Source organism: Leptonotus elevatus, chromosome 3 (genome assembly GCF_054856555.1).
Source record: "Leptonotus elevatus isolate MCC_2025b chromosome 3, RoL_Lele_1.0, whole genome shotgun sequence".
NCBI classification, from domain to species: domain Eukaryota; kingdom Metazoa; phylum Chordata; class Actinopteri; order Syngnathiformes; family Syngnathidae; genus Leptonotus; species Leptonotus elevatus.
This window is the reverse complement of record NC_141241.1, coordinates 20764036-20835930: the sequence shown is the minus strand read 5'-3', so window position 1 is coordinate 20835930 and position 71895 is coordinate 20764036. Positions and strand designations below refer to the sequence as shown.

General features: G+C 38.8%; 4 protein-coding genes and 1 long non-coding RNA gene across 9 annotated transcripts; 2 read left to right on the top strand and 3 right to left on the bottom strand.

Annotated features, from left to right (window-relative positions):
- Positions 1-12794: 12794 nt before the first annotated feature.
- apip (APAF1 interacting protein) lies at positions 12795-25143 on the bottom strand. 3 transcript variants are annotated; one of them, XM_086072090.1, is made up of 9 exons: positions 25038-25143; positions 23335-23403; positions 22153-22253; positions 18790-18838; positions 18313-18430; positions 17955-18090; positions 14707-14874; positions 14476-14615; positions 12795-13429 (listed from the first exon to the last, which is right to left on the bottom strand). In XM_086072090.1, exons 2-8 carry the CDS (start codon positions 23398-23400, stop codon positions 14516-14518), a joined length of 738 nt encoding a protein of 245 aa, XP_085928216.1. In that variant the 5' UTR covers positions 23401-23403; positions 25038-25143; the 3' UTR covers positions 12795-13429; positions 14476-14515. The 3 variants fall into 3 exon arrangements, with proteins under 3 accessions (XP_085928216.1, XP_085928215.1, XP_085928217.1); XM_086072089.1 differs by lacking the exon at positions 12795-13429 and having other exon boundaries at positions 14040-14615; XM_086072091.1 differs by lacking the exons at positions 12795-13429; positions 22153-22253 and having other exon boundaries at positions 14040-14615.
- A 2622-nt stretch (positions 25144-27765) lies between these two features.
- Positions 27766-31567, top strand: LOC147177407 (uncharacterized). Its single transcript, XM_086071155.1, has 5 exons — positions 27766-27956; positions 28883-29476; positions 29603-29677; positions 30170-30248; positions 30334-31567. The coding sequence occupies exons 1-5, from the start codon at positions 27887-27889 to the stop codon at positions 30506-30508; spliced, it is 993 nt and encodes a 330-aa protein (XP_085927281.1). The 5' UTR covers positions 27766-27886; the 3' UTR covers positions 30509-31567.
- On the bottom strand, positions 31014-53688 carry slc1a2a (solute carrier family 1 member 2a). 3 transcript variants are annotated; one of them, XM_086071154.1, is made up of 11 exons: positions 53506-53688; positions 43329-43468; positions 42975-43127; positions 41940-42190; positions 41735-41843; positions 41501-41627; positions 40338-40571; positions 38620-38814; positions 38356-38490; positions 34475-34685; positions 31015-33592 (listed from the first exon to the last, which is right to left on the bottom strand). In XM_086071154.1, exons 2-11 carry the CDS (start codon positions 43456-43458, stop codon positions 33521-33523), a joined length of 1617 nt encoding a protein of 538 aa, XP_085927280.1. In that variant the 5' UTR covers positions 43459-43468; positions 53506-53688; the 3' UTR covers positions 31015-33520. The 3 variants fall into 3 exon arrangements, with proteins under 3 accessions (XP_085927277.1, XP_085927278.1, XP_085927280.1); XM_086071151.1 differs by having other exon boundaries at positions 31014-33592; positions 41735-42190; XM_086071152.1 differs by lacking the exon at positions 53506-53688 and adding an exon at positions 46001-46251 and having other exon boundaries at positions 31014-33592; positions 41735-42190.
- A 2988-nt stretch (positions 53689-56676) lies between these two features.
- Positions 56677-60983, bottom strand: slc35c1 (solute carrier family 35 member C1). The gene is made up of 2 exons (XM_086070489.1): positions 60197-60983; positions 56677-59159 (listed from the first exon to the last, which is right to left on the bottom strand). Exons 1-2 carry the CDS (start codon positions 60708-60710, stop codon positions 58582-58584), a joined length of 1092 nt encoding a protein of 363 aa, XP_085926615.1. The 5' UTR covers positions 60711-60983; the 3' UTR covers positions 56677-58581.
- Positions 60984-69137: 8154 nt separating this feature from the next.
- LOC147177404 (uncharacterized) lies at positions 69138-70932 on the top strand. Its single transcript, XR_015094430.1, has 3 exons — positions 69138-69464; positions 69692-69860; positions 69930-70932. It is a non-coding gene; the product is annotated as an uncharacterized LOC147177404 (long non-coding RNA).
- The last annotated feature ends 963 nt before the right edge of the window (positions 70933-71895 follow it).

Here is a 71895-nt window from a genome sequence, read left to right as displayed (position 1 = left end):
TTACGTACGTTGTGCTATGTGACGTTACCGGTATGTCGATTATTTATGAATTAAGAAAGCTATTGATGAGTTATTAACATTGTTTTTTAGTTTTAATTTATATTTTAGCCGTTTTGGATTTAGTTGACTCAGTGTAGGCTCAATGAATTGTATTCTTGTCTGTGTTACTTTCATGAGAAAGAGCAACGGGTCTGTCTATTCATTCGTTATCTAATGGGAGGTCCCGGGATTCTGCTGTGTCGGAAGGGAGTCAGGCTTATTATTATTGTATTTTTTCTAATCTGATTTATACCCATGGGAACGGATTCTCTTGTATTCATTCAGTTGTAACCAGGTGTGTTGTGGGCTGACTTTCTATGAACCCTCTTTGTGAATAAATAATGATGTGGGCTGGAGAGAAGTACACATTTTGAACAGAGCACTGCTTGGGTGACTTCAATTGTGTGATCAGAAGCTTCTGGTAATTAATACCTTTGCAAAGGAACTTCTTCAACAGAATCTCACCATTCAGTTAATTGAACACGCAAAGAGTACAATACTTAATATTGTCTACTCTAACACTATCTAGTGATATACTTGAGTAAATTGTGTTTTACCATTCAGCGTCTGTGTTTCCAAAGGGGTCGCCATTGTAGAGTGACGTCAATTGTAGTCCGTCGGTATTTTCGAGTTCAAGGGGGCATTCCCATACAAACTTCCTGGTTTGAACTCGGAAAAGTCCGACTTCTGACCATCCTCGAATGCGGCATAAAAACGGGATTGTTTATACCCGTTAGCATAATGCTAATTTACATGGGCGCTACCATTGAAATGCTACACTAACTAGCGCCTAATAACTTTAGTCACATTCATAACTTAAAACACAATTTAAACATCCAATTCAGTAACCTAGTGTAAGCCAACACTCCTCAAAATAATATAGGCTACTTACAGTCAGATATTTCCAAAATTACACTCTAGTCAGTGTAGGTACTGATATGCCTAAGAGCGATTGCCTCACAGTTTTAAGCAACAGAGTTCGGAAAGTAGCATAACATGTGACTGAATGTTGTCACTGGCCACTTTTTAATGTCATCCTCCTACACTAATACATTATACAGGGACTCAGATTGTGATGTGTTTCTGTTAAACTGTGTAATTATGTAACTGTCATGGAAAATGGACTTGCATGAATAATTACCAGGTAAACACAATTCACCCATCAATCACGCAAGGGCTTACAGGGCCTGGGGAAAAAGGTAGATAGACTTTTTGCTGCTTGTACTATTGTGTTGGGCAAGGTTCTGTAAATGAGCGCACGGCCACTGCTCACTGAGCTATTGTGTCACCATGGCCACCCAGCTGAAAAAAGTTTTAAGATTAGAATCACATAAGAAGGGTGAAAAAGGGGCCACGTGTGCCCTACATCTGTCTTCACTTGTTCATAAAAGTGGTCAGGATAAGGACAACACAGGGAGCCGTGAGCGAGACAAGTGTTCCCCGGTACATTGTAGGTGTAAATGGAGTCATGCTCTGTAAAAAGAGGAAAGTACACACCCTCATCCATCACATTTGAGGCTGCGTGCATCTACGTGGGCTTGAAGAGAGAGGATGCTCGCCAGCTGGGCCCGAGAGATAGGCTGAACAGACGGTGACAGATGACGGATGAGGTGCTGTTGCAGTTTCTTAAGAGCACAGTAAGACCACTCTTCTGCTGGCAAGTCTAAATTATTACATAGGTTTTGCAGGAGTTTGCGGCAATCAGCTCAATCTCGTGTTACTGCAAACTTTTGGTTTTTGTGAGCTCATTTATCAGCTGGTGGGGAAAAGCGGAATCTTCAGATCATAAGACGGTGCAAGGCTTCTAAGTTCTTACTTTTAGTTGTTGTCACGATATAAACAATAAGTACTGTATTTAAGTGAAAGTTCATCCTATCAATTTTCTGCAGCATGTCCCAGGTAACTTTGGGTGAAAGTCAGACTCGAACCTGGACTGGTTGTCAGTCAATCACAGGGAAGTTAATGAAAGGACCGTGCAAAGCTATAGTGACCATATGACTCATCAGGCAGACTTCTACCGAGACCAAATTCTTACCCAAAAATGTGGGGTGTTGTATTTTCCATCTGTCCCCGAAAAGACGACTGCCATAATTAATGAAAGGTCTGGGAAAAAAATCTGCAAACTTGATTGCTCATGCAAACTGATGTGGAAGCTGAAATACTGCGCAACCAGGGCTAAATCTGCCAAACATGCAATATTACTGTGCAGTTAATTTTGCACGTTGCGGGAGTGGAAGTACATGCGAAAAGCTTAATTTTGCCAATGCAATTTGATTTACCAAACAGGAGATGCATTCCGATTCTTGATTTTGCATCTTTAAATAGCATTTCTGAACAGCAGGTGCAAACCGGCACGCAAAGTGGTGCCAGTGTAGCGCAGGCAAAATGAGAGGAGGCGGGGAAAACTTTTCTGCTCTGGTGAAAATCTGAAAAGCCTCAAACAAAAACGATCACATGATGCCGTCTATTGAGCAATACAATTTTGGAGCTTATGAATGATCTCAGGGCTGACTTGGAGCCATTCACACGAGGGAGTCTTGCCAAACCACCTATGACGAAACTCTTTTCAACTCTCTATTTCCTTGCATCTGGGTCATTTCAGGGCACTGAGTGTATCTACTGTACGTCTACTGGCCGCTTACAGAGCAACTTTGTGGATATGCTGATGACTGTATCTGTCCATTTATTTACTATTTTACTTTTGGTAGAAAGACCGCTACGTAAAACATCAAAGCTATTACTGTAATCCAGTATCAACTGGTGGTAATAATGTTTACTTGAAACATCCAAGCAGAGGTCAGTCTCACTAAACAGGGAATCAGAAACTTTTCTCAATTTTCTTCTTCTCACATTCCCACTCCCCAGTGCCAAGTCTGCTTACCGCCTCAAATAAGGAATTATACAACAATTTGTACTGGTAATGTAAAAGTCCATGCTGCTGACTTTCATGCATTTTTTTTTTTTAAATCTGTGCCGAACAAATCAAGCGAGAGACTAGCTGTGGTGACCCGTAATAGGAGAAGCCAAACGACACAACAAAAACACTGCCACCGCCTACAGCAGTTTTTTTTTTAACCATTTGAATGATATTTTGTTACATGTGGCCTCTGATTGGCCAGTGCCGCAAGGAATTGTCCCTTAAAAGGAACCCTGACTGTAATGACAAGTTTGCTCCATATGATTTATTTGGTTGTTAACTAACATAACTATGAGATAACATTTTCTAAAATAATTTCCAGTTGAACACCTTTTGTAGAAACTTTATTTATACGTACGCCACCATTGTTGTTTACATCGCAACACATTCGGTGCTCAGTGACGTAGAATGGCGGCTGGCTCTCTGCCAAGTAAAGCGAAACGGGTACAAAGAAAGAGAGGTAAGCCTCCGGAGCGTTCTTAAAGGGACGATCAAAACTCTTGAATGCGTCTGGGGGAGGGTGACTCTCTCTGTTGCATGATGTTTCTTTAGGAACGTCACGAGCCTTAGCTCACTTTCTTCATATCCATTTGCTGTCATTGCTCATCAGAGAGCCAGCCGCCACACTGAATGTGTCGCGACGTAAATAACAATGGCGACGTACGTACAAATAATCTTTCTATAAAATATATTAAACTGGAAATTATTTTTGAAAAATGAATCTCATAGTTATGTAACAACCAAATAAATCATATAGCGCAAACTTGTCATTACAGTCAGAGTTCATTTTATTATTGGTTTAACAGGACAAACTCTAGGACGTTTATGCGCTAAATTATAGTTAAATCGATCCTTTTTGGGGGGAAAATATAATGATTTTAATCTGTCATCCTTTTCTGACTCCATTGCAACAGAATTAGTCATTTTGTTGTGCTTTTTTGTCAATGACGCGTTCACTTCACTAAGGCGCAGAGACACAGATGCACACACAGTAGCCTCAACAGGCTAAGCAGCAAGTATCATAAAAACTCTCCTGACGCTTAAAGTTAGCGTTTAAGATTTTAACTTCAGTCTCAGCCAACGCCCCCTCAGGCCTCTACCCGAAGAAATGCCCCCCAGGTTTACTTTAGGCAGATATATTAGTAGCATGACTTATTCATGATTGAGTATTGCTAAATACAAAATGTTACCCGTTTGATGTTGCAGTTTTTTTGGGACGGACATCCATCCATCCATCCATTTTCTTAACCGCTTGTCCTCACAAGGGACTCGGGCGGGGGGGGGGGGGGGGGGGGGGGGAGCGCTGGAGCCTATCCCAGCTGGCTTTGGGCAATAGGCGGGGTACACCCAGAACTGGTTGCCAGCCAATCGCAGGGCACACAGAGACGAACAACCATCTACACTCACAACCACACCTACGGACAATTTGGAGTGTTCAATGAACCTGACATGCATGTCTTTGGAATTAGGGAAGAAACCGTAGTACCCGGAGAAAACCCACGCAAGCACGGGGAGAACATGCAAACTACACCCAGGAAGGCCGAAGCCCGGACTTGATATCACGTCCTCTGCACTGGGAAGCGGACGTGCTAACCAGTCAGCCACCGTGCTGCCTTGGGATGGACAATCAATTAAAAATATAAGAGGTGATGAACTTACCTAATGAAAACGGGGGCATTGGCGGAAGTTTTCCAAGCCCAGCAATGAAGCCATACACGTGCAGGACACCACCATTTATTTATCTATGATTTGCCTTGAGGGCTGTGAAATTCCATTGTTTAAACTTATGTCGCTAACCAGAGTTAAACAATTCAGCCAAGAAACCATAATAGTCTCCTTTTGCAAGAGGACCCGAGAGGCTTGCGTGTCTCTAATTGGCTATTCTTGTCCCACCGTGACAAGTTGTAAAGTAATTAAATTAAATTAGAAACATAAAATGGGGCCAGAGAGGGCTGATTTTTCAAAAGGTTATTTTTGTAATATTCTGCAAAACAGTTATGACTTACAGTATATGACAAAAATGTTTATTTATATATATATATATTTTTTTTTTTTATTAACTTGACAGAAAACCTAGTATCCAAAGTGAGTTAGCAGACATAAACATACTGGTAGATAGCCGGCTCAAATGATTTGGTCCACTGACTCCAGTTAGCAGATGCCGCGGCCACCACGGCCTTAGCAAAAACACCGACTAAAGTGACTCAAATGAGCCAGACCACTTTCGTGAGCGACTATGTGGATTGAGAGTAACCTGATTCCATAAAATGAATGGAGTTTACCACAATTATACAGAACTCCTGATTAACGAAATTGCTAACAACTGCTCGTTACTACGTCTTGACTGCTTTGAAAAGGAAAAGTCCTTGTGTGTATGTGTGTGTGTGTGTGTGTGTGTGTGTGTGCATGTGTGTATACGCGCGTGCTTATGGGTTGAGTACTCAGAGCATTCAACCGTGGAGGGCAGTACACAATGTTGTTGGTGTAACTTGTTAACAATAGCCCAAAAGATGCAGTGAGGACAAGCAGAATAAACATAAGCGCAATGACAGTCACATGCTTTTTGAGGTCTAAATAAGACAGCCTACTTTGGCTAACCAATTACTGTCATGTTCTGAACAAGAACACTTTTAAGAAACTGTCAGATCAAGATAACCTCAACAAACTCGGCCACAAGTAGCGATACAACACAGGCTCTCACAGTCGGCTTTCTTTCATGGAGGATGGTAGATCCCGTTGTGCCATTAGCTACCTTTCTATTTTTACCACTAAAGTTCAAATAAAGGGCTAATCTCACGCTCTTGTTCCATCTGAGGCAGCATCCCCCATTTTGCGAATAAACAGGGCATCTCGCTTTGATGGTAAAATATGTACAAAACAATGTATCATCCAAACCGCAACTTGGCTCACAGTTCCGTTGATACAGATGTACAAGTAACCCGATTAAAAACAAGCCTGCCATATCTCCACTGGATGTATCCAATCATGTTATGCATGAAATACATGGTTGGAATATGCAATATTTCTGCAGTGATAGCAGAGATATGGGTGGCTGCGTAGCCCCTCTCTCTTTTGGTGGTGTCTTCGAGCAGGGATGTTTGCCAAGAAGAAACTAAGTCCCTTGCAAATCCATTCATCGCGAAGGGTTGTCATCCCTCCAATCCATTCAAATTTGATTTGGCAAAAAATATTTTGCATGGCAGAACCCTGAGCTGCACTTGGGGGGAGGGGCGTGGGGGTAATTGGTGGGAGGAGAGTGACTTTGCATGCCCACGGAAGCTAAATGAGTGGAGAATAGGATTCCCAGAACACATACAATATACTTTAATGGAGCTAATAGTTCATTTGGAAGTGGCAGTTTATGGCGCTTGCAGCTGCCAAAAAGATTCAATGTAGGTGCAGGCATGGGCAGCTGGCGGGCCGCAAACGATGTGCCCCTCGATTACTTTTTGAATTAAAAAAAAAATGTTATTGAGCCATTGAAACATGTAACACTGGTGTTAGTTTGGCATAAATCGCTCACCAGCACCTCCAACCCAAGCCTGTAATTGCTCAGAGCATGTCATGGCTGCCACAACACGGTCTCAAAAGCCCACTAAGGCTATGTTCACACTGCAGGCCGTAATGCTCAATTCCGATATTTTTTGGTGAATTTTTTAATTTTTATTTAAGTAAGCGTTAACATTACCTATCAATTGCAACCTCAGTCTGTCTGCTGTGTGGACGTAATGCGCCCCCAAAGCGACCCGCATGCGCAGAAGAAAATACAACGTCACTCCCAACGCTAAATACGTATGGTCCAGCGTGTCAGGGCTACGGACTTTTATCTTTACCATCTCATATCTACAGAAAGACATAAAAAAAGTCAGATACAGGTTGCATTTGGGCAAAAAAAATCCGATCTGGGTCGCATTTGCCTGCAGTGTGAACGTAGCCAAAAAGCAATTTTTTTCATGGTAATAATAGTAAATGGTACTTCATTTTTAGAGCGCTTTTCCACCTTACAAAGCCCTCAAAAAGCTTTACATTTAACTACTGGTGATGATGCAGCATCAGGAGCAACTGGAGGTTCCGTATCTTGCTCAAGGATACTACGACGTGGTCACAATGGCATGTGATCAAACCCACAACCTCTGGGTTGCGGATGACCACTCTACCACTGAGCCACGCCAGCCCCATAGTGTTTCATAGCACTGACAGTTCATTTGAAGTGCATGAGATGTACGTATTCAACACTTAATACAAACATGTTTTGTGTGTTATGCAAGGGACCAGTGACCTTCGGAGGGGCAGGTGCTCGAACCCATGCCATCGAGCCGCTGTGGGTGGGGCGGGGAGCTGGGGAGGATGAAAACTTGATAGAGGGTGTGTGTATGTATGTATGTGCGTGCACGTGGATTTTTTTTTTGTAAAATTCTTGATTAAAATAATCACTAAACAATATATCACATGACGAAATTGTTATTTTTCTGCAATGCCAATGCCGATCACTCACAAAAAAGTTTAATCATTTGTGCATGAATAATGAATTATGAACAACAAATTTACATAAATAAAAATGATTATGTAAAATGTACATGAAATTTACATTTTAAATAAGACAAGTACTGCTATTATGATTTTCCTATAGTGCATGTAGCGTTAAAAAAAAGTCTTATTTTACATTTAGCTTGATTCAGGTAAAAGCAAATGCCGTTTACTATTTGTCTGTGTAGATTGTCAATCTTTTGTTATTGCAACTGTACTCAACAATTAACTGCCACATCTAGGCAAGCTAGATTGTTTTTGATTCTTCATTGTCCTACTAATTTCTGAAAACACTACCTGTTTCTTAGGACCTCACTCTGGCCGCAAACCCCACTATTGTAGAAAAAACAACAACAACCGCGAACTATTGGTTATAATAAAAACAAAGATCATGTATCAATTTCCATAGATACTTTAAAGTATATTTCAATTCAGCTCTTATTGAGTACGTGCCACAAGACTTAATTAGCCTAAGATAATTATTTTTTACAAACATCTACTGAAAGTGTTCCTTCTATTTTTCATAGTGAGCAGACGTTTATTTATTTTTTACTCGTGCTGCTCGCAATAGTAACGCCAGAGCTGCACGCTCCTAGTTCTTGTCGGCCGTGTGAAAGTACAAGAAAACATGTAAATAATACTATAGTGTTTACATAATTAGCAGACAGAGGTGGGTAGAGTAGCCAAAAATTTTACTCAAGTAAGAGTAGTGTTACTTTAAAATAATATTACTCAAGTTAAAGTAAAAAGTAGTCATAAAAAAAATCACTCAAGTACAAGTAAAAAAGTATTTGCTGAAAAGAATACTCAAGTACTGAGTAACTGCTTGAACATGAAGTCTGATTTAAATGTTTAAAAAAACATGTCAACAGATAAACAAAAACATAAAATAATGTGCAAATGCTGTCATCTTCAAATCTTAAAATTAAAATAAATAACTCTTGTGTTCTAACTTCTGCCAAGGTGCTAAAGCTGAAAAAAAATGGTCCAGGCTTTCCATGAGTACTATTTTTCCGTGTTCCTCACTTCCTCTTCTTCTTTTTTTTTTTCTAAAAGAGCACAGTATTGTTCATTCGGTAATGTCATCATCATTGCTCTTTTTTTTTTTTTGTATGTGTTTTAATATGTGTATCTGTATGTGTGTATGTGTGTGTGCGTGCGTGTATTCGTTAGTTCACCAAAAACCTATTAAAAAAAAATCCCATACCGTTCACCTAAACCGAACACCGCCATCAGGAGACCCGAGGAAGGACCAAAGAAAACGAAGGAAGGTGAAATCCAGCACCGACCAGACACCACCCACTGGGCCACCAACCAGAATTCTTCACCAACCCCAGAAACATCTCAATTCCAACAAATCCAAAAAATCAGGAGACCAAAGGAGAGACTGAGGAAAGGAAGGAGGGACAAACGAAGCAGAGTGAGATCCACGGACACCAGCCTCCACCGATTCAATGACCTGAGGAAGAAGCAGATTGCGTCTGAGTTTCGATAGATGCTGGTGTGGTGGATCTGGCATGCATGAAAATCTCCACCAAAGAGGGGAGCCGTCGACCCCTGCCAGGACAGAGCAGGCGCAACACCTCAGGGCCCCCCAGACCGCGGCAGCGCCAAAGGACGACCCCCGGGCCCCGCCGGTGCCACCGGCCGGAGAGCAAACCCAGGAGCAGGAGCGCCCCCCACCCCCAACCCAACGCAGCAGGACGGGGCACTGCAGACCCGCCAGGTACCCCACCGGTCCACAGCCCCCGCTCCCCCCGCGACCTCCCCGCCCCCCATCCACAACCGCCATCCACCCCAACCCAGCCCCAGCCGCCCCCAGACACGACCCCACCCCCAGCAAAATTGGGAGCAGGTCACTTCCGCTTCTTGCCCCGTGCGCTGATTCGCTAGCTAACAGCCAATCACAGTGATCAAATGTCCCAACGCCCGACGCTGATTCAACATTATGAATTTGCCCAACGCTGTCCTACTCTCAACGTTGGATTGGTGTATCTCGGCCTTAAGTCTCAGCCATTGGTTTTGCGGCGATTCCAAATATGAATCGCAGTTCCACAAAATGATCGACCATCAAATGCATAGAAGCTTTCGCATAGATGAAAAATCCATTTCTGGGTTTAAACAAGTGAGACAGACGCCTGCCGGACGCTCCCAAGGCATAACGCTATATACATTACACGTATATTGTGCTTTACAATAATACTCAACTATATTATAAAACAACTGCTTGAAACATATATTTGGAAAAAAGCCACGAGACAAAAGAAACGGTTTGTTTTAATTGTTGTTGCTTTTGTGTTTGTTTTTTTGCAGACAACTGACTGCAAACTGTATATGTTTCATACATTTAAAGAAAAAATATTGAATGCAAGTGTGCACTGTTATTCAAGGGATGCGTTGACAGAGCTTCTCTCTCTCCATCTTGTGCCGTCCCGCTCTATTTCTTTAACATTTCTATCAGCAAAGTCAGTGCAAGCAAGAAAACAAAGTATGGTCTGGGTGAAAGGATTAAAGGAAGAAGAAGGCCTAGAGCAAAGTGCTGCAGCTAGTGTGATAAGCATGCATAAGAGGCTGATTCACATTGGAAGTTGGCAGACATCAAACCATCCCCGCTTGCAGAGGACATGCGCAAATGCAAGCAAATGATACATCAAGAGTGTGGAGGTGAAACCTGTAGAAGCAGTGTGCAATGCATAGTAGTGCTGTAAATTCAACCTGACGTAGTCGGTCGGCTACTGCCATTGTGGGTTTGCAGCCTTTGGCTCAGGTTATCATTTTTGCTTTGGTTAGTAAACAAAAGGTGGCCTAATACTTCCCTGAATCAATCTCTTCAGAGTAGGCAACAGCTAATTAAAAATCAATACCCCAAAATATACGGTAACCAGATTTTCAAAATTAAATATCCAGGATACTACAATTTTGCTAAAAATCAAATATACAATTCATTCTCACCAGGAACTGTTTATAACAAATTTAATTGCTAGTCAATCTGGTGACCAGTGGTTGTATTATTGTTTTGGCTAATGCTAAAGGCTATCTTGGTTCGGTTGACAGTTCAACAGTGCTAAACAAGTGTATGCCCTCACCATTATTTTTTGCTTGGTCCCGGAAGCTATTGGAAGCTAGCTGTGCCGTTTACCTTGCGCCAGTCCTGCATTGTAACATAGGAAATATTCCGCCAGAAAAGCTCAGTTGCGTTGAGCGTGATTGGCGACCGCAACATTAGGCTAGTAGGACTACATTTGCCATTATTCTTAGAAAAGAAAACAGGAAGTAGTATTTCCGAATTCATACCAGGAAGTGAGCATTGGAACGCCCCTTTGAACTCGTACATCCGAGTTTAAATCTGACGTCACTCGACAACGGCGAGCCCCATAGAGAGACAGACCTTGAATGGCAAAACATAATTTACAAGATTTTAAACAGATATTTATTTTTTTATATCAAGCCTTTTACTAAAATCATAAATACATTTACAGTTCAATCAATATCTTATCTTGAGTGTTCGTTTCTCTTGGTATATCAGTGCCAAACAGGTTCATGTGAGTTGAAGAGTAATTTATGGCCTCAGTGGCACCACTACACACTTGTTATACAGCCCTTACCTTAATCGAAATGAGCCTTACAAGAAAAATAAGAATTTCTGCACTGCTCATGGTAGAATGTCCACCAACTGATAAGCCCCCGCAAAATAGGAGCTGAAAAAACTGTTTAAGAAATACAACACAAATAAGCTTTTTGAGGGAGTTCACGTGAAGTGCAAACCTGAAGAGAGTCATTTCAGGTTGCGTCACTGAAGGCTGAAGGGCCTCTTTTAGCTTGCTTGAGAAAACAGAAATAAGTTGACTCATGAATTCACAAACTTTTTGCTAGATCTGCATAGTTAATAGTTATTTAATGTACATTTTTGCGACCGTGGTGCAGTGCACTCATGTTTTATGACCATTCTACCATCCTTTACTCCTTGATGTTGGGATATGGCAATTTTATCACAGTTGTAGGTGGTTAAAAATGCATCTGCATCCATGATAATGGTGAGTTAAGACATTTGTTCATTGAAGCATGAGTTTTTTTTAAATTACATAATCTATGCTAACACTTGATTATTCAGTTTTCATAAGAATTTCGAAAGACTGCATATCTTGTACTGCGCCTCTTGCCCAAAGTCAACTGTAATATGATCTAGCTTTCTCATGGCCCTTGATAATAAGCAGCATAGAAAAGGATGGATGTTGTAAGTCATCAACTCTAATTAGTTGAGGAAAAAAATGACATTTTTAACTATGGGACAATTATGAAAATGTAGTATTCCGTTTTTGTTAATGCATGTGCACACAATGTCAAAAATCACATTGTACTCCCACCTCAGTCGCAATAACACACATTTTGCACAAAATCTGTGCAGTTTGTATAACATATTGCATGTACCTTGCCTAACTGGCAAATCCAGGCATAGACAGTTAAAAATACTGCCACAGTTTGGCTTTGGCCATATGTGCTTCTACTCAACAGTCAAGTAAACGAGCAGTTAAGTAGAAGCACCTGTTTTCCCACAATCTTCTGAGCAGTTGTTACCGTCCTTTGAAGAACCGTTGTGATGCAGGTTCTCAGTACCAGGGTTGGAGAATCCCGGTCCAGAAAGTAAACACATTGAAATGGTTTAGCTTTAGCCACAGGTGCTTCTGCTAAAGAGGCGGAGACAAGCTTCTTTACCTGCCAGTTGAGTAAAAGCACCTGTGGCTAAAGACAATCTGTGGCAGGGTTTTTACTTCCTGGACAGGAGTTTCGCAGAGCAGTGATAGGTCAGTAGTGTGAACAAGAGGGGGCTCAGTACACAGCCCTGGGGGGAACCAGTAATGAGGGTGATAGAGGACTGTTGGAGACAATGTTGTAGATCCTGATAGTCTGTGGTCTGTTGATCAGGAAATCCAGGACTCAGTTCCCCAGTGGTGGTTTCATCCCAAGAATGTTCAGTTTTTGTACTAAGTTCTGAGAGATGATGGTTTTGAAGGTAGAGGAGAACTCCAGGAAGGAGCAGTCAGACATACTGTAGGACTTCCTGCATTCCAGGTAGGTGAGGGCTGTGTGGACCACTGACTAGATGGCACTCAGTGGAGCGGTTCTTCTTATAGGAATGCTGGTGAGGGTTCACAGTGATGTTGATGGAGTTTTTGATCTGAGCCATGATCAGATTTTCAAATAACTTTTTGAGGAGGTCTTGGGTACGGGTGTTTTTTAGGCAAGGAGAGCCAACCCATGTTTTTCGCCGAATAATTTATTGGAGTTAAGGGGAAGTCAACCCCCCCCCCCCCCCATATGAATTAAGCAGCAAAATCCAGCAGTTTTTATCAATATCAGAAGACTGCCATGCTGTCGACTGAAGATGACATCAATGTTGCTCAGTTAACAACCAATCACAGTGCAGCCTGAGAAAACAGGTGAGCTGTGATCGGTTGTTGCCTGAGCAACTGTGGCAAAATGCCCTTACTCCTGAGATGGATAAAAACATTTCTGTCAAAAGCATGGAACAATTCCTCATTTTGCTGAAACCACCCAACCTCAGGTGAAGTAAGTTTATTTTATTGTCCAATGAGCGAAATGTTGGCTAGGAGGAGTCATCGGTTGATTGCTAGCTTTTAAGCTTAGCTAGCCATCTAGGATGTTTACCTTGCTTTTGTTGCCAGCTTGCTTTTGTTACCTTGCTTTTGTTGTTCGGCGAGTGGCACCTTGCGCTGTATACTACTATTCTGTTAGTAGGAACTTTTCAACATAAAATAGTTGCCACTTAAGTATTTTCTAAATTGGTATAGTTCTTCCGAGCTGTATTTCACACATTATTAGCACTTGCGATGGCACTAACATCGACTTCGAAGTCATTGTAAATTGGCTTAATCCTGGGAGCTGGAGAAGCCACTGCAACTCGCGGCGCCGCCATCTTGTTGCTTACTGTTGAATAATAAAGCAATACATATGAATGTCAATTGGTAAGTCTTACTATTAAAATGCACATAATCAGTGCAAAAGAAGTCTGACTTTGTAATATCTGCTGGCTTCAGGGATATATTCCCCCCACCCCCGACACCCCAAACATTGTCATGTGCTTTTTAAAGATAATTCCTCAGCAATTCAGCCATGAGGAACAAAATATCAAAGTAAACAAAACTATGACAACTCATCATTTTTGTCTTTTCATGACATCAGATTGGTTGACATTGTGGGTTTCACAATGTCATTTCAATTTATGGGGGAGTGTTATTGAAAAAATAATAATTGTGAATTAGTTTACAAGAATTCCTCGTCAGTAAGAAGTGATGGGAACATTTCAGGGTCCTCACAATTTAAATTTAAATAAGCTTGTGACATATTTGGCTGCAGTCTGTTTGGAGAAGATACAGTGGTGGAGGAAATGGGATCGGGGCAGCAGAGGGAGCTTATTGAAGGGACAACTCTCGTTTTCAAAACATTTATGCAGTATGCAGAGGATTAGAAGCATGCTGTGCAAGTGTATACTAGCCCTGTGTGATGCTACCACAACAGCCACTCACCTGCAAGAAAAGCCAGTATTAGTGTTGCATCTTTATTGTGCATATAGTGTTAATCAGTCTTTAAATAAATTGGTGTCAAATGTTATTTGTTCAATTTTACATACAACATTTAGTATTAAATTGATTTAGAACACGTTCTGCAGGCGTTTAATTATTGTTTTTACTTGTATATGTGTAGAAGAAATGACTTTTAAACCAAATCTTGCGAAAACAAGCGTATCCATTTTTTGTTGGTTTAAGTAAAGGTACAAAATCACAATTGCAGATTAACGGAAAGGTATTTTAATGATAAAGATTTCTCCCACAAAGGTTGGAACCGTAGTCTCAAGGTCTTTCAGGATATGAGAGAGGCCTTCAACTCTGAATCTGCAATCACTGTCAGAATTTTTGAGGGCTGGCATGAAAGCAAAATGATTAAAATCTGCGCTCTGATTGAACTTTCCTGACCTTGCTTGAACAAGCGTCTCTTCAAAAGGTGCGATCAATTTCAAACTATTCCCTTCTCTTCGACTGGAACAGCCGAAGGATCCAGTCCACAATGTTTCATCTGAACAGCGATGTCAAACAAGTAGTCATAGCATTCGCACCTACAAGTGTGAAGCAACAAACGTTATTTGAACATTTGTTGAAATATTCCTTGAGAAATTCAGTTCTACTTTTGGAAAGAAAAGTACTCACATTGTCTTGGCTTTTTCCCATGACTCGCCCCACACGTACACCCCGTGCCTGCGGACGAGGACAGCGCACGAGTCGGGGTACTCGTCCATGGCCCGAGCCATACGATCTTTTAAGTCTTTCTCTTCTGGTGTATTCTCGATAATAGGCACGACCAGAGTATCGTCATAGCTGCAGTAAAAAACAAGACATTTCACCTCTCAATCAGTCCTCTTGACAATCTCAACTATGCCTCAAGGCTTGACACGCTGCTGTCACACAGGCAATTGATCTGAGGTCGGATTGCGGGGGCAGCAGCTTTAGGAGGGATGCCAAGACTTTCCTCTCCCCAGCCACTTCAACCAGCACCACCGGCGGGATCCCAAGGCGTTCCCGGGCCAGCCGAGAGACATAGTCTCTCCAGCATGTCCTGGGTCATCCCCATTAAGCCACTCTTAATGGAATTTGACATGTACATGTAGATATGTGCTCTTGCATCACGTGATGGGAGAGTTGGAGAAGGAGAAAGGTGCCTGGGGTTACGTTGAAGGTGGCATGGGAGGTGTGTCTAAGGCTTTAGCCAACGCTGCCCGATCTTATGGGGCAGACATTTTCACAGAAAAGGTCATGCTTAATTATAGAAAGGCGTCTGCCACAACTGCGTAATTGTTATTGCCAATAGTGGTCTTTCCTTTGATAAGACCCAATGTGTGACTTGCAGGATGTAGAGCATGTTGTTGTGAACTCAGATGGTGCTGTCAAGGGAGTGGTGCTGAAGGACGGCACAGAGATCCGGAGTAGAATTGTTCTTTCAAATGCTACCGCTTATGTCAATTTCAAAAACCTCACGCCACAGGTAAAAATAAAAGATAAACAGAAGCAGTACCGATGACTGCATAAGATATATTTTTTTCCTGTTCCTGTTTTTTTTTCTAGGGTGCTCTTTCATCAGAATTCTTGAAAGCTGTCGATCAGATTGATTACACATCACCTGTCACCAAGATCAATGGTAAATATTCGGGCCTATTATGCTAATGTGAAAGCGACTGGAGTGGGGAAAAAAACTCATTTCAATTACAGTACAATCATGGTAGCGTTACATATCGGCAGAAATATAACAGCATTATTTACACAGCATATTCAGAAGCATTAGTCGAAATGGATGCCACGCACGATCAGGCAGAGACCGTATGATTATAAATGAATAAATATGTATTTATTCATTTATTAAATAATGAAAATATTTTCTCTTAAAATTTACACTGCAATGATATATTATTTACTATAAATAATCATTAGATTAAAATACAGTATAACTTAAAACAAAAATCGAATTTCCATTTATTCAATCTCAATACCTACAAATTATAGTCAATGAAAATAAAACTCTCACACTATGATGAAGTTCTTTGCCACTTTCTTAAATTATACCCATCCAACAAAAAAATTATTTAACCTAAAATTTGACTCCCGCCGATGGGACATCCCGGAACACCTCTCCAGGGAGGCATCCATGAGGCATCCGAACCAGATGCCCGAGCCACCTCAGCTGGCTCCTCAACGCGGAGGAGTAGCGGCTCGACCCTGAGTCCCTCCCGGATGACCGAGCTTCTCACCCTATCTCTAAGGGAGATAGGGTGACAACCTGCGGAGGAAACTAATTTTATCCGGGATCTTGTTCTTTCGTCATGACCCACAGCTCGTGACCATAAGTAAGGGTAGGAACCTTCTTCACCACAACGGACCGATACAAAGTCTGCATCACTGCAGGCGCAGCACCGATCCGCCTGTCGATGTCCCGCTCCATCCTGCCCTTACTCGTGAACAAGACCCCAAGATACTTGAACTCCTCCACTTGGGGAAGGATTTCATCCCTAACCCGGAGAGAGCACGCCACCCTTTTCCGACTGAGGACCATGGTCTCGGATTTGGAGGTGCTGATCTTTATCCCAACCGCTTCACACTTGGCTGCGAACCGCTCCAGTGAGAGTTGGAGGTCACGGCTTGATGAAGCCAACAGCACCACGTCATCTGCAAAAAGCAGAGATGCAATGCTGAGGCCACCAAACCAAACCCCCTCAACGCCTAGGCTGCGCCTAGAAATTCCGTCCATAAAAGTTATGAAGAGAATCAATTAATCCCAATCTAGGCCTCACTGTCATTGCAAGTCCCCCAGCAGAACGGGGTGAACCCCAACGTACAGCCGCCAAGCCGGGGGGCAATAAGTATGCCCACACCTGCTCTGCGCCTCTCACCATGGGCAACTCCAGAGTGGAAGAGAGTCCAACCCCTATCGAGAGGACTGGTACCAGAGCCCAAGCTGTGTGTAGAGGCTAGTCCGACTATGTCTAGTCAGAACTTCTCAGTCTCACACACCAGCTCAGGCTGCTTCCCCACCAGAGAGGTGACATTCCATGTCCCAAGAGCCAGCTTCTGTAGCCGGGGATCGGTTTATCAAGGTCCCCGCCTTTGGCTGCCGCCCATCCTAATACGCACCCGACCCCTTTGACCCCTCCCACCGGTCGTGAGCCCATGGGAAGGGGGACCCACGTTTCCTCTCCGGGCTGAGCCAGGCCGGGCCCCATGGGTGTAGGCCCGGCCACCAGGCACTCGCCAATAAGCCCCGCCTCCAGGATTTGTATTATTATTATTATTATTATTATCTTATGTATTTCATGCTTGTATTATATTTACTGCTCTACTGTGTGGAGTAAATCAGTTGTAGTATTGTATAGTTGTTTGCGTGTGGCTCTGTTTTGTCACATGTCTGTTGTGCAATTATCTTCCGCTTGTCTTGGCCAGGACTCCCTGTGAGAAGTTATTGTAACTTAATGGGGCCTTTCCTGGTTATATGAAATGAAAATGAAAGGAAAAGTGCTTTGCAATGGCGCAGAACTACACCAAATCCTTCTCAACGATGATGCTGAAGTAATAAATAAGATAACTAAATCACTGCAAATAACTCTTGGTCCAATTCTTCCTGGAAAATTTCCCTTTATGAGTGATGACTTAACTAGTCACATGGACCCGCCTTGATGTATTATTCAGGTCTGTCAACAGCAACCATTGTAGGTGAGGCATGCTGACCTGAATACAAAAAGTTCAAGAACTTCTAAAAGGTTGCAAAATACTTTATATAAGATATCATGTCAAGACATGTTGTAATGCCATCATCAGCTTTACTGGACTTGAATTTGTACTTATTCTGGAACATGGCAGTACAAGCTCACACATCACTAAGAAATGATTTAGAACTACACTTGAATCCATACCGATAGTTGGTGCCGGTGGTGCCTTTACGGATCCCCTTAATCATCTCCTGGTGTGTTATTCTGAACTCTTTTCCAGGATACAGCAGGGTTGTTATGACAGCAGATTTGGAGTGTGTATGGATAACTGCTTGTGCCCCTGCATAAAAAAATAAAAGTTTGAGGTTTTTCTATGATAAAGGATGCTAGAACTTAATGAAGGTAACGCTAATAACTATAAATAAAGTTGCCTAACCGTCCCACAGAAATCCCGATACACGCGGTTGCTTACTCCTTAAATCACATTACTTTAGACATCTACTTAATATTTGGTTCAGTTGTTTTGTCAATTGTTATCACTGTATGGATGAAACAATTTCACCTCTCATTGTATACGCGTTCATAAAGAGTGGGGTGCATTGACTCTTCTTTAACTTCTTCCAGGCAGGCGGACAGCTGATGTCTTTCTCCTCCACATCACACACAAACATGTCTTCTGGCTGTGTAAAACACACACACACGCACTATAATCGACAATGATTCAGAGGATTCGATGCACGCTGTTGACTTCTTTATTAATGAAATCCGATGATATTCACTGCGCATTTCTGTGGAGCTCATATGTCTGTCTGCACACCAAGGCCTACCTATAGTAGGCTACTGTATTTTAATGTTGTCACCAAGGTGGTACTTTTTTATTATTTTTGGTAGCACTTGGTGTAAAAGGTTTGAGGACTCCTGACAGACTATTTTGTGCAGCGACATCAAATAACATTAAGAATATATATATATTTTTTTAAACAGCCAAGGGGGTGAATAGTTTTGCAAATCACTGTACTACACAATTATCATTACTGACCTGTATTCTCTCTTTCTGGACCCCTGAAGGCGCAATGTAGATGTGCTCCCTAAAAGTTACAGAACAAACATGCTACATGTTAATATTGAAGAAAATACAATGCACATTCAACATTTTAGGGTGTTTTCGCCGCAGTGGGTGTCCAACATGAAACCCTCACACACATTAGCTACTGTTCTCCTGGCTTTAAAATGTGTTTCATGTCGTGTGAAAAACTAGGCACTCACACAGGCTTTCTGGTAAATTGGTCCATCAGCGGCATTAATAGTTGAGTAGGGATTTATTCTTCTGTCCCTTTCAGACAAAACTCACCGAAGTGGGACACCGCCGTGTCCAATGTGCACGTTCACACAGCCGATAATAGAGGTGCCTTGAGATATGAGTTTAATTCATTGTGTGACCCTGCTTGTAACTCAAATCATCTTTCTCCAATGAAATGAATAGATATGCCATTAATCTGCTCCAACAACCCCCACCGCCACGAGTTTTTGTTTTTTGTTTTAACTAAGAAAAATAGCACCTTTTGTTGCATTTTTTGGACTATAAGTCGCACCGGAGAAAAATATTCCTTATGAAGAAGGAAAAAAATATTGTAAGCCACATTTTGGGGAAAAATGTATTTGACAAAAATGTTAACTGTCAACAGTAGAGCTCAGACTCGCACCCAAAATCTCTGTTCCCTAATTGTGTTGACAGCAAACAAGTTTCGGTTGGATTTGAACATTTTGCTTCTAACTATGGGAACATTTTTCTTTTTAGCGATACAGCACACATTAGGTGACATGACTACTTCTTCTACTTTGTTTTGGCGGTTGACAAATACTTTTAGTACGTTACCGCCAGCTCACTTCTTCAATGCTATAGAAGGTGGTGGTAATGTAGAAATTTCCCCCCTAAAATGCTACTTCTACTCCAGAGCAACTTATATATGTTATTTTCTTATTCTTTTTCATGATGCATTTTCTGACTTCGGAGTAAAATGTGGTTAAAAATATACAGTAGTAATAATATAATTATATAGAATGTAAAGAAATAAACCGTTTGTGCATCAGTATTAATTCATGTTGATTGTGCGGCTCCTTCTTGAGTGTGTCAGTATAATACAGACATAAGGATGACATGGTTCACAACTGTTCAGTAAGCTGCAGTAACACTAATCGTACTTCGCAGAAAATCAAGAATATATGCCTTTGAGTATATTATCCGTCTATGTGTCCACTATTTGTGTTTAAATATTCATTTGTTAAAGGGTTACAACACTGCTACACTGATGTGAGCCAGCCTACGGTGTTTTGCATTGTTTGTTAGCATCAAGCTAAGCAGACTTTACTAAAGCAAGGCTATGTGACTGTTTTAAATAAACACTGTGTAATTCACTTGGTTTTATATTTAGTTTAACAATTAACTTAAACCAGGTGAGCCATTAAACAGCTTGAAGCCTCTTCTTTTTTTTTTTTTACAATTAGATTTTACTATCTGCCAAACTGCTGCTTGTTGTGATGTGAGTTGAAAAAATACAGCTTAGATGGCCAGTATGAACGGTGCACCTGATACAATAGTTGATACTAATGCAATCCTTATCCAAGTCATTGCATCACTTTTTTTTAACGTTTGTATTGTTCCAAGTGAATACAGTGGAATTGTGCAATGCAGTTCAATGACTGTTTATTGTGGCATTTTGGTATTTCAGTTTTTAGTTAGTTACAACCACCATTAAAATGTGTTAGTAAAATAGTATTTCCTTTACTCATATTCCCTTTAAAACAAAAAAAAATTAAATTAAAATAAAAAACATTAGTTAATGTGTTTTTGCCATTACAACAAAACTATGCAGAGTATAATAGGGAAGAGAGATAATATGAATTTAGAGCTTTGATTAAATAAAACACTCTGCAAAAACACAAAAACACATTTAGGAGTTGTAAAGACATCAAAATGTGGCACACAAGCCATCATGTAAAAACAAAGAGGGGAAAACATATTTTTTATCAAGGTAGTACAATACTGAACAATAATAATGGGTTTTACGGTAAAAGTGGTTCATTTCCTGAGAGCTGTAATTACCTCTGCTAAGTACAGAAACAAAGGCTCTAGTATGTAGATGGTGGAGGCATGAACCACAAAGTACCCTGGCACATGTACATTTGCTATCACAGTTCTGACCCATGACAGACACAATTGTCATAAATTTGTGATTTTTTTTTTTAGGAATCGGACTACTGGGGAACTGCTGGACTGGTGGTTAAATCGCACCAAGCAACAGAACAAACACTTGTGGAAAAATGCACATTAGAGAAGTAACTTGAATTGAGTTGCTTTTTGTTGAAAGCATTTCCCTTCCTTTGTCTGTACATGAAATGACGAGAAATAATTATTATGTTCAGTGTTTTATATAATAACTATTACTTTACTTTGCCTTAAGATTAGGAGAGCGCGATATACTGTATAGGGGTGTGCCGTGAGGACAATATAAGTTTGGCCTACACATCAATCATCCGCAGATTTTCGCTATTCATAGGCCAGCCCAGTCCCTATCTGCTGCGAACAGCGGGGTTCCACTGTATAGTTTTAAGTTGTAATATCACCATTCACCACTAGATGGCAGACATAGCACTTGCACTGTTTCTTACACTGCCATAAAATGACATGCACGACAAAAATAGTAAATGAATAATATATTTTTTTAAATCAGCGAATATATGTTTGTGGGGGAAAAAAATGCACAAATAAATTCTTGCGTTTAATGATGGTTTGTTGTTCAGCAGTTTTGTGTCATCCTTGAGTGGTAAATTTTATCCATGAGAGCCCTTTGCAATGGAAAAGAAAAAGCACATTATGTGGTTATTTGTTGATTGTTAAAGGATTTTTGTTGCAGTTTCTAATGGCAGTTAGTACGTGGTTGTATGCGGCCCTCCCAATGGCACTTTATTATGGTCTCTTCCATCATTTAAGTTGTCTATTCCTGGCCTACGGTATAAATTTGGACTCTACCGACCAGTCACGATATGCTTTTTAATGAATGCAGCTGCCTCAGTGTGAAAATGTCTTCAAGTACTTCTGACCATGGAATTGCCAGCACGGTTTGAAAATGGTGTGTCGACATCAAACGGTCCATCTGACCTCCCTCATTCTCCACTGCTCAGGAAACAAACAACCAATTCTGTTATGGAGAGCATTCAACTATCGAGCGAGAATTATGCCAGAAGCTTGATGATGGCTACAAAAGGTGTGAAAATGAGTGAAACTTACAAAGGGATGGTTACCTTACGAGACAAAAAGACATACTCGTATAACCGTAAAAATAATAGCAAAGTGGAATTACACCATAGTCACAGTCTCAACACAAGCTGGTTACATACAAACCCTCTTCTCAAACTAATTCCGCCGCCCGTCCCAGTAACCCATCCCAGCTGGTAGAAGAGCCGGCAGAGCTCGGGAATAAGTACACGAGGATGCTCCTTGTCCTACAAGACAAACAAACGATTACTACCCAATCTTTAAATGGTAACTCAACATTTGTGAGCCAGTGCTCAACTTAATGATCATATTTGTTTGTTGTTTAAATCAACCTGTTCAACTTACAACTTTAAGTGGGCAATTAACAGAAATGAACAATAACGCACAATAGTAAATACATTTTTCATTTGGTTTTGTCGAACCAAGAAAGACGGATTAGATGTCGGGGGGCTTAGTTTGTTTACATCTCCCAGTAACAGTCCAGCTGCTCTCAAGATACTGTAACTTATCATACACACTATTTGGCATTAACAATAGACAAGCTGGCCGCACAAAGGAATTAGCATATCTGCCTCACAGTTCTGAGGTGCATGCTTCAAATCACAGTTTGGCCCTTCCTGTTTGAAGTTTACATGTCCTCCTTGGTACTCCAGCTTCCTCTCACTTTTCAAAAACGTGCATGTTCATCTAACTTAAGAAACTAAATTGTGTTAATCATCTGTGAAGGGTTGCCAACCAATATACAGTAGTAGCACAACTTTCATTATCAAATGTATTTTTTATTTTAAAAAGAGAGAATAAAATATAACCTGATTAGTTTGTTGATTTCTGAAAATAATTATTTTTGTATAGTCTTGACTAATACTTGTACACAATCTGTTTTTATGAGTACATTGCTTTGAATGTTTTTGCATTTTCAATGGCTGCATCTGACATAAAGTAAGCATAAATGTACTATGATTACCATAATCTTAGTAGAGTAATAGTAGAAGCTGAGAAAATGGTTACTCCATCCTGTAACCCAAGTCACTTTTATAATCACAGTGTGACACACTAAAATAATATTTAAGGACAGTTAATAACAAATTACGAAGAGACCATGTTTTAGAAAATGTTCCAACATAGCAGCATTGATTTTTGTCTCTTACGAAACATTTAGAGGGTTAGGTCACAATAAAAGTGTCTTTTGTCAAACTTTTGTCCTTTTTACAATGAAAGGGAAGAAAGAAATGATTCATACTTTTCATTATGTGCTCCCTATTTACTGCTTGTCTCATTCCTTGTTTTTTTCTGTCAAATGGTATTTACCTCTTTTTCTGCTGAGTCTTGAACTGCATCTTGGTCGCAATTGTTGGTTCCACACAAAGATGACATTTCCTGAGGGAAAACATTCACATTTTCATTTTCAGATTCAGTGAAGGTGCCACACGATTCAACAATAACAACATTCGACATTTTAAAATGGGAACCACTGTCATTTTAACATTCAAATTTGGGGAGTTCCAGTCAGTGTTTTATGCTGCCAATTCTGATACGATCATCAATGACCGAGATCTGCTGAAAGATTTGATCACATGGATAAGTTGAATATTTTTCAATTATAGAGCTGCTCACTAATGATTAATTTAAAATTGTATTATTATTATTTATTTTTTTATGTCCAAACTTCCATTCCTTTATATAAAAAAGGACATTATTTCAAATTGACAATGCTGAAAATGCACTAACATTTCATAACTAAAGCATGATTTAGTTACTGATTTGATCTGTAACATGCAGTATTACGGAAAGGGAACGCTACACTGCACACAGGCTGTTCTCTAGTTGGCTGCAGGCTGCAAAGCACAAGCAGCGAGTGATCGGTTTTTTTGTGATCACATTTGTTTGTTTAGTACAGTGGTGGGCAAACTCGGTCCTCAAGGTTTGGAGGTTTCCCTATTGCAACGCAGCTGATTCCAATCAACATGATCGTTGCCAAGCTTATGCATATATATATATATATATATCAGAAGGGAGACATCCAAAACCTGCAGGACTCTGGCCCTCGAGGACCGAGTGTGCCCACCCCTGGTTTAGTACAATACATCTTCAAATGAAAAAGTATGCATCAGCTCGCTTATATTAATACAAAACAAAAAAATCACTTAAATTATGCAAAAACAGCGGGATATTTTTGAAACTATCACTGCAGTGGCATAACCTTGGGTATGCAAGCAATTGACAAAAGTTTACTTCTGCAATTAACCAAAGACAACTCAACATGCGCACATCATACAGTACATGACAGCTGAGGGCAGACAGAGTCAAAGTTTGGTACGAGAAAATATTTACAGTCCTGAATAACTCATGGCTTCCCTTGTAAGGTCTAAATAGTTTTTATTAGTATTATCTTGTGGTATTTAGTCAGTCACCTCAGCCATAAAGAGATAAAAATGGGGTATATTGTTCTGCCAGTCTATCAAATGTACTCATGATTGCGTATTTATGTAGTAGGTAAATATGAGCGAGCAAATTCAGTGTAGTCACGCAAACGTGCGACGCAACCGGTGTTTAGTGGTTATCAAGTCTTCCTCGCAGATCTGAGGCTCAGGGTTCGAATCTCTGCTCAGATATTTTGTTAAGTGGCGTTTGCATGCCCCCACACTGCCGTGCCTGGTGTGTTTTCTCCAGATAATTAGGTTCTCCCACGTGTGTGAAGCCTTTTGAAATACTTTTAAAAGAAGGAAGTCCACTACAGTGTGCCGAAAATATGTTTTCACTGAAGTATAGCGCTCTGGGGTTTCATTTAATGACAAGTCAGTGAGAACATCTGTGAAAATACGTGCAACATTCCAGCCGACAGGCGCGCAGCCCGGCCAACAATTTTTAACACGAAGACTGCCTTTGTGTTAAGTGTGTAGGTTTTGGTAACTTGATGACGTAAGGTAACTGCTCGAGGTCATAATTACGGAGTAAAAATAGCCGCACCTTAGCGTCACCGACTTTCATTTCATTTCCTTCACAACGCTTACCAGTTTAGAGTCGCTCAAGTTGGAAGGGGAAAAAATAAAAACAAGAATACGTCAAGACGCGCATGCGTTGAATCCGCTTCTTCTTGTGTGTTTCCGGCAGCCTTGGATTCCTTATGGCGCAGCGCTGCTCCCTGCAGGTCAAATTGTATGGATTGGTGCTCATGAGCTTTTATCTTGAAATGGGATACATTCAATTAATCAAAATTAGGTGTTATGTGGAACTCGTTGTACCAAATGATGATTTTTATGTTTTAGTTTAAACTTGTTTACATAGTGAGTATATTAGCAGAAGGATGCTGAGTTTCCAAATGCCAGGCAGAAGGTCTAGAGGAAGACCAAAGAGGATGTTTATGGATGGAGTTAAAGAGGATATGAAGATAGTTGGTGTGAGAGCATAGGATGCAGAGGACAGGGTTAGATGGAGGCAACTGATTCACTGTGGCGACCCCTGAAGGGAAAAGCCGAAAGGAAAAGAAGAAGAAGTTTAAACTTGTTTACATTATTTGTTATTATTAGCTTTAGATATTTTAGATATGATTTTAAAAATGAATGAAGGTGGCTTTCGGTCTGTTAGTTTGGAAAATAAAACACACTTCATTTATTTTACCTCCATCCACTTACAGTGAAAGGGCTGTATAAAAAATATTTTACTTTATAAATATAATTTTGACAGCTGCCAGAGTGCTAAAAACAAATTGTATGCGTATTGTACGTATTCCATTCCAGCTGAACCTGTGTTCTTTTCTTTGTGCACATGGCACAGGCAAAATAGCTGATACCCTTTTGTTCAAGAAAGAAAAACACGATCATTGTGTGTTTTTCAAGAACATTGTCCCAGAAGCATTGTGACTTGTCATTTAGCAAATTCTAGTCTCATCAATTTCAAGGTACTTCCATGATGATTGTGGTTTTTAGAATTTTTTAGCAAAAGAATATCCTTGATTTTGCCTGTGTTGTGTGTGCAACAAAAACACTGGTACTGTTAAAACAAACAGCAGGTGTTCTGTGGCTGCCCTGCAGCTTAGTCATGGATGGATGGATGGATGGATGGATGGATGGATGGATGGATGGATGGATGGATGGATGGATGGATGGATGGATAGATAGATAGATAGATAGATAGATAGATAGATAGATAGATAGATAGATAGATAGATAGATAGATAGATAGATAGATAGATAGATAGATAGATAGATAGATAGATAGATAGAAAGAAATAATTTGCTCAATTAATACTTTTGACTTTTTCATGTTATTGTGACGGTGTTCTCCTTGATATATTTCACCTTTCTGTGTAACAGTGAAGCTTTGTTGGATTGCAAGACTGGACAAGTGCTCACCCACACATGTTGCGTAATTTAAATCAACTTGGCCAGTTGTTGATTACAGCTAATGGCCCAAGGCTGCACGCCTATGATGCGCATCAGTCATCGTTAACTCACACCACTTACTCACCTTATACACGATGCCTGAGGAACAAAATCACACCATGTCTTTAAAATCACTTCCTCTCTGGTAAAAGTTTCCCTTAATGAGGGTGGCAAAAAGGAAATAAGTGAAGAGAAATATATGTTGTTTCTTGTATTGTGTATCAGAACATAATTTTATTTGAGCCCTCTCCATTTGGCCACATTGTTGTATTGTATTAGCAATGTGTTTGGATGCATGTAATATTGGCCCCGCCTCCCAAGTGCTTGTTTGATAAAACAGCCTAACATGCTTTTCTGTCCGGTTTCACCATTTAAAATTGCAATTATAATACAGATTTATGCAAACTAAAATGTTATTGCTTGATTTAGTAACCTACACTCGCGGTTTTAGACCAATTAGACTAGGTACATTCAACCCGCATCTAACCCACATTAGTAAAAAAACAAATTGAGTTTCTGAAATCTTGGGTATTCCACGCCATTGTGTTTTGTCTATAGTTCAAAATGAAGCAACAATGGGACAATACGTCCTCTTTCCTCATCATAAAGATGAAAAACAATGATGACGACATTGAGAAAGAGACCGATATTAGTGTTGAGAGAGCAAGAGAAGAGAAGAAGAGCAAGTTGAGAGCACCGCAGTGATAGAGCCCGAGGACTTGACATTGGTTTTCATTTCAGAGAGAGAACTCGGAGCAGGAATGTAAGGCAGTTGAACATACAAGCAGAGTGTGAGATACAGACAAAAAAATACAGTATACAGTATGTTCCTGGCAATCAATTCTTCCCAGTTCTGACTGCCTCTCATTGGATGGATGTCATATGACAGATTCAAGTACTAGAATGTTGAGACACGCACATTAGTCCTGCCCTTTGCGTCAGATATTTCACAATTTTAATAATTACACAATTGGAAAAAACGTTTGTATAGGAGGGAGGCACAGGGGGGTTCCAGACTCAATGTCCGTAATTGCCACTGTTTGTACATGGAATCCTTGGAAAAGATTTGTGTATAAAAAGTCTATCTTTCCTAATATAAAAATACTCACTTTTGAATGACACGTTTTTTTTAAATATTTGGCCCTCATGAGAAACCCCAAAATATTTACAGTACCTACACTACCTGAATTGTGAAGGGAAATTCTACACTACAGCAAATCATAACCACACAGTTTGAGTGTTCTCTGCTTTACAAGGAGGAAATGAGCATGGGAGATTTGTGACGAAGAGGGTGTGTCCACAGGTGTTCAAGCACTTGTGTTTGTGTGTTGGCAGTCATTGTTGTAATCGTGCAACACAAACCGGCTGTACATAAAAGGCCAAGTTGTGAATCATCAGATTGAAAGATTCAGATCACTCGGTGCGCACAATTTCAGCAGCACTGAAAATAAGTTTGATTTTCATTGTTTGGTTCAAGGATGACGACTCCTTATCTTTTGGGGATTTTTCTTGGACTTTGGGCCGTCGTTTATTCCACTCAGGTCAATTGTAAGTGTCAGTCCTTTTCTTTAATGTGCTTCTTTCTCACCCATTTATTATTATTATTATTATTTTTTACTTTCAGCAGGTGGCTGATCTAGTGATTTACTATTATTTAAATTGTTTTAAGTTGTTTTAACTATAAAATTATTGTAACTGGAAGTTTTAGGAGAATGAATCACTCAAAAGTAAAACATATTTTAATACTGTAACATACTGTTGTTAGTATACAGATCAAGCACACACTATCACTTTTAGAGATGTCACATCAGTCTTTAAATGTAATTTTAACTCCATAGAGAGTTGATACATTGGGTTGATCCTTGTCCTTCCCAGGATGTCTTTTTTCTTACCCGATGAGTCAGCACTCTCATCTCTACCACCTGAAATGCTCATAATAGTTCGTTCACTCTTTTTCAACGGTCTAAGCGTTGTGTTTCACTGTCGCAATGCAGGTTTTACTCGTAGCTTTGCATGTCGCACCAAAGCCTTTGTAAAATAAGATGAATTAATTCATGGCCTATAAAAGGGGGAATTGAAGAGAGAAAACAGGGAATACATACTTTTCAGCTCTGTATAATCTTACAGGAAACAGTTGAAAAGAGGGATATGAAAGTTCATTAATTCTAGTTTGTGATTTTGCATCCCCTTCTACATTTGAGTTACGTTCGCAGGGTGTGCCAAACGGGTGATTAACTGAAGCTCCAATGAAACTCCCTCTCAACCCACTCATATATGAGTAATCACCCAGGTTAATCATTACTGTCACACCTTAACAAAGAGACAACACAAGTTAATACAAGCATTTCAGGCTAAGCTTTCAACCCCCTTTATGGTCATAGATTACTTCTAAGAGAAAAACTTTCCATGTCAAGTCTGGTAGGTAAACATTTGTGGTGATCCTTGTATTTTATTTTTCCATCCCTTTCTCCCAGCTGTGACCCAAATTCCCATTAAAAGTGAGGAAGACGTGCTCAGAGAGGCTGTGACGGATGGCTTTCTTGTTGAACAATTTCTCCCCCCGTCACTCAGATCCGAATCACTTCAAGAAAACTCGACCACTCAACAGTCCAACCAAACATCCTCTGGCAGAGAAGATAGTCTTAATCAAACCCTGTTGGAGATCATTGACGGAAGCACATTAGGTGACAAGCTCTTCCAGCCCAGGGATGAAGGTTATTCAACCACAAGTGAAAGAGCTTTGTCAAGATCAAACTCATCTACCACCTTAAATCCTCACTCTGACAGGACCTCAAATGCAACACAGTCAAGTGACATCACAGAGCCCAGTGTGCCCTCTAAAACGGATGATTCTGAGAGTTTTTACTCAGGGTCTGGAAGTAGTGAGATCCTAGACCAGTATCCTACTCCACAAACCACTATGACCTACACTGGAAGTGACGGGGCAACATCATCTTTCATTAAAACTGGACATAAAGATGGAGATGAAGATTCGGGGTCAGGATCAGGATTTGGAATGCCGAAGGATAAAGGAAAAGCCAGAATCTTTGAAATTCCATCTGTCCAAGGTAAACATCCTTTATACAGTAGATCCATAATACCGCAAACGTAACAGATAAACGTTTTTTCTTTCTGTATTTTTTTTCTGTATTTTTTTTCCTGTATTTAAAAAAAAAAAAAAATTTACGTCCCAGGTGGTGAATTTTACCAAGTACCACAGTCTGATGATTCTGCTGCAACAGAGCAACACAAAGGGCATGAAACACCAGGTGACTTTCAAACAAATCCAAATTCCTGTTTTTTCTAAGACACTTTAATGTGGAAGTCAACACCCCAATTTTTTTGTCTGACAATACTATGTTCTATGCAGCCCCACTAGTCTAAATATGGTATTCTGATTAATATCTGTTTTTTATCCATCTCAGGGGCGGCCATTTTGCCACTTTGTTGATTGAAGATGACATCAATGTTCATCAGGTCTCAGGTAACAACCAGTTTCATAAGGTGAGCTCTGATTGGTTGTTGCCTGAGCTCTGAGCAACATTGATGTCATCTTCAGTCGACAAAGTGGCAAAATGGCCGCCCCCTGAAATAGATTTTAAAAAACGCTGGATTTTGCTTCATAACTCATATTCCAAAAATGTAATATTAATCAGACTAGTGAGGTCACATATGCTATATTATTGTCAGGAAATGTTTAAGGTTGACTTCCACTTTAAAAATGATGCATTTCAATAACTCAGTCTCTCCTCTATCATCAGATTGGATCATCATCTTGGGTTTTGTTGTTGGGGTTGCGGCCCTGGTGATGCTTTGTCTTGCTATCGCTACCAGAGACAAGTGAGACTTACATTGCTAAGAGTAAATATTGAAATGGTCATCTCCTAGCTGGTATAATCTGAAACATTCCTTTTTATTTTTTTAGGTGGAATGTGGGTCCGAGGCGAGCATCAAGTCCACAAACAAAAGTTGACTCCTCACAGCAGCAGAAGGCAGAGAATGAAGCGTTCCTGCGGAAAGATACACCCAAGGAAAACGGAAAGGTGGTGGAGTATACAGTTATCCCGTTGGATGATCTTCCAGATAACGAGTCACACTGAGACAAAAAAAATAATAATTATTTTTTTCCCAAAAATGTGCAGCTGTGCTGCCTCAGATGCAAGACAAACAATATACTCCAAGACATATTTGGATCCCAGGTGACAATCATAAATACTTTATAACTACATAAATACTCATTTATAATTCGTTAGTGCCATCAACTTTTTTTTTAACTGATCAAATCTGGTTAATGAAGCTGGTAACAATGTTTCTTCAATAACATCACATACTTCTGAGTAATATTCAAACAAGTGTTAATTATTGGCCTTTCTATAGGATAAAAAAAACAGCCAATATTTGATTACAGTGTCATTTATAATTATTAAGTGCCTTTTTTTTAACATTATTTTTGTATATTTTGTAATTATTGTATGTATATGTACTGTCATTTGCAAGATGCTATTATGATGACCTCCCCAAAATAATTATGAAAGCACTGAATCTACTTAAACAGCTTTTTAGGTGTTGCTATTCTGTATCATATGAAAAATGCTTTGAGAAATAAGCCCACCAGCATTTCATCAATAATTTATTTGTACATTTGATATTTTCATACACATATTAAAATATTACACAGTTTTTTTGGTATATTTTTTGCTTGACAAAGACTTCTGCTCTGCAGTTGTTTATCATGCTTGTGAATTCGGAGAGTCTAGGTCAAGATACATTACAATGGATGTTAGACACAAAAAAAGAAATAGAAAATATATGTTGAATTCACTAAATATTTCACATTTTCATTAAAAAGAAGAAAATAAAGAAATTACTACAGATCAGTCGACCAAGAACATTTACTGATCAGATCAATAATAGATTAAAGGGAACATCAAAGTGAGGTTTTACATTCAGATAATGTAAGTGTCTGATATTCAGTTGTGGACAATAAACCAGAATCAGGACAAATTTTTCACATCTTCCTTAAAGGTGCTATAATAATATTCCCGAAGCAATACAGCTCATTTCAGCATGTCACACTTTGGTTTTGAACCCTGATCTGTCCAATGTTTTTACTGAGAGTTGTGTTAGTCATGTATTTAATAAAATGCATACATACACAAGGGATGTTGTGTTCTTCCCTATTGCCTGTCAGCCAACAACATACAGTATCTCACTTGACCCTTTATGTACAAATCTACAGTTAGTACCTCGACAAGAAGGTGGCAAAAAGTTGTGAGACGTGCAGTTGAGTTATTCTGGTACCCGCCACATTTACGGAAATGACAACAAATTGCACAGTCAAAGTACTAATGTAGCCATTTTCATCAAGGGGTACAATGCTTGATGAAAATGGCCCAAACTAAACAATCTGCTGAGGTCTCACTACATGCAGACACTTAGCTGCCACGGACTTACAAAGGTGTTTCACGTTTCTCATGACTTGGAAAACAACCAAATATATAATCAAATAATTACACAATTCATTTAATAATTAGGGTCTGACTGTCTCCTAGATCATGATTGGGAGCGCTTACTTATTATTTTCATAATAAATAAAGTTCACAAACTGTGAAAATAATAACTAAATAAATAATTAAATAAATAAATACACCCTTAAACATACTTCTAACATTTTTAACTAAAAAAAGAAAGCACAGTAAAAACAATTCAAAGCTCTATACAAGTTTTTCACATTTATCTAAAGAGAATATATATACACAAAGTGCAAGGAGGCACTTTAAGCAATAATAGTTTTACATTAGCTGTTGCTTTCTTTAGACCAAAATAAATAAGTGAAATCGGAGATATTATACAATCAAATGCCGGAGACCGAATCATTTGTGCATGTGATTAACAAATATAATATTTTGTCACGGGACAAAAAAAGAAAGAGATGAGTGTGGATCAAATTCACGCAGAAGAGGAGGGCCCAGCCGTCCTCATTCCACCATTAAGATGGATACAAATAATTTCCTGAATTAATGGGGGTCCCAAATTAACTTGTATCTTGTAATTTCAACAACATGCTTACTGCACTATGCAGCTGATTTCTTGAAGGCAAGTTAAATATTTAACAACAACAAAAGAAAAAACAGTGAAAAATAAAGAAACACAAAACAATGCACTGGTTTGAATAGTGTGAGAGACATTTCTACTTTTTCTTCTTCACTGACTCTCATCTAATCTGCCATGTTTATCTTTTCTCTTCTGCGTTCAGAAAACAGCACACACTGTGTGAACACATTCCAGGTTTTTCCTGTAACTACTCGCAAAAATTCAATGTTTCAAACATTACAAAAATATTTATAAAACATGAACAAAATAACTTGGAGCGCACCCTCATGTCCTTGTTTGACAGCAACACATCATGCACTGGCTGTTGCCACAATTAGAGGCCACACCTTTCCCGCTTTAAGGTCTAAGACGTAAGCTTCGGCTTAGGTTTGCGTGGATGTGCGACATCACGGTGTAATCCAATTAGTCGAAAAGTAAAAGGTATTGCACCAGCTTGTCTTTGTATTGTAATATTGCAAAGAGAGATACTTTATTTTACATTCTGTACTCATTGACCATGTTTGCATTATAAGCGACAGTCACAAAGAAAATCGAAATGCTTTATTGCAACAACCACCTGTTACTGATAATAAGCAAAATTCACCGCTTAAAAACAATTCTCAAGCATTGACCTTAATATTTGTATCAACCCAATGATCAACTTTCCCATTATTTGCAGCTCTCTCTATGCAACACAAAGATGTTGAATATAAAAGTGAAATGAGATGTTACAAAAAGTTGAAGTCTGTATTCGACTAAGAATGAAGTTCGCAGCAGCACCAAGAAAGACCCAGAGACTTTTCACCCGAATAGTTGTTGGAACTTGTTAAATACACAATCTATCTGAGGTGATGTGAAGCTACTCAGATGGGTAGCTGATAAAAAAATGTAAAACGGGCAACTTTAGGATGTACAGTCTCTCTGGTTAATGCTGTTTGAGTGTCATTTTTATAGTTTTGTCATCAGAAGGTAAAAGCTTGTAGAACTCAGGATAAGGCGCAGCAGCTTCTGGGTCTGCTTTACTCGCATTTCCATGGTTCCTCTTCAACAAGACAGAAACCTGCAGTCTTGCCATTTTTGCCCATGGTGTCCTGAAAGCAATTATCAACAGTTTCTAACTAAGGGCCCAAGGCACCATTATAACAAACCATTAGTGGTTGGAGCAGAGAAGCCAAAAGTTCTTGACATTCAGGCCATTGTCCTCAGGGTGAATATTAATATGGGATTTGCCAATACATGTTTTTGAACACATCATGTAATGAAATACCAGACGTTTTATGGTAACAGGAATACATCAAAACAGGGTTAGCATTTTGAGTGTTGGCCATGTATTTAATGGATTCTCTGCCCAACCGAATTTTAATAGGCCAAATAATAAGAATTCAACTTCAGCATCATATGCAATGCAATATCACCACAAGGTTAACTACAGTTAGTGAAGGGTTAATTATTCTATTCATTATTGTGTAGTAATCATAGTGAAACAGCAGTCTTTATGTCATACCACGGGCAAAATGTATACTTTCAAATATGAAAATTTAAATGCAGTTTGGTTGGGGCTGCCTTGAATACATAAATACATGTCCAATTAATAGAATAAAACAGATTTCTTTCTGCGTGATATCTGACAACCACAAATAAATCAATGATACTTGTGTACAACATGATGCATAAGGAATGCAACAAACGTCCATTCAACTGGATGTGATACACAGAGAACTTTTTTCATTGTAAAAAAAAAAAGGGGACGTAATTTCATGAAGAACAAACTTAGCCTTTGGTTAACCTGGTACCACAAAAACTGCTTTTTCCTATGTTAAATGGTGAATGTGTCAATCCAGATTTTTTTTTTAATCTTCACCCACATTTACACATACACCAATAAAGGAAGTCACATAGACCAGACAAAAACAAACAGAGTCGGGGAGAATCGTCTACATACAAGTCTCTATATCCGTTAACATGAAATGTACCTTGCAGTCGTCTATCAGGATTGAATTGTGGTGAGCGTACACATTCTGGTTGGTGTTATTTTCAAAGAAGGACTTTGTTTTAGTCATCTCATAATCCTCCATCCGGGATTGTTGGGCATCAAAGGAGTCAAGCTCATCTTTGGAGAGGTAGTATACAATACCGGCTCCGTACGAGTCCCCAATCACATTGACTGAGGTACGGAAGCGATCCCTGCATGGCAATAAGAGGGAAGACAGCCCAGTTAGAAAGTCAGGAAAGGAAAGACATTTGACACAGGCCACTTGAAAATTACAGTGAAATATAGCATTTGAGTGGTAAAAGATGATGTTTTGGGCATGCGTGTCCATCTTAGAAGCTGTGTTAACTCGAATTGAGTAGCGAATTGGCCGTTAAAAATGAACGCAGAATGAGTATTTCCAGATTCGAGTCACATTGTGTCACAGCATTGTCACGTGGGAGGAGTGTGTGCGTCGTGGGAAGCCCCACTGAATTGGACACAACACACGGAAGTATTTATGTGTATGAGAATATATAGCCAGATAGCGAGCATTCGATGAGACTGTTAAGCAGTCAATGAAGCCCAGCTAGACAGTTTATCAATGCCTTTGTATTTGTTACTTTATTGATGGCCTCTCGGGCCATCACAGCAGCATACGAAGGGAGCTAGTTGGCCACTTGCATGCTGGAGCAGAGACAAATACCCAGGTTAGCATAGCACAAGCTATGAGCTTGTCCACACAGGTGGATGAGAAGTTCAGTAAATGGATGGATGGATGGATGTTTGGAAGAACACCCTGGTTACTGCCGCTCAGCAGTCTACGGCGAGGGATCCTGGAGGTTAAAGTAATTTATCCTAAACTAAAGGTTGATAAGTGCACTTCTTAACATTTACCATTATGATAACATTGGATTGTTCTTTTTTGGAGGGAGGAGGGGGACTATGATCGAGGATTTGGGCTACGAGTCCAGGCTTTAGTCAGAAAAGAAGAGGAGCAACATTTTAAATTAAAATTGAAAAAGTATGAGATTTCCCCTTTAATGCTGCGCGTGTACAAAAACGATCCAGTTGCTTCACCATGACAACTCGACAACTGTTCATGATGCCCTGGGCATCAGCCAGTTCCTCACCAAGAAAAACATTGCAGTGCAGGGAAAAAAAAAAACTACTCAAACTCAAGGGTGCCATCAAGGAGACCAGTTTTCAGTGTTGGAAATGTTACTTAATAAAAGTAATTAGTTATAGTAACTCATTAATTGCAAAAATTTTTTTTTAACAACAATTGAGTTGGTAATTGAATCATAATTAAAGTAACCAGACAAAGTAACAATTTTCTCTACTAAAATGTATATATATCGGTATATTAAATAATTTCAATTTTGTATTATTATTTTACATTATATTTACATTATTATTATATTATTATTATTATATTAATTTTATTTATTTGTTTGTATTTATGTATTTATTATTATTATTATTTAATTATGTCTGGGTTAGGTTTTCAGTGATGTTTGTGAATATCTATGTCACACAAATATCTCACTCCATAATGACAGATATGTGTACCACTGCCAAATACGACAGCAATCAGAATATATACAGTATATAGAAAAAATAATGGGTATATGGTGATTTGTAGCACATATGTGAGCTATATGTAATTTGTGGACAGTCTAGCACAGACAGTTAAGAGAAATACAATTGTTGGCTCTATAAATTACATTAGTCACGAAGTCTTGTAATGATTCTTGTCTTGATGGAACAGGATTTTCAGCGAATTGTTCTTCATTGCGGCCGTTTTTCAGCAGACTTCTAACAATATTATCTTGACCCAACGTCAGTCTTGTCACAGAAATCAGTTGCAGGCTACGGACGTGGACTCTTGCTAAAATGCTAACATGTTTATTGTGAAGGCACACTTCCCACGGCACCTCCAAAATAAAAGTCCCTACACATTCCAGCTGTCGCGACACCTTTATTGTGACGAGGTGCAACAACAATAGTGCACAAACAACATTTTCTTGAATGGACTCAGAGCAAGCTTTCTGCAAAAGCGCACACGATTGTGCAACCTACTATAAGCTTATTTTGAGCCTCAAAACTAATAAATCAATTGTAACGTAACGCATTTAACAATGATTAGGGCGTTTCAAATATGGGGAAAATAATTAGTTAGATTACTCAGTTTATGAAAAAGAACAGAGTTACTAACGCCATTATTCCAAATACTAGCTGTTTTGAAAATGTGGATAACATTAATATAGTAGAGGATCATGGAAGAATCCTTCCATGAGTGCATGAACGTATTTCAGAGAAGCGTTATATAGTTTGGAGTTGAAATATACTGTATCTTTTGTGACTTGAATACTGGAACTTTTCTGACACAGCTCGTACTTTAACTACGATACTCAATGGTGCATGGAGGTTTGCACAACTTCTTTCCACACGGGATTTGGAAAAGGCATTCGATCTCTCATGTGACCTGAAAGGAGTGCACCACTGGTACATGTTTGCTACTGCAGGTTATTCTCGCTGTGGAAATTGTTTACATTGGATGCAGGAATCCACCACAGCTGCTTTTTGTCATCACTTCTGCTCACTGTGTTTTTTATGGACAGCATTTCTTGGTGGCAGTGAGGCCAATTTGATGGCCTGAGGATTTACCCACTGCTATTTACAGATTATATGGTTCTGATGGCTTTATTGAGCTGTGACCTTTAAAGTTTACAGGGGCAGATGACAGCTGAGTGTGAGGCTGCTGGGTTGAGAATAAGAACTTTAAATCAGAGACAATGGTCGTGTGTCTAGGTCTGGTTCACGAGTGAGAGCGGTATGGACGATGAGATCGACAGTTGCACCATGTTACAAGCTTATAGGGACCAAGAGGACAAGCTGGCAAATACAAGCAGAAGAAACAGAATCAGTACATAACTTAATAATCCGAATGATTTATTATTTGTATTATTATTATTTGACTTCACCATTACCTGGCATTGACTCTTGTGTAGGTGTATACATGCTAATTGTCTACACATGCGGGTCATGTGTTCCGTGAATGTAAACACATAGGTATTGGATGTGCATCCCTTCAAATGTACATTACATGTAAAATTGTTAAGGCATAAGGGGATTCATCTGGTAGAGAGTCGCTTGGGGGCAAATGCACTTGGAGTAAGACCTTGGGGCAGACCGAGGTCAAAATGGAGGGACTGCACAGCTGGCCAGGGATAATCTCAGGGTCACCTATTATTGAGTGATGTTGGAAATTTGGCCAACAAAAACGCAAAAACTGTCATTTCAGTGATTTAGTCATATTGTTCAATAATTCAAGAATGATGTGGTAAAAGGAGTATCCCGCCATAAATATGAATGAGGCATCTAAGATTAATATGACATTTAAATTGCTTCTGTTGACTCTTGCCCTTTTAAAGATAATTGTCTGGAAACAGAGAAAGTGACATACTGCCTAACATTTAAAACGCGTCATATTAACATGACAAAAGGAAAAGATTAATTCTAAACATGTTCATTCCATTAAAACAGGAAGGAACCACTCCCAAAATTATATCATGAGCCAATTTGAAAAATTAAATGAGGATGCTTGAAGCTGTAATTGTGAAGTGTATGAAACTTTTGCTGCTACACATTTTTTGAGGATGGTGACAGATTTTAATGATGTCTTTTGGGAATTAAAAACTTGTGTTAACTGTAGTTTGAAACTTTTGCATTCAGTGCAGCACAAGTAAACAGGAAAAGTAAACAGGCTGATTATTAAATAAACACAAGGTTGATGTTAGAAAAAAGTATGCTTGATAGGAGTTGATAAGCAAAAAAAAGAAGAAGACATCTGTATAATATGATTTCAAGCGTTTTACTCACAGCAGCCAGTCGACAGCCACAAGGAGGCTGATGTCCTGAGTGGGCAGCCCCACTGCTGTTAGGATCAGCAGCATGGTTACGAGTCCAGCACTGGGGATACTGGCTGCTCCAACACTAGCCAGTGTTGCTGTCATACTGTAGAGGAACATACATTTGAGACTCAGAGGACAAATGATGGACGAAGGCACCCACTTGGTAAATGATATTGATGGTAATTGATGGTACTGACTTCCTAGTAGTTCACATGTGGTGTAGTATCCTTACCTGACAGTGACAATTTGGCCCCAGTCGAGATTAATTCCATTCATCTGAGCGATGAAGATGGCAGCCACGGCCTCGTAGAGTGCTGTGCCGTCCATGTTGATGGTGGCCCCAACAGGGAGGACGAAACGCGTTACTCTCTTGTCAATTTTCAGGTTCTCTTCTAAGCATCGGAACGTCACAGGCAAGGTTCCAGCGCTGTAGAAAGTTTTAAAAAACAAAACAAAGAAAAATATATATTAGCATCAGAGTTGCAAACTCAATATGGTTCACCATCTAAAGAATTCTACTTCATATTTTGTATTGTGCAACTAATGTAAGTGGGTCATAATTGTTGTGATGTTCCTTTGTTCTCTCAAACAATATTATTCTAAAATATTCAGATTTATTAATAATTATTTTGTTATACAAAAGCTAATATAGGCAATGACTTTATTGAGACTTCACTAAAATCATTCAAGAAGGGGTTATGGAGAGAAAAAACATCAGCTGTGACTCAACAGCTGCAATGTTTGTTTTGTCTGACAATTAGCACTTCTTGTAGATGGTGGAGCAGCGAGCTAGCAGGAACTTAAAAGGAGTGAGCTCACCTCAGGAGGGGAATGAGGGCATCTCATGTCATTAATAAAACACAGAGTAAATGAAAAATATCCCGCATGGAAACAAAGTTGGAAGTTGCTGCTGGCATGAATATTTCAGTTACGGCTTGAAACGAAAGTTCCTGTTGTTATTTGCTGTGTAGCCTTGGAAACAAGGTAATTGTGAAAGCACTATTTGTATTTGTATAAAAGAAAAAGAAAAAGTAACACTAACAGGCAACTTGTGCCACCCTACGGAGGCCCTCTGGTGCCAGGGTATGAAACTTTTTTGGTGTGCTGTACCCACAGTTTACTAATCTGTTCCCACAATTTACTCATCTGTACCCACAGTTTATGAATCTGTACCCGCAGTTTAGCAATCTGTACCCACAGTTTACTAATCTGTTCTCACAGTTTACTAATATGTACCCACAGTTTAGTAATCTGTTCCCACAGTTTAGTAATCTCTACCCATAGTTTAGCAATCTGCACCCACGGTTTAGCAACCTGATCCCACAGTTTAGTAATCTGTACCCACAGTTTAGTAATCTGTTCCCACAGTTAACTAAACTGTACGCACGGTTTAGCACGTCAATAGCAAACAAAGAAGAACACTCGAATATATAGATACAAATTTGATTTATTTGAAAACTGGAGTTGTGTTGAGTGTGAAACAGGCGAGAAGAGAAACTCCATGCCATTTTGGATTTGTGGAAATGAGGAGCAGGTTAAAATCAATGTTCTTTTTTTTTAATTGTAGGCAACAAGGAAACCAGCGGTTTCACCAATGCAAAACTGTGAAAACACTGCCATCTTCAAGCCAGAAAATGCAATTGCGGTTTAGGTTTTGATAATATAGGCTGATAGACGGAGCGCAACGGTAGAGCCAACTTCAGCGTCGCTGCTCATTTAAGTAATCCATGGGTACAGATTGCTAAACTGTGGGTACAGATTGTTAAAATGTGGGAACAGATGACTAAACTGTGGGAACAGATTAGTGAACTGTGGGTACAGATTACTAAACTGTGGGTACAGATTAGCAAAAAAATAAAAAATAAATGTCCTACCCTGGCACCAGAGGGACTCTGTACCACCCAGTGTCAGGTCACTTGAATCATTTTTGGAAAACAATTATTATAATACCTGGATGCTGTTCCAAGTGCTGTGACCCAAGCCTGGAACATTCCCATGAAGAACTTGAAAGGATTTTGTCTGACTATCACAAAGTATATTAGGGGAAGGAAGATGCCTCCATGGATGATGAGGCCCAATATCACAGTGATCATGTACATCCCCAGCTGTCGAGCAACCACTTCTAAATCAGCAATGGAGATGATTTTCCCACAGATTAGGCAAGCAATTCCAACAGGCGAGTACCTGAAACCCAAGAAGAAACACTGCACTTTTTAACCCTATAAAGCCCAACGTATCATATCAAATACAAGACATTTTGAGCCCACTATTCATCAGTATAATATTTTTTTTACCATTAAAACCCTGACGTATATGATCTGACACATGCATTGCACGGATAATCCATTAGAAGGCAGCATCACCTAGTTGATGGCTTTTCCGAAGATCGAACCAATTGAGAAAGGAGAGACATCTATACTTTAGTGGGAAATGTTCTTTTTGATTTTTGCAAATACTAATATGTTTGATATGTTATCATATTTTTGACAGTTATAAATGTACGAATTTAAAGCATTGTGACCGGATGTATCAAATATGACAAAGATCAAAAGTCCAATGTGGCAGTTGATTAAAAAAAAAAGAAAAAAAAAGAGAAAAAATAAAAAAAAGTTTGTTTGTTCAAAAGGACCAATAAATACTGAATTTTCTCTCATACATTTCATGGTTCAGGCTTTGTAGGGTTTTAATGGTAATAATAATAATAATAATGCATTGGATTTATATATTTCTAGACACTCAAAGACGCTTTACACTGGAATGGGTACATTATTCATGCACTCGACATATTCACACTGTGGTGTAGCTACAGCTGCCCTGGGGCAGGCTGACGGAAGCGTGGGTGCCAGTGTGCGCCTACGGCCCCCTCCGACCACCACCAAACATTTGTACCTTCTATACACCAGTGTGTGTAGCACTGGAGGCAATGTGTGTAAAGTGCCTTGCCCAAGGACACAACGGCAGGTGACTTGGGGAGAGCGAGTATCGAACAGCCGACCTTCTGGTTACTGAACGACCGTCTCTACACACTAAGCCACGGCCGAACATCAATAGTATGATGTAGTGTCAACTGTTCTTTTTCTGGCTTTATTTAGTTTTTTGAGTGATTCACTTACCACATAATTGCGCCAACAATCTTCATGATGATTTCATTCAAGACATTAAAGAACTCGAGCATAAGTTTGGCCTTCTCCCCCATTTTCCCCATGATGACACCAAAAGCAACAAAGAATCCAATCAAACCTTTGAGGAAAAAAACATGAATGCAAATGAAAAGTCAAGTCGGGCACTCAGAATGTAATCCCAATTTCCTTAGTACTTTTTTGTCTGGAGTAAGATCAATAACCTACCAAGGACATTCATCCCACCCTTGAACTGAAGTGACCTCTTGATGGTGAACTGTGGGGGTGCTTTGGTTCTGTTAGTGGGTACTTGCACTTTTGTGGTCACTGTTTGTATCTGCCCGAGAAACACAGTATACAAATTAGAATTAGGAAGAGATCCAAAGTTCAAGGCACTTGAAAGCAAATAAAACATTGAGGGTAGGAAATGTACCTGTTGGAAGCAGGCTTGGACCAAATTTTCCGGGAACAGATTTCGGATGAGGTCAAAGAGAGCATCCATACTGGAAACGTCGTCATTCTTCTTCCCCTGTCCAAGATTAGCTTTTAGCTTGGGGTTCCCAGGATGGATGAGCAGCACTAAGATCACCCCCAAGACTGCTGCAATCACTGTTGTTGACATGTAGTATACCATGGCTCTGGTGCCTAAGCGGCCACTAGATTTCGCATCCAAGCCAGCCAGTCCTGTTAGAGCAGAAATTTCACAAGAATGACACATAGTCACTTTGTTGTCATTGTCACCCTCTCTTCTTCTTGCTGTTGCAATTAATCGTGAGTTAACTATTGAAGTCATGCGATTAATTATGATTAAAAGTTGTAACTGCCTGACACCCCTAATTTTATAATAGACGTTTTTCAGTGATTATCCATGCATTCATTTTCTTCCACTTAAGGATCTGGCCGCATGGATCGGTATGGCAGAGTCTACTTTCAGAAGAGGTTTTCAACACTCACCTCCGGCATAACTTGCAGGGTGTCCTTCCAGCCACAGCTCCAGTGGCTGTCTCCCAGGACACCATGCAAATTCCGCCAGAGGTAGGGTTTGAAACTTCTTCTGACAATAGACTCTTTATTCCTATCAGCACAAGTGAAACTTTTCTTAAAGCCTTTTTTTTAGCCCCCTTTGGATGCATGTACTGTCGTGAAAATATGAATTAATCAAATGTTTATTTACCCATTATGCTACTAATGCAACAGATTTGCATTATTATTCTTTTTTAACAAAGTGAAATTAGAGGAATGAGATTTTAAATTGCATTTTGAGCTGGCAATATTCACACGGCCTACTTCATTATTTGAGGTTTGCTATATTCAATCTTTTAAAATACTTTTTGTAACCTCAAGCCCTTTATCCTGGTGTTTGCTGTTTCAGCTCAAGGCTCCAGACTCTAGGCTGCCTACCGCAGTCAAGAACACAGAACACACAAATTAGGCGGCATATATGCAGCCGCCACTTTCTTTTACCCACCTGTGACCAGACTTGAAACAACAAGAGGCAAAATAAGCATCTTCAACATCCTCATTAGGATCTCCCCCGGGAAGCTTATGATCACAATAACATCAGGAGGGAGAGGCGATATGTGCCGCAGCAGCATTCCAGCAATGGAACCCAGAAACACACCTGAATCAATCATACAGGACAAACAAACACATTTACAATGACAATATCAGAATAGGGTCACCGTTGCCTCACTACTATTGTTGAAGACATTGAATTGAAGAATCATAGTGACCACTGTACACTGCTATAGTTCTATCGATACAATCTTTGTTTTAGTTGCCAGATAGTGGACAATCAATATTAATATAACCATAAACCCACCAAGAATTGTCAGCGTTAGAACCATGTTCTTCATGATTTTATCACATATAACGTTGCATGTACTCTCAGTCGTGTCCACTGTGGGCTCCAGGTGGCCCTCATTTATCCTGACCTCCACTTGCTTCTGCATCTTGTTGGCACTGTGAAAGAAGAAAACAAGGAAAAGCTTTTCTCACAGTACGGTGAGAGGAGATGTGAACTATTTTGACATTTAAATTTGGTGAACAAAATCAACATATTTTTAATAAATGAAAATGAAATCAAAATAAAGCTATTTTAGTGGCCTTGTGCAACAGTGGGAAAACTGTCAAGGCTAGCTATTATTTACATTTTGTCATTCAGAAAGTTCTACACTGGCTGATGCACAATTTTTTTCAGTCAATGAGTTTAGCAGTAAGATAAGAGCAATGTCACACATATTCAACCTTCTACTGGCTATTATCAAGCTCAGAGGAAGTGCTATTCGTGCCAAGGACGGCAGTTAGATTCTTGCAATAAATAAAGAAGTACTCGTACATGCGCAGGCGACTGAATGGATTTTAAGACTGATCATGTACTGATGTTAAAAGTTTAGAATAAAAGTGCCAGTTATTTCGTATATATAATAGATGTGCAAAAAGGCCATTATAATAGCGTGATTTTCCACACACAGTACACAAATGCAATAACATTGCTGTGATTTTTCAAACATTACAGCATAAAGTTGATCAATGTGTGAAGCCTGTAAACGGTTATTGCCGCACAGAACAGTTCCTCTGCATTTCCAGTTTAGCTTCAGAAACAGCATTTTTACTTGACCCCTTAAATTCTCTACTGGATCGAGGTCTGGGGATGAGGCTTGTTTGTCAAGTGACTTGTTTGGGTTATTCGTTCTACTGAAATACAGATGGCATTTTGCCGTTGGTACAAGGCAACATGACTTCTTCATGTTTCGTAGTGAAATGAAACTGATCCACGATCCATAGTATACGATAAATCAGCCCAGTACCATAGTATGAGAAATATTCCCATATCATGGTGCTTGTGCGCCATACTCAACAGTATTTACACGGCACTGTGTATTCTGGCTTGAAGTCAGTGTTTGAGTTTGTCTGACGAACTGTCCCTAGAAGAATAATCTGGCTTTCATCAGTTCACAAAATGTTGTTCCATTTCTCTTAAGGCAAGCCAGTGTATTGCTTGGCAACATCTAACCACTTGAGCACATCTCGTTCTTAACAATTGTGCTTTGTGACGGCTTCTTGCTGATAGCTTGGCTTCACATAGGAGTCACATAGGAGGAGAAATGTTGAAGAATTGTGTAATGCGATCCAATCATCCTGGGCCAGAATAAAAGTTTGAAGGTGTTAGAAGTTGGTAGACTCCAAGCTTCACAGCAATTTTCAGAAACTACATTCATTTTGAATACAATGTGTAGAGTTTCCAATGCTGATGCATATTTGAAATGTCAAGTTATTATCTCTAACAATACACTGCTGTTACTGTTTTCCGAACACAACTCTTTGTTCAATGAGTTCCCTCCTTATTACTGATAACCATTCTTTCCATAAAGCTTTGCCGAAATAGATTTAGAAGTGTTTCCACACTCCAGCTAACTAACAAAAACGGATGAAAAGAACCTCGTGGCAGTCAGTATTTTATTTCTACCTACTTGAAAGTTCTAAGGTGTCTGTTTATGTTCATTTTGTTGTTTACAAATCTCACAGTTTACTGCTGACACAAGCTTTTCATCACGCTGCTTCATCTCACCACTGATGCAACATGTTGGTTTGTTATGGTTTGCTGGCTGTAAAGCCTCTTGGACTTAAAGATCAGCTCTCCCCTGTGCGGCCTTTAAATCTACTGTAGAGTACAGACGTTCACAGTTATGCAACCAATCTCATGTCATTGAGACGGTTGACCTTCTTGACTGGATCATTAGTTCTGGTAGCAAGTACAATATGGACACTATTTTGGTTTGAAAAGGTGAAATGATAAAATATTGACTTCAACTTGCAAAATGTGTGAGAAGTAGAAAAGGAAGAAATAGTAAGAACTGTGTAAACACCATACTGGTTAGTTGAGGTTTGATTAAATATCAAATCAACAACTACTGAAGAAATGTCTGTGTGATATGACTGTAGAAACATTTAAGGTAAAGAGCGAACCTGCCAAGCCAATCACGTCTGTCTGATACAGAGTGCTCCAGCATTAATGAGGCTTAAGTCTTTACAAGAGGATAAAATTAGCACCTCCAGCAAACAAGTAATTGTGTTACGTAACGGAAAAGGGGCTTCCCGGGAAAAGTCAAGGTGCCACCAAGGTGTGACTGGTGAATGTAATGGAGAAGATTACCACTTTGAAGTTTTGCTGTAAAAAGAGATGAGAGAAATGCTTTCCATTGCAGCTTTTGCTAAAAGTGCCAAAACACTTAAAACGTTATAAAAACAATGACAGAAACAGTGAAGTTCATTTCATCTTCGAATGCATAAATAGCTTGATGACTGTAAATGTGCTACAAATTGGAAATATGTTACCATAGCAAACAAAGGTACTCAGCCTGACTAATAAATCATCAATGAACTCAAGCTGTCCAACAATAGTTTTAAAGAATATAAACACTTGCAATTTTTGCATGGCTCATCACATTACAACATCATTATATGCAACACATTGATTCCAAATGCACTCACCTGTTGCTTTGCGAGCTGTTAAGAATGTAAATTGTATTTGAGAGTGACTGCACTGCTATCCGTCAGGTGAACATGAACAAAGCCATGGCTTGTTTGTTAGTAAATCCAATTAGAAGCCCCAAAACAAAATTTATTTTCTCTCTCTCTTCAGAATGGTTTTTTTCAGCCTTGAAAAAGTTGCAGAACACTTCCTATTCCGCATGCAAAATATATCCAGATTCTCAGATGCTTGCATAGGCGGTTGCAGAGACTTGCAGAAAGGTAAACTGGCTTTCCTGAAGCTCTGACAGAATACAACCAGACAAAATGGGTGGAGTCAACCTTCCAAGATTAGTGGTAGAACGCAATCCTTGCTGCTGTTATTATTTTTTTATTGTTAGTTCTGTCCCCTTTAACAATAAGTATGAACATAAGTTGTTTAGAATTTCTCCAAACACATTTATAGACTAATAAAACCAAAACATATTGCCTTAGTGACAAAAATATTTTTCATCTTATGATGTTTTTATGCGTTGCAGTCTTGTAAAAGTAGGTAGAAAAAGGCTAGCATAAATATTCCACACTGCAACTTGATAAGCAATTCGTAATGTTGATGTTGATAGTTATGTTTTTGAGAGAGGAACATGTCAATCCTATGTGAAACCATGAATCTCTATGAATATTACTTCCACTAACAGCCCTTGAATAAAAACATGACAAAGCTTTTTCCATGCTAAAAACGTTGGCTTGTGCAGGATTCAGGCTCGTATTATACAGATCTCCAATATGAAGTTCATCATCATTTTGACACACGTTTGTCAATTATTTACACAGGAACATTATCTTAAGCTTTGTAAATAGCAGTATTGGAGCATATAAATGATAACTGTATTTTATAAACCCACAATGCTGAGGAATAAAGTATAAAAACTAATTAAATTCCATCCATCCATTTTATAATCTATAGTCTTGTCTTCATTGAATGAGCTGTAGTCCATCCCAGTGGACTTTGGGTAAAACACAGGACACACCTTGGATTGGTCACCAGTCAATCCGGGGCTCATATAGATAAACGTCCTTCCACACACTCACGTTCTCTTCAATGAATGAATGTAATAAAGCCGTGTTTTCTCCTACAGTGAAACCATCCTTAAATATAATTTTGTACAAAATGCTGGAGCTTGATAGTTGCATGAGGGAAGAAAAACCTCACCAGGTTTATGTAGTAGACATACAGATTAAGCACTGTTAAATGAAAATGCAATTGAATATCTAAATTACTCCTGCACTTTGAGTACAGAGATTAACAATCAGTTTTCAATAAAGCAAGAATAATGTGTAATGGTCACTGAAGTAACTTCAAACTCACAAAGACAAAGAAAATCAGATTACTTTTTTGGTGGTCCTTCCAAATTATTTTACTAACAAATTCATGAAATTGGCCAGTACAAAATTATCACCTGTTTCTTTAACTTCATATTTTTTTGCACAACTCCATGCAAACACTGCAATCCAACAATTTCTGTAGCTCTATTTCGCCCACTACTGTGAGCAACTTGCTCCAACTGTTGGGTTTAATAGCTGCCTTCATGCTTCAGCTCCTTCCACAGATCTTCAACAGGATTTAGATCAGGGATAACTGAAGGCCACAACAAAACAGTCCAATGATTTGTTCTTATTCATTCTTGTACCCTGTCCAGATTCATTGTTGCATCTCTAAACTGAGCGGATGTCACTTGCCAAAAAGCTTCAGTTTTGTCTCATATCCAGAGAACATTCCCAGAGTAGGTTTAATGTTTTGTTTATTTACTTGTTTATTTTGGGGTAATTGGTAATTGGTAGCAGTGGCGGCTGGTCAATAGAGGGTGCAAGGGTGATGCCCTACCTCACATTGTTGTCAGTGTCACCATATTACTTTTTCTTGAAGATATATATATATATATATATATATATTTTATTTTTTTTATTATTTTTTTTTTTATTATTATTATTTTTAAATTACACATTTCAAGTCTGAGGCGCAGACATTTCATACTTTTGTTAACATTCCAACGCCCTAACTCGATGACATCACATCCAACTGGCAACTTGGTCTCCAAAGATGTCGGTGCCTAGATAACTATAGATATCGCAAAGAATATGTAAACATAATAAAAATTGAAAGAAAGGAAATATTATTCTAGATAGCACAGTATATGTGTTGAAAGACAGTAGGAAGAAATACAAAACGTATCGAGTCCTACTGCTACAAATTATTACTTTATAATGTTAATACGATAGTAGGTTAAAATCATGTACAGTAATGTAAAAAAAAAACATGCCCCTCTTTGAGCTAAACTTGCTAAACTCTCGCTAATGTATTGATTCACAGAATGTACGGTTAGACATATACATATATGTACAAACAAACGTATGTACATATACAAACATATTCATACACACATGCACATATATAATGCATTATGTACAGTATACGCTCATATGCCAATATATGTCATTTAACCCTCGCACCCCTACATCACTCAAGCAAACATCCAGAACTTCTGGCATTTCGGCAGTTTCTCATGTTTATACTGGACGTATATATTTTTCAGGGCTATATTTTTAAACCCTTTTTGGAGTATAGCGAGTGATTCACACTTTTTTTTAAATTCTGTTTAATAATTATATATAATATATACATTTGCTTTATCTTTTTTTTTAAGACATGTGTGCCTCTTAAAGCACAACAACCCTCTCTGATTTTGAACAGCTTATGAGTACTGTGGCAAAGTTGGTTATTGTATGTTTGACATTATTTGTGCTGTTTTGAATTTAACTAAGTCATATGATTTGTGAGTGTTTAATTTTTAAATTTTAAAACAATTAATTGTTTGGTCTTATATAATGTGAACATTTAATAATTCATATAGCTCTTTTTGGTTGTTTCAAGATGGGCTGAGTGTGATTTTCAATGTACAGTAGTTTTGCACCAACAAGAATGCATTAGTTTTATTTGCTCATTCTGTTTCAATTGCATTGACTATGATTTTGATTTGGTGTTTAATTTGCCCGATGCCAAAGACTATAAATTCACTTTTTTTTAATTCAAAGATAATCTGTTTGTGTTGAACCACTTTTTAAATATATTTAGTTATTTTTTCCACACTAGCCAGAAGCTGCTTGAGATTTTCTCCAGTGCAGTATAACGTTGTGTCAGCAGCAAATTGAACCATTTTCTTTTACTACTTTCATCAAAATCTCAATGAGGCTGTGGAATGCAACTCAGGAGGCCAATTTAAAGCCAGTTGCACCGGTGAATATGAAATCGGGCATATTCCAAGTAGATGTTCCGTCCCTGTTGCTGTTCTGCATAGGCCTGAACACACTCAGTCAGGTCATAACCGAGAATGGCTTTGAGTATTGGTTCAGAAGTGGAACAATCAGCCACCTACCTCCTCTCCATGGATGGCATCAAGCTGTATGCCAATGTGACATTGACTCCCTGATTCACATTACAAGGATATACTGCAGTGACATCAGAATGTCATTTGGACTCGCAAAGTGTGGACAAATGATATCTAGACGAGGGAAGATGATCACAAGTGAAGGGATTGAACTCGGCCTCCCTGAAGGCAGCATAAAAGATGTGCAGGACAACTACAAATACGTTGGGGGGCTAACTAGTGAGCGTCACAGGAGAAAACTAAACGGACAACATGAGCATAATTATTTCACGTTTACATATGACATGGAGCCCAGTAAAAAAGAAGTTGATAGCTCTAAATATTGTCAAAGTGATACATTGCAAGGCATTTATATACTGTAGCTGTTGTGATATATGAACATATGAATGACACATTCAAATGCGTTCTGTTGTCACTGCCATATGTACTTGGAGGTAGAATATGTATGTTTTACTCATCGAGTGACAGTGTATCTATCACATGACAACTTTCAGTGATGAAACTTCACAATAAGAAAGCATTACAGCAACATTAGCTCTCAATTTCCAAGTTCCCCACGAAAAAGGCTTTTCAGCGGAAGGTTGACATTGTGACAGGGCCTGCAATCTAAGCCCTCATTTTGTTGACAGCTTTAATTTACTTGTCAACCAATGCCACAACAAAAAGGAGGCAACATATTCATACCTGACATGTCCCAGGAGTGCTAAATAGTCTTTGCAGGATTTTCTTGACATTATCAGCAATAATTATTAACTTTTTTTTCATTCATGTTATGTTCTGTCACAGTGATAGTTTAGTTGTTACATATTTATCCCATAGGTAAAGTTTTGTTATCACCTACTCTGATTGGCTAATGTGTAAAAAGAGCGGGTTCTTGGGGTAATCTTTAGGTTTCACATAACTCTTGTAAACGATGAACAATGGCAAAGAGGAGTTCCAGTGCTTACTTTCTCCCCATTAAACCTCATGTGCCAGAGGAGATAAATTCTGATAATGAGTCCAAATCGTTTTATGAGACAACGGTCATGGCAAAAAAAAAAAAAAGGCAGGAAATTCTGTTTAGGGGGGACTCGCTGCATATCATCAGTGAATAAGTTTGCAAGTTGATTTACGGAGTGACATTTGGAGAGAAACTTGTTTGGGGAAAAAAATGGAAAATGGATTTAAAGTCATGTAAATTATTTGCAAACAAAAACACATTTGCAAACAAAAATGATGGGTTTGATTTTTTTTTTTTATGCATTGTGTGTGATGTAAGTGTATATCGTTTTGAAGCAGACTATCATTAGTGTGAATGTTTGTCACTTAGCGTTCACACAATCATATGTGAACGAGCCATGACTGATCACTGGTCAGAGACATCAGCAGTCAGAGATTAGACAGTGAGAAAACAGTCACGCTCTGAGCACATGGCAAAGCATTTGTCCATGCAATTTCACACCTCACTCCGCCTTTCCCCTGTGCACTCCACCACACCAAGCCGACCTCATGCTGCAACACCTGACAACACACACCACGCTTAGACAGCAGGTGTCTATAATTAACTAATCCGTCCTGAGCCATCCTAATCCAGCACACACAGAGATGGATCAGACACAGTCAGAAGAACGGGGCTGCGGGTATAATATTTTACAGCATAGTTCCTTCAATCAAAGAAAACACCTATTTCACCTCACAGTTGAAATTCAAATTGCATCATTATGATTTTAGAGCTATATATTAAAACTGGTACAAATTGAGTGCCACAAGCTATGCTAAATTCCCATTATTATGTGGGTAAACTGCATGAACTTTTCTGGACATGATGTTTCTGAGATCTTTGTATTGCATTGCACAAATTGCGGGAATGATGACAACATATGATATTTGGATTCTTTATTATTGTTTTTATTTTTCTCTTCACTTTTTCAATGTACTTCTACTTCCACATATAGCTTTCAATTTTCACCTTTAAAAAAAAATCCAATTATATTTAGTTTTCGCACAATTTAACGTTATCAAACTATCCCCATTCATTTTTAATGGGAAACTTCCTAAGCCCTCTTCCTTACGTACATCAGCATCATCATTGCCAGGTGTTTGATACTGCTGAGTGGCACAGTTGGTAAAGTGCATTGTCCAGTAACCAGGAGGTCGTGGCTTCAAATCCCACCTCCGAATGTACGTTGCAAATGTATCCATGGCCATTATGCTCAATGATATACATGCTTATCAACTGACTTTCACATCAGACAATGCATTATAATTTCGTTGAAATTATTTAATGCGTGTGTCCCCATTCAGCTTTGTTTTTTTTCCTAGCATTATGATACATTATTCAATATAAATACGAAGTAAGCCCTGAATTTTAGTTAGCTAAATGGTTAGTGCACTTCCCTTCCACTGTGGAGAACCTGTTTCAAATCCCAGCTAGACCAGATAAGTTTGAACATTTGAATAATAATTGTTGTGTCATTATTTAGCATCCATTATATTTAATGTAATTTCTCATTATTAAGTTTTTTTCCTCTATGTTAATCTCTTCTATATTGAAAATTCAAGTTTTTTGTAAACTGTGTTATTCAATACAATTACATACAATGTCACAGATACTTTTAATTTCATAATGGAACAGTGGTTAATGCACCTGACAAGCAAAAACATACAATTACAATTTACAATAGCCTTTTTATTTGACCATTTATGACTGATTTTTTTTGGGGTGTTTTTAGGTGGCAGTATCAATTCAAAAGTCAATTTTATGCATTCAGCAGCTCTATCATTCATTCTATTCAATATCATCTAATATAATTGTTATAATATAGCATTCCACATGCGTTCAAATGTTAGCATTCAGCTTTCAGCATTCACATGCAATTTCTCCAGCAATTGGACGTGTAATTTGATTTTGTGTTTTTAACTTGCTAATTTGTCCCAATAATGATTAAAATCATCAATGAACTTGAGTTATGTTTATTTGTGCTGCTTTATTCGCTTGGCATATGCTAGCCCTTTTAGCAAATGTTGTTGTTTTTATTCTTGAATTCTGAAACATAAAACCATTTTCCAGGTGGAGATACCTGATGTGTTTTGTTGTAGATGGGTCTGATCCATGGTGACTTACTGTGCCAGTGACAAATGCTTTGCTTACTGTAAATGGAGCTAATGAGTGTGATTATGGCACGTAATAACCAAGACTAACAAATTACAATCCAACAAAGAACCACAAAGAAAAAAAGGACCAAATCAAAGTAACAGAATCTCAAATTCATGGACAATAAAACCTAGTACTAAAGTAAAAAATTAAAAATTAAAAAATCAATGGATGTAAAACTTTTAGTACAATTATTTTTCTTACACTAACTCTAGTCTATGCTAATGATTGTATGCAGTGTTAATGGTGTACAGAGATGCTATACATGTAGACCAAAAATCTAATTAACGTTGATAAAATTAAAAGTAATGCTACTAGTACAGTATTACACTGTGTGTTGCAATGTAAACTAATCAATTTGGAATAAAATTATGTTCCACCATGTTTTGCCATGTTGAAGTTTTAATGAAATATATATATCAAAAAGCACTTTATGATAATAACCGTTCCGTTACAATGATATTTCAATATGGATTCATTTCTATCTTCTGGCAAACATGGAGTGTAATAAAGATTAACAGATCTTTGCTCTGCCTAAAGAAATTCTATTAGGCGCAAAAAGAACACCACCTTCACTTTACCATTGACATTTGTGGACTATTAGCCAAGTATATATCTTTTTTTTTAACTTGATGATCTCATCGGTAAGCATTTACTAGTTTCCTGATTTAACCTGCTCTTAAACCTTTACTCAGTGGGGGAGTGCAGACATGTGTACCTTCAAAGTTCAGGTATATTTAATACTGTGCTTCAATATGCTACACTTGATATACCTAGTACCTAGTTTCCTACATGAATGTAGGAAAAATTTAACTATATTGCATTTGATATATCCAGACGGCATCACTTCACTAATGCAAGCTCACATATTGCCAGATTAACAATTTGTGGGAGAAACCTGCTTGCTGCTTATACGTATGCAGAAACTCCCAAGGAAACTTGCTCACCTGTTGGGTGTCTTGTCTTCTTCCAATTTGTAGATTTTTCAACTTAAGATATGTGCAACTGCTTTCTAAGATGTTTGGCTAATGTTTGGCAGTTATTATTATTAATAATACAAGTAATGATGTAGCTGATGTAGCAGGTCCCTCTGAAAATGTCTGCTACAGAGATCCTTGCACCTCCCCACTTGCAAGCTCCAATGAGTGTGTATACACTTCTCCAGCACATGCGCTTTGCGTACCCTGATGCTTAGACAGAGGGTGGAGAGTTCAAACGTGGGAACAGTAGGTACATCTTCTTAGGTCTCCAACGGGTGTTCTTCACAATAAATCAGGAGACTTTCACACCAATTTGTGCCAGAAAGATGAAGAGTTTAAATAGCACAGGACCCTGACAAAATAAATTGGTATGCTAAATTTAAATAAATTATTAAATATAATCTTATTGCACAATCATAATTGTAATTTTTATTTGTGGTTATATGCTTTGTATTTAGTACTAACACATCTACTGCAAAAACGATATGTGTTAAATCAATAAACTTCCAGCCCTATGCTATGCATACCTATTTTCTCTGCAAGTTGCAGATTTTGGCAAAATTCCGTTTCATTGTTTGATTGCTCTGTCTTAGCATCCTCCTCAACGCCGCAAAGGAACGCAGCAGGTGTCGGCATCTTAAGAGTAAGAGCTATGTTTAGCAAATCCTCTCAGTGTGTTCCTCAATGACAGCACGTTGGACAGTCTGCATAGGAACTCACGAACGCCTGACCTCACATGTAAACATGCCTTGACGCACACATACTGTACATATTTACATTTAGGCATAAAAACGAACCACTTGCTACTACTCTCATGCTCAAATTGTTCTTTGATAAACCGACAAGCCTCTGCAAGATAAAAAATCCTCATAAACGCAGAAACATGAGAACAAAACGCATACACGACCAGAGAACCAGAAAGCCCACATGCACAATGAAACAACTCAAACAAGGCCAGCCAGACAACGAATTGAGATAATTAATCACAATAACGCAACATGTACTGTTTTGGAGATTGCATGGCACTCTTTCATGGAAGCTGCAAAAAAATGACCAGTGCTCTCCATTTCTACACTCCATTTAGTGACCCTGAGACTGCTGAATGAAGGCTTACTCACATTTCTATCAAATGTGTGTCTCGTAGTTGCGCTGAACATCCTGTTGGAGTTATTAATAAGACATTTGAGCAGATTCAATTTGAATGCAAAAGAGACAGGCAGACAGCCTCTTTAATAACCACGGACATGGACTTTGGCTAGCGGTCATGCAGAGATGTGATCCCAACCCGCAAAACAACATTAATAGCAATCCGCCATTTGGATTTCTACAAATTCTATGAGGATTTCTAGATATTCATTAGCTGTGTTTAAAAGGTTTAAGGTTCCAAGAATAGTAGAAAACTGTGATTCTTGCACCCAATGGTCAAAACACTTACAGACAATTTATCCACAAGTATAATTTTCCATAGAAATGCACAAACTTCATACAGGCTTCATTTGTTTCCGTGTTTGCCAACTTGACAGATGACAGATGGGACTCTAAGTGGAAATTTCTGCTTGAGCCATAGAAAAATAGTTGTTGGAAAAATACTGAGAGCAAATCAAAGGTAAACACAAAAGGCTTTTCTTTGTCTTTTAATAGAAATGGGTTTGGGAAAAACAAAACTACCAGCTTTGTTTGATTTGTATTTAACTTAGAATCATGCATATTGAGGTTTATTTTGTATGGAACATAATTTGTGTGTGTGTGTGGGGGGGGGGGGGGGTAGAGATTGTAAAATAGGCTTTTAGCAAAAATTCGTCATAGTATTATTAAATGAGTCAGCTCTGGTTGTACCAGCGACGTAAGTGAAGTGTTGTTGCCATCAAGTGGCATTGTGCAGAATTACAACAGTGAAGCAGTTTATTTTTTTATCCTGGTAGAAGACGTCAGTGTTACTTGTTAATAGTGTTCCTAATGATGAGTTATTAACATTGTTTTTCAGTTTCAATTTATATTTTAGCCGTTTTGGATTTAGTTATAGCAGTATGGCTCAATGAATAGAATTGTATTATCTGTCTCACTCTCAGAAGAAGGGCAACGGGTTTGTTCCATTTGCTATCTTGAGGGGAGTGTTGGTCTGGGGCCGGTCTCTGCCGGTCGGAAGAAGGGAGTCACAGGCTTATTATTATTGTTTTTCTCTAATCTGATTTTTACCCATGGGAACAGATTCTCTTGTATTCACTGAGTTGTAACCAAATGTACTGTGGGCTGATGGGTGGAGACTTTTCACCCACTTTTTAATAAATAATGATGTGCCGGAGTGGACGACACACAACCTGATGGAACACGGCTTCAGTGTCGTCAGCTTTTGTCATTAGAAGCTTCTGATAATTATAATACCTTTGCAAAGGGACTTCTTCACCAGAATCTCACCATTCAGTTAATTGAACACGCAAAGAGTACAATACTTAATATTGTCTACTCTAACACTACCTTTATCTACAACAGTATTATAAAACCATCATTTCATAATTTCTTATCCCACTGCTAAAAACACAATTAATATTTTTGGGGAAATAGAAAGTAAGTACTAGCAATCTGGGCATACCTGGTGGTGTGCACATTTGCCTGACATTTGTGAATGAATCTCGGTGGGCTCTTACCTTCATACGCCGTAGCATCTCGTCCCAGAGACCCAGCCAGCGACAAGCATTTGAATCAGCCCCGGTGTAAGGAGAAGAGACGACATTGACTACATAATGATAAAGGTCGTGCGCTGTGAATTCCGGCTGAGTCGGCGATTTGATTAACTTGGTAAAAACAGTAGGCAACAGAAGGTAAGGGGCTGTTTTCAAACTAGCGATCTCCAACTGAAGTAAATATCGTGCTCTGAGTCCCGACTAAATGTGCAACTCCAACTGACAAGCAAACTTTGGTTGAAGTAATAGATTCCATGGCTCTATGGGCAATAACTTTTAATTTGTAAAATAACAGTCGCTAAGTCACTCCGGGCCATGTCCACTTCCATTCAACAATCATTTCTTTCCGCCGTCCATCATAGGGCAGTCACGTGATCACGTGACGTAGGTGCAAATGATCAATATGGACGGGAGAATCCGCTTCGATGAAAAGTGCAAAAAAGTGCTCTAGCCCAGATACAGTACTGCATAATGTGCATATATTTCTCTGGTTTTTAAGTCTTGTGATGTTTAAATTAAACATGACAAAGATTCCCATCAATCAAATTAAATCATTATTATATTATTTCTTTACACAAAAATATATAAATATCAATCAGTACTATGATCAAATCGAATAAAAAGTGTTTTTTTCTTCTTTTTTATGTTTGTGTTAGAGATCTGTGCCTCGACCTCGAGTGATGCACAAGCGTTTTGAGGCAGACTGGCCTCCCCATAGTGACGGGTGTGTAAAAACTACTACAGTATAATTTGGCAAAAGCAGCAAAACCAAGAGATGCTGCCATGACAACACCAGTGTGGATTGCTTTGATTGTTCACATTACCATGACAACAATAGTTAGCTCATCTGCCTCACAGTTGAGTTTCGGCAGTTCAATTTCAGTTTTTGTGTTCTGTCAGTTTTCTGCAGCTGCTCTAGCTTTCTCCCACATTCCAAAAAAACATGCATGTTAGGTTAAGTAAAGATTTAAAATCAGGGTTGTGAGATCCAAGTCCAGAGAGTAAAAACCCTGAAGCAGTTTTGCTTCTACAAGTACTTCACAAGTGGAGAAAAGCTCGTTTACCTGCTAGTTGATTAGAAACACCTGTCGAGCCAATCTGTGGCAGGGTGTTTACTTTCTGGACCTGGATTCTCCAAGCCGGAGGGTGCGTGTGTCATCCGTAAACTGTCAAGGATTTTACTCAATAAATATTAACCTCGCAGAGAACATGGGTGATTGAAAAATACATTTATATGCTGACTGTTGATTTTAGTGTCAAAGAGCAACAAACAAAAACAAACACTGTTATTCAAAATGATATTTCCATGTTTACGAAATACACTTTTACCCTCTGGCGGTGACAAACACATTGCTTGTTTAGTCGGTCGCAAATGTAATTGTAGAAATAATAGATAAATTGGTAACTTGACTTACAAGTGCACCAACTTGCATGTTTCTTTGTGATAGGAACCATTGCTCAGTCATTTTACTTCAGTATGAAATGAATTAAATTTGCATGTCAAGGGACCACTGTAATATCGTTAATTACAAAAACATAAAATAATTCGCACCATTACAGGAAAGCGTCATGAAATCATAAATCCACAGTATGACTAAAACCCAAACGCCTACAAAAGTCCATTTCACAATCATAAATGCAAACAATAAAATCTGAAGCAGACACAATTAAATTCTAAGATAAGTGATTTGAAAAATAATAATTTTTATGAAATGTACAACAGGTATACCCAGTGTTGTGCTCGTTACTTAAAAAAATACTACTTAATTACTATTTATTTCATTTGAAAAGTAACTCAATTCCTCTGATGATGCAATACTATTACTACTGTAACTCTTTAGTTACTTTTAATAGCAATGCATTACTTGTTTAAGTAATCAGTACAGCTGGAAACTGGTTAAAAATGTATCTCACGGGGTACAATACATTAGAAACTTGACATTATGGTGTTACCCAGAGATCCGTGTTGGGTCCAAAGCTTTTCAATGTATATATATATATATGACGTTTTTAATGTATCACAATTACTAAAGCTTATACTATTTGCAGATGATAAACATATTGTATAGTAGTAATACTTATAATGAGTTGGTAACTGCTGTGAACGAGTTAAAATCCATCAAAAAGTGGATAGACATAAATAAATTATCTCTAAATTTACACAAAATAAAAGTTATGTTTGCTAATGTAATTATGAATTCCATATAACTATTGATGGTGTTCAGATTGAAAATGCACCCTATTGTAACTGTCACTGAGTTACTGTATTTAAAAAAGTAATGCGTTGGGAATGATGGTTATTGTAAAAAGTAACTAAGCTACAGTAATGCGTTACTAGTAACTAGTTCCTGCCCAACACTGACTATACCCCTGTGTTTCCTTTCTCCCCAAATATCAATTTTTCTTTGGCAAAATCCTGAGGCCTGGAGGGAGTCTTCTTCATTTCTCGGCTCTTGACCCACGTGTAGGCTGAAGAACCAACTAGGACCAACATGTTACTGGTCCACCACAGAAGGCTTTTACTGTAAGAGTTGTACACCACTGCGATAACAGTCTGAGCACAGGCTTTTGCAGTCCCTGAGACATTGTGTGTCAGCGGGCTGGTATACTTGATCTGCAGGCCTGTGACATAGCCGATGGCAAACCCAAACACTCCTCCAAGTGTCATCATGCCCCAAAACCATAGATCAGTGAGACGGCTGAAGCTGGTGACACGCCCCACCTCTCCAAACACAAGAATGAGTGGGAGGAAGAGGACACATGCATTGATATTGTTATAGTAGGATAGTTTCCAGATATTTCCATCCACTGCAGGCATCACTTTCTTGGTGAATATGGCATTGAGAGACACACAGGCACTGGCGACCACACCAAAGAAGACCCCTGACCAGGAGAGGGAGCCCGCCATGCCTTCCTGGTCCACACCGAGCCAGAATCCACCTGAGAAACAACACAAGCAGGATGATGTTTTCATACCCCTGTCCAAATGTCAGCTTTGTTTCTTATAGATATAAAAAAGAATGAGCTAATAATTCATTTCAAAACCTTTTCCCACCATTAAATAATATTTCCTCTTGTTATTTAGTCTTATTTAAAATTTAAATTTAGGAATTTATCTTAAAAGCACAAAAAGTGAAAAGGCTCCAGAATCCATGGCTTTTACAAGTGATAAGCTGTTAACTCTTATGTTTTATCAAACAATATTGAGTGTTTTTGGTTAAATTTTCTCCACAGTACATAATCTAATTGAGATTTTAATATTGTACTGTAAACCACAATCTAGAACAAAAATCACAATGGACCCTTTTTAGTTTCGTGCTTTTAGCTAATGAAACTTTCAGTTAAACATAATATGTGTACGTAAATCATAAGATTATTTGACTGGTATTATAGAATGGCTGTTCTGCTGTGTCTAAAGACAACTTGCAAACCATTTTGGGACTTATTGATGTAGCTTAATACAGTTGACCACAAGGCAATTCATGTTTCTCAGAATGATCACATAAGTACTTTGGACAATAGACTTCAAAGATGTGCAACTGTGTCCAAAAACCCAGTCCCATGTCAACAGACTTTATTACATCATGCCTGTCGAGTATCATCACTTCTTAAATTTGCCACACCAAATAAACAGAAATGCACGTGCCTCCTCAATTCTGTTTCGTTAGTTTATTAGTTATGCTTTATTCCTGATAGATAATAAGTAAAGGCATGTTCAGAAATGTGCCCAAATCGTTTAGTTATTTCATGTTTCATTGTTTGTATGTCAATAGACATATGTTATCACTGTTTTGATTAAAATTGTTAGTAAATATCATACACCAAATAGTTAAGTTTTTGTGTTTCCTGAAAAAAATTACTTAAGCGATTGTTTAAAGGTGTCGATATATTGCTTTCTGTAGTGTCATTGTTATTGATGATCACAAGACCAGTTCAGATTTCCGAACACGTTCAGTGTGAAACATGAGCCGACGTACCTAAAATGATCCCGCAGCACAATATGGCTCTGAAGGAAGTGGTCTGTTTCAGGATCACATATGACAGCAGCACATTAAATACAGTGCTGAGGGAACGTCCCACCGTGTAGAAGGCCACTCCGACATGTTTCAGGCACAGGTTGTTGAAGGTTATCATGCTGATAAAGACCACCGACAAGGGCAAAACTTCGCGGGACGTCTTCACGTCAAATTTGACCGACGGGAAGTCGATCAATTGCGGGCACGCGGCAGACAACAGCTGCATCAGCCAGCAGAGTGCCACAGTCACAACACACTGGTAGAAGGTCACAAACAGCGGCGCGTCCAGGTCGCGATTGTCCAGTAGGTGATTATTGAGGAACACCATTGTTATGGAGATGAACCAGTACAAGGCTACCACCGCTGCTATCCTTGCAGCTCGGAAAAAAAAGGTCTCTCCGAGTCCGTCTTGGTCCACCATTTCCACACCAGCCATCCTCAAAATACTGGACCGCTTCAGCTGCGTCCTGTTCATGGTTGAAGAGAAAGGCGGTCATTTAGCTAACCAACAGCCGCGATTAATACGTTTCCCCCCCTCGCGCACACACGCAAACACAAGAATGTGGTTTCCCGGTCGGGAAGTGAACCCTCGCGACATCAACGTCTCAACCGGCCCCTTTAAAAGCTAAATGAAACGGTTTTTTTCCATAACCGATTATAGTGTCGGTAAAAATCAAGTGCACATAATTCTATGTATAATAAAATACAAAACAAATACAGTAGTGATCAATGTCTTACTGTTATCCGAGTGACTACTTTAACGTAAATGCAACCTATTTTCATTGCTTTTATTTTGAAAGTAAATATTACTACCGGAAGTTAAAGATTCATGACATCTTACTTATGACCACACTTCCTCGTTTCAGTTTCCATTACAGTGCCAATTTCTTAAAACAGATATGAGTCATGTATGGCATACATATGATACATAATATTATGAGAATCCTGTGTGTATATGTTTTGTTTTTGTCACTGCAGTTTTGTCGTTGTATGGACTATATGCTCAAATCACTTCCGCATTCGACGTATGAGTGCACTCAACCTTCTGGTGCAGGGAGACTTCAGCGGAGCGCACTGTTGATGCGATGTAAAATCTAAGCCTACATCTTTAACCTACTGAAAAAGAACAGGAGTCGCTTCTTGCTTTAACACTATGTCTATCAGAATTTTAAAACCACTAATTAAATCACCCAGAGCCGTAATTTTAACGGCTTGAGCTCTGGTAATGATGCCATTGCTTACAATTATTATTACACGTAAATACAATCCGTTTGAGTTGCTACTAAAGCTATTTTGTTTATTACATTTTTTTTAAATGTAAATTATGTATTGTAGCTCCTCTCCCGGGACTACTGGAGTCCACACAGTAACACCCCCCCCCCCCCCCCCCCTCAAATTCTCCCTCCCAACCAGTCAGACGGTAAGGTTGAGGTGTTGGTTCATAACTTGTTCATTTTCCTTTTTTATTTTTTTATTTTAACAATACGTTATTGGATAAGAATATATATAAGTTATTGTACTTCCTACTCCTTTTGAACATGTAAATTATGACAATGATTACTTATTTTCTTTCTTCAAATTTGTATTTTAACTTCATTTTATATTTTGTAATGTTCTAATATGTTCGACGATCTCTGCTTCGTCAATATTTTGAAGCAGATATACTGCCTCTACTGTTTTTGTTTTGTTTTTAATGTCAGCCGATGGTGACATTTCTCTTAATGCCTTGCTGAAAAGTGGTTGCTTTGGAAATCCGACAGCATTGTCAGCGGTGCAAAAATGACTCAAATATGTTCACGTTTTTTAATACAATAAAATGGCAGCATATGAATAATATAGACACAGGCACATGAAAAGTCAAAACGCCATGTTGGGTGAATTTGAAGCTCCTATGAGCATCCTGACCAGAGGAACATGGGGATGCAATTTCAGGCAGTCCGTTAAGCAGAACACACTTTTTAAGTAACAAACACGTGTTGTTTTCGTGAGTTTATATTCCGAATGTAAACGCAATTGTTTCGGACCTATTTATACAGGATCTTCTTTTATTGATGAAAGCTAAGTGTGAGTGATTGTTTCACACGTCAATGATATGGGTTGCATTTACTTCTTTCGTCCACTAGATGTCCCATATGTTGCGTTCACTGACGCACCAAAGCTCTGAATCTTTCTCGGCACAATTTGAAAGAAAGCCTCAAAGGTTCACAAAGCTTCACCAGCACATCTCTAATGATAAACATCAAACAGATACCTGCAAGTGTGAGAAAACAAAACAAACTGGGCAGCAAGCTGCGTGATCCCATGTCTATCACATGCTTAGCACAAAAATTAAGCAGTTTAGTATGTTACAATACTGACGGCAAATTAACACGCACACACACATATAGGAAGAACCACTTAAACAAAAAGCTCCCACAGCCCCAAACCCTTCAATCACTCTATACAGTACAGCAATTGCCGAATATTCTTTCAAATAACATCACATCAAAAAACGTTTGCTTTATCTTTACATTTAAACTTTAGAAAAATGAACTTTTTATCGAGGCGGTTCTCCCCAAGCACGTACCTCTTGTAGGCCAGACGCCAACTGAAAACGCGAGGGGAGCAACACGGTATATCCCCTATTATTTAAAAAATAATAAAAGCTTTAACTGACAAAAACACAGGAAGTGACCAATATAAAGCCCCTACTGTTCAATAATAACCCACTTTAAATATAAAATTAAAAATTAATACATACATAAACACAATTACAATAATTTACAATAGTCGTTTTTCTATCTGTTACACCTAAACAACCATCAGCTACTTCGAGTCAATGGGTTACCCTGAAGACATGCATTTAAATCCAAGGAAAACGGGAAATGTACTGCTTGTCGAGCAATGTCGAGCATTCATTGTTGTTATTATTGTGGAAATACTGAAGGCATCCCATACGTTATCATATCAGTTCAACCCTTAACTGTAATATAGCATTACGACACAAGATGGCAGCAAACAATTGATGTACAGTACTTTCACGCTGCCTCCAAGTACGTCTATCGATTCGAAAATATTATGGATGTCTTGAACACTTGAAATGATCGGTCACCGGTAATTGAAATAATATGTGGTACACAAACAAATGAATTGTTTAAGAACAATTCAAATACTTTGTGTTTGTATCATTGCAGACACCAAATTATGTTAAATTTTCAGCAGCAGGATTCAAGCAATACAAAGGTGGTGCACTTCTTCTACTGAGACTTGGAATGGAGTGAGTAGTTTGACTTTGGAAGAATTTGATATTCATTTTATGGTCTGCTTCCTTGACCTCTCCCAGTCGGAGCAATTTCCACTCATTATAATATTATTTTTATATTCACTCTGCAGTTAATAGCCACCATACATCCATACATCCGTTTTCTAACCGCTTTTCCTCACAAGGGTCGCTGAAGCCTATCCCAGCTGTCTTCGGGCATTAGGCGGGGTACACGCTGAACTGGTTGCCAGCCAATCGGAGGGCATACAGAGACGCATAACCATCCACACTCACAACCACACCTAGGGACAAGTTGGAGTGTCCAATCAACCTAGCAAGCATGTCTTTGGAATGTGGGAGGAAACCGAAGTACTCAGAGAAAACCCACGCAGGCGCGGGGAGAAGATACAAACTCCACCCTGGAAGGCCGAAGCCCGGACTCGATTTCACGCCCTGTGCACTGGGAGGCGGACGTGCTATCATTCATCCACCGCGCCACCAATTATTTCAGTAACAAAAGAAAAATAATTATGATAATGATATACGTGATTCAGTTTGAGGTAGGCCTACTGTATTTTTTTAAATTACCATACCAAATGCAATTTGTACAACTTGTGTCATTTTTCATTTTTCCTATTGAAGAACATGTTTTCTTCGTTTGTTTTTTGCAAATTAAACTTTCTTGTTGGCTTCTTAAACAGTGTAATATCGTCAACGGAAACATACCTATACTAGACTGTTGTTTAAAGTTACGATGTCGAAATAATCTTCATATTCCAAGTCCCTGTCGCTCTTCTTTACTCAAAGAAACGTCAGCCACCGAAGTTCCACTAGTCTAGACACATAATACGATACTATGTGTTACACTAATACTTCAATGAGTAGTTGGAAAAGCTCAAACGAAGCATAATTGCGCGAGGGACCCATGAGAAAACAAAATAAATAAATAAATGCAAAAGATCGATACTAGCTCTTTGGTATCGATATGATACCGGTAGTCATTTTAGTATTTTTTTCCCAAATGTTATTACAAAACATGATTACATAACACAACAGGTACAAAAAAAGAAAGGAACAAGTACATAACATCATATGTGGGTGTAGAAATATTTATTAGATTCGATTATATCGATACTTGGATCGATCTGCACAGCCCTAGAAGAAACAGGCAGAACAGTAACAGTATGATGTCTAGAAGGTTTAATTATATCAGAATCATTGACACACTGCCATCTAACGCATTCAAAATGGTACCCTGTTCATATAATGTCTTCGTCAACACCCACACAGGATTTGACAGCCTAAACCAGGGGTAGGCAACCCTGGTCCTAAGTAATCGCAGTCCTTGCGTGTTTTAGATGGCTCCTTCCTTCAACACAGGTGAGGATCGTTATCGGGCTTCTCCAGAGCTTGCTGATCAGCTGGTCATTTGAGTCACCTGTGTTGGAGGAGGGAGACATCTAAAACACATATGAATGTGTCTCTCTAGGACCAAAGTTGCCTACCCCTGGCCTAAACAATGTTTCTAGGTGTACCAAAATGGATCTTAACTGTTTTTAAATGGTCGAAGTGTGCAGAAAATAAGAAAATGCAACGCCTTGGCAAGTGAAAACTTACAGCAGTAAACAATTCTAGCTGAAGTTATACAATCTGGTCATGCACCAAAGAGTCATATTGTCACACTTTAATGCCATGTTTCTGTTCCATGACAGCCTGCTGGGTCATGTTTTTTTTTCTATGTCCTACAATTCCTGGCGTTCGACTGAGTGGGCGGAGTCCCCCGCTGCACACCTGAGGATTATCTCAATCATCTTGGTATTTAGATGCAGCAGAAACTGAGGTTGGATTATTCTCTCTGGCATTGCCCACGTTTCTTGTTGTTCAGTCAACGTCCTTTAGCTGGGAGGTGTGTCCAGCGAGGATCCAGTTTGGATTTTTGCACCTTTAGTTTTCTTGTTGCGCTGACTTTGTCATCGTCTCTTTTAGTTGTACTTTTTGTGGGTCATTATTATCGCGCAAGGTGCTCCTTTTGTTCTGTTTTGGTTGTACTGTACTTTGACTTTGAGTATCCCTCATGTGCTTGTTCATGCTCTTTTTGTAAAATCTTATTTCCTACATTTCTGGTATTCAGTCTGCTTTGGGGTCCAGTTATACAGTTTTACTTTACACCACTGTAACATTTAATGTATACAATCTAAAAGAGGAACATTTATTCATGTCAAAAGGCATTTTCTGTAGTTGAGACATCATGCCACATAAAAATAGTTAACCTTGCAAGGATATAACAGTCAAGAAATGAGGACATCCAAAAGAATGAAGTCATTAAACATGAATGAACTATCTTCAGAAATAAATAGCACTATAAAACCACTGAGGAGCTCTTAGCTATTTGGTACAAGCTGGTCATTCTTTGTCTTATTGTAGCTCAGCAACATGAAATCCAGTTGCAGTATACTGCATATATGTTAGTGTCCTAACTTATATTGTTGCCCTGATGATGTTTGCCTTTGTTCAGTTGGCTACAAACACCCGTCATAAGAGACCAAGTTCTGTGTTGACAAAGCTTCCATTCATGTACAGTAGGTCAGAGTTATGTACACCTCAGCGAGACACATAGGTCACGAGTCCACATAACACGGCCCTAGGTGCCACAAACACCTGCAAGGCAATTACATTTCCCCTTTCACTCCTGCATGTCCTTGAAGTGAGGAAAATAAGCGATAACAGCGAAGTAACTCTAAAATGAAATGATTCATGAATAAATATTACATTGTAGCAATTAAAATAAGTGGTTTTGTATCACAGTTTGCGAGTCAAAATTCAGACTTTGCGCCTCATTAGAGCACACTGAGTAGGAATACTAAAGATTTTAAAGTCGCCGTATGGGAAGCAGAAGGCGGAAGAAAAGGGTCAGTGTGGAAGACGTTACAGAATGCTGGCCTGACTGGGCCAGTACAAATGTCACGTTCACATAGAACTGTGAAAAAATATGGCCATGTAGCATGTTGCAAAGAAAGGCAGAGTTAGGAAATGTCTATAATGTGAGGTGAGGTTCAAGTTTTCAATATGCAGAGGCCGCCAAATAAGTTCAAGGATATCAGCAATGCAGCAAGAAATCTCAGCAATGTATGAAGGGCTGTTGCAAAGTAAAAGAAGATGATTGTGAGGAAATGTCCCTATATATTTTATTGTTGAAATGACGAACTTCCTCAATCAAGCTAAACATAGATCAGAAAAAAGAATTGCTGCACAATTTATTAAAGACATGTAGACAAGCACAGTAAAAACTGTAAAAAAAACATAGCATAACACCTAAAATTATTCATTCTTGTCTTTCACCAGAACATGATTAGCATAATATATGATGTGTTTCTGGATTAAGTAAAAGCAGGTGATGCCTGTAAGTGAGCATCGTGTGTTTGAGTGCACTACAAAGGTCACCAGAAGAATTTCTCACCGAGTGATTCACTTAATGCACCACTGCAAATGAAGGCTAAGTGGGGTGTTCTGCGTGCATGCGTTTTCACGCCCCAGCACCGTTGTGAGAACTTGGTTAATTATCTCCCTCTTTATTTCGATTGTTCTCAAAACCAACCTTTAATGTGCTGTTGGAAAGTGTAAATAGGGAGTTTATGCTTGATCAATAACGGGATTTTGGAGAAGTTCTCCAGTGTTTTCCTTTTTCTGTCCAATAATCACGCTTCAGTTCACTCATTTCATCTCTTCTATCTTTTGCTTTTGATCTATTTTCTACAGAAAAAGGTTCACTGACCTTCAGGTTAAGATTTCCTTCAGGAATCACAGGAAGTACAGTAAACCCAAATGTATTCACATTCAGCATTCAGAAATTCACCTCATAATGTTTTATTTTGCTTTGTTAGAAAAAAATCCAATCAAATATGCATCACACACTTTGATACGAATGTACATTACAATTTAACATGCTTAATAACAGCATTAGCTAAAATGGTTGCACAACATAGATGTGCGTTCAGAGAGTCAATTATAGATTAATCTCATAAAATGAAATGAATAAAAATACTGTTTGTAACCCTCCCCCCAAAAAAAACAAAAAACGAAAACAAGTTGGGTCTTTTGAAACCTCGCGGAAGATTCCTTTGGGAAAAATAAGTAATCACAGACTACACTTTAAGACTTTTGACTGTCAATTTATAATGACTCGTTTTTTCAAAGGCCCATTTTATTTCGTTTTAATTGTTCAATTTGTGTGGTGCTATTGTTATTGATGACTTATTGTCACTAGCAATTTGTTAAAAGTTACCTTCTCTGATGAGTTCATTTATGGTCACAGCCCACTCCTCTTAGCTCCCTAGTCTTATCTAGAGTCATCCGTGTTATTTTTGTGTAAAGTGGTTACAAATAACCTAAACACATCTTTCTTTTACAGAAACATGCTATTTGTGTAGTTTTCGAATGTGGTTACAGAGATCATGCCAATCCAATATTTATACAAATACAAACTTGAAAAAAATATTGAATTGATGGAGTTTAACCGCCTTAAAATAATGTATAAAGCCCATCTTGAAATTTTACCAATTAACATGCAAATTGTATTTTTTATTTTATTTTAATATAATTAATTCTTTTTTTTTTTTAAACCAGGCCAACACATCTAAATAATGAATTGAGAAATTTACTTTTCAGCAGCCAATGACTTTTTTTTTGCTGTTCTATAAACAGACGCTATGCATTGCATACAGTACAATCGTTTGCTTTTCGGACATCCATCCTACACAGTGAACTTAGATGAAAATATCACGTTGTATATGACTCACCAGCACCAATTATTTTATGTAATATCCAGACTTTAAAGTTTAACAATGTAAAATAAACGGGACAAAACCCTCCTGCAAGGGTTTCCTCACAGGAGGATCAAAACCTCAGCAGTAATTAAAAACGACTCCTCATAAAACACAAATCAAGACTAACCATTTGCCTAATTAATTTCAATTAACTCTTCTTTTTTTCCTTGATCTTGTCATTTTTTTGCTTCCAACAAGCAAAATACAAGGGGTGATACAATAAAATTGGGATGGACTGATGAATAAAACCAACCAAAGCATTTTTTTTTTGCACAGGGTTTGAGATGTTACTCTTCCCAGACCAGTTCAGTATTTGGTCCCATTTTATCTCAGCAAGTTAAAAGCTGCCTTGTTGCATCTAATTTTTGCATGCTGTCACACATCACTTTAGTGCTCCTTGGGGGTAGTCATGCCTTCATCTTGCAGCAGGAGAATTGTTTAAGTGCTAAATGGTTTGTGGTTAAGTGCTGTGGCAGTGCTCTGAGGACTTTTCACTGAAGACAGACTATAAGGCTTATTTAAAGTCATACCACCAAGTCAATTCCAATCAAATATTAATGCAAATTGATACAGGCTTTCATCATCATCCTTAGAATCATAATTGCAGATTTAAAGACCTCTTCCAATCACATGATGCTGCTTTATTTCAAATAAATTCATCCTCTTGCCCTCAGTGTAGATAGCTGACAAATACTAACTCTTGCTTACATTACAACAGTTATTCAATATAGCACAATACCTTTAACTTAAAGTGACAGTGTGTAATAATTGACCACTAGATGTCGCTATATCATATAATGCAGCCAAAGTGCATTCATTTTCAAGTATGCACTCTATGGTGGCTCAGAGAGACAAAATTTTGCAAGGCTGCCTCCATTTCTTATTTTGCTTGGGTGAATGAGCATCTCGGCGAGCCACGGCAACTTAGTAGCCGGTGCGAAGCTCGGCGAGCGACGCCAAAAGACAGAGTGAGTCGGATTTAGCCGGATAAACTAACAAGAGCGGCTAGCGGGAATGAGTCAGAGCCATAAGCTGGAGTGGCTAACAAGAGCGGCTAACGGGAGAAGCTAGTTTAAAAAAAAGCTAGTGAAAGTTTGCAAAGCAGAAGGTAACAAGCAACGGGAGCGACTCAGCGACGATCACCTGCAGCCCCCAGCTGTAGAAGGTAAGCAGCACTTGGCACATCAACCTATCATTATTCTTTCCACATGGTGTAACGCGCGCGAGCTGATCAGCCATGGCAGTTTGGAATGTCGGGAGAGTGGCCCGACATTCGGGAGCGTCAGCTACGTTCTGTTTTGTTTCTGTGTAAAGGTATAGTGTAGTGTGTTTCGTCGTGCGTTGCCACACTCGTGTGTCGTTCCACCAATATGTCCACCTCTTTGTTTACAGTTTGCCCCTTTTTCCACCACTTCCCTCTTCCTTGTGTGCTACCCGCGCGCCATAACATCATTTCGTGCCACCCGGCACGTAACACCCGGGTTGAGCCCACTTCATGGGCACGAGCCAGTTCCTCGTTTCTCGCATGTTCATCGTTCGCTGGTTTGCGTATTTTTTCAGTGTGCGTATTTTTTTTTTACAGGGTGCTTTTTTATTTTATTTATTTATTTATGTATTTATTTTTTTACAGTGTATGCACGCGCCATCCATCGCCACTGTCAGACGGCTCAGCGCGCAGCCTGCCACCCGCCCCATGGTTCACGCAGACCCCCGCCGGCCACGAGCGCTCGAGTGGAGTTTCGGGGGCACCGTGGCAATGCGGTCCCGGTCAAAATGGGTTTACGTGTCCTGCCTCGTATCTTCATCATTAAAATTAAGAGATAAAGGGCCGACAAACGACGGATTTTTACCCGGGATGGGAACCACCGCCGGCGGGGTAACTTTTTGAAAATTCTTGGTGTCCTGGAGGTCTTTTGCCAACCGTATCTCCCCAGCCCTACGTCCTACCGGGAACATACTCAGATTTGTCTTGACGAGACCTTTCTAACGATGTATGGCCCGTCGCGGTCCAACCTTGCCCGTCGCCTTCGCGACCTGGTGATAGAGGCCCGACAGTTTCCCAATTTCATGCCCTGGAATGCTAGTGCGTTCGCCACCGCCTCATGGCTCACCCCTAGATTACACCGCTTGCATGTGCATTGTGGATCCGCCGATTTGTTTCAATTTCCAACTTGCTCATATTACGGCTGCGTATGCGGTGCGGATCGGCTGCCGACCAGCTTGTCTTACCGAAACCGCCAGACGCTCCCGAGCCTCCCGGTCAAAATGGATTTCTCAGCCTCGTATCGTCATTAAAATTAAGAGTGTCATTTCTAACCACTGTTTTGTTGTTGTTGTGTGTGTTTTTTTTAATTACTATTTCTATAATTTTTTTAGGAAAACATACCGGCCGGAAAAAATGGATCGATCGCCGTTATATTTTTGTTTCTCAAATAAATGTTTTGGATATTAGTTTAATCCTATTTAATTGTTATTATTATTTTTAAATCTACAAAGGTTTGAACACTGAGAATGTATAGGCCTACAGTGTTTAAATAAGAGATACAGTATGTGAGAAAATGTTGACGCCTATCAAGAAAAGTGCATGTATAAAGTGTGTGGTGAGGTGTTAGCCTTAAAACTTATATCATATAAACAAAACAAAAATATAGTATGAATGATTTTTTTTTAATAGAATAAACGACAAAAATATATACTGGGTTGTATAATAAGTAAATTAAAAAAATGACTGTAAATGAAAAAAGAACATATATGATGAATGAAAAAGCATTCATAATAAACTAAAAATCATACCAAAACAAAAACATATATAATAAACGAAAAATATATATAATTAATGGGGGTAGTTTTTGGAACGTAACACCTGCGAGAAACGAGGGAACACTGTATTGTAAATTCCAACGTATTGGCAAATTTGTGCCCATGTGATTGTGTCATTTCAGTCACCACAGAGCTGGTTACATTACATTGTGTGTGCATCAACCTGCGTCCGTCCTGAATATTTCCGCTTTAATTTCATACCTACACTGTGGTATAAAATAATAATAAAAAATTGAATATTACATTTTACATTGGTGGGGTTTGCGGCCAGAGAGAGGTCCTAAGAAACAAGTAGCAGTGTTTTCAGAAATTAGCGGGACAATGAAGAATCAAATAAAATATAATCACAGCGTTTTCTCAAGAACAATCTAGCTTGCCTAGATGTGGCAGTTGCAATAACTAAAGATTGACAATCTACACAGACAAATAGTAAACGGCATTTGCTCTTACCTGAATCAAGTTAAATGTAAAATAAAACATTTTTTACGCTACAATAGTACTTGTCTTGTTTAAAATGTAAATTTCATGTACATTTTACATAATCATTTTTATTTATGTAAATTTGTTGTTCATAATCAATTATTCATGCGCAAATGTTAAAACTGTTTTTTTGTGGGTGATTGACATTGGCATTGCAGAAAAATAACAATTCCGTCATATGTTATTGTTTACCCATTATTTCAATTAAGAATTTTACAATGTTGTTTTTTTCACATGCACGCATGCACATACATACACGCAGCTCCCCGCCCCACGCACAGCGGCTCAATGGCATG

What these genes read in the sequence shown, in the direction of transcription:
- apip (XM_086072090.1), bottom strand. Translation starts at nt 23,400, where the DNA reads ATGTCATCTTTGTGTGGAACCAACAATTGCGACCAAGATGCAGTTCAA. An exon ending in GGAATTAGTTTGAGAAGAGG is followed by an intron (nt 18,839 to 22,152) that starts GTTTGTATGTAA and finishes TGTAACTTTTAG; the next exon opens with GGAGCACATCTACATTGCGC. An exon ending in TGGGAAAAAGCCAAGACAAT is followed by an intron (nt 14,616 to 14,706) that starts GTGAGTACTTTT and finishes TCACACTTGTAG; the next exon opens with GTGCGAATGCTATGACTACT.
- LOC147177407 (XM_086071155.1), top strand. Translation starts at nt 27,887, where the DNA reads ATGACGACTCCTTATCTTTTGGGGATTTTTCTTGGACTTTGGGCCGTC. An exon ending in CAAAGGGCATGAAACACCAG is followed by an intron (nt 29,678 to 30,169) that starts GTGACTTTCAAA and finishes CTCTATCATCAG; the next exon opens with ATTGGATCATCATCTTGGGT. An exon ending in GCTATCGCTACCAGAGACAA is followed by an intron (nt 30,249 to 30,333) that starts GTGAGACTTACA and finishes TTATTTTTTTAG; the next exon opens with GTGGAATGTGGGTCCGAGGC.
- slc1a2a (XM_086071151.1), bottom strand. Translation starts at nt 43,458, where the DNA reads ATGCAGAAGCAAGTGGAGGTCAGGATAAATGAGGGCCACCTGGAGCCC. An exon ending in TCTAACGCTGACAATTCTTG is followed by an intron (nt 43,128 to 43,328) that starts GTGGGTTTATGG and finishes TGATTGATTCAG; the next exon opens with GTGTGTTTCTGGGTTCCATT. An exon ending in GTGGCTGTCGACTGGCTGCT is followed by an intron (nt 34,686 to 38,355) that starts GTGAGTAAAACG and finishes ATTGCCATGCAG; the next exon opens with GGATCGCTTCCGTACCTCAG.
- slc35c1 (XM_086070489.1), bottom strand. Translation starts at nt 60,710, where the DNA reads ATGAACAGGACGCAGCTGAAGCGGTCCAGTATTTTGAGGATGGCTGGT. An exon ending in GTGCTGCGGGATCATTTTAG is followed by an intron (nt 59,160 to 60,196) that starts GTACGTCGGCTC and finishes GTTGTTTCTCAG; the next exon opens with GTGGATTCTGGCTCGGTGTG.